The 71,522-nt window shown below is 42.6% G+C and overlaps 1 protein-coding gene and 2 long non-coding RNA genes across 5 annotated transcripts; 1 reads left to right on the top strand and 2 right to left on the bottom strand.

Annotated features, from left to right (window-relative positions):
- Positions 1 to 31,852: 31,852 nt before the first annotated feature.
- Positions 31,853 to 36,014, bottom strand: LOC119088166. Its single transcript, XR_005091763.1, has 2 exons — positions 35,832 to 36,014; positions 31,853 to 32,549 (listed from the first exon to the last, which is right to left on the bottom strand). It is a non-coding gene; the product is annotated as an uncharacterized LOC119088166 (long non-coding RNA).
- A 4,517-nt stretch (positions 36,015 to 40,531) lies between these two features.
- LOC119088165 lies at positions 40,532 to 49,038 on the bottom strand. The gene is made up of 3 exons (XR_005091762.1): positions 48,897 to 49,038; positions 42,429 to 42,493; positions 40,532 to 42,239 (listed from the first exon to the last, which is right to left on the bottom strand). It is a non-coding gene; the product is annotated as an uncharacterized LOC119088165 (long non-coding RNA).
- Positions 49,039 to 49,071: 33 nt separating this feature from the next.
- Ccnl1 (cyclin L1) lies at positions 49,072 to 61,929 on the top strand. 3 transcript variants are annotated; one of them, XM_028888659.2, is made up of 12 exons: positions 49,072 to 49,511; positions 49,771 to 49,845; positions 50,310 to 50,419; positions 52,080 to 52,152; positions 56,145 to 56,265; positions 57,185 to 57,249; positions 58,977 to 59,076; positions 59,177 to 59,281; positions 59,367 to 59,508; positions 59,718 to 59,829; positions 59,923 to 60,021; positions 61,141 to 61,929. In XM_028888659.2, exons 4-12 carry the CDS (start codon positions 52,130 to 52,132, stop codon positions 61,487 to 61,489), a joined length of 1,116 nt encoding a protein of 371 aa, XP_028744492.1. In that variant the 5' UTR covers positions 49,072 to 49,511; positions 49,771 to 49,845; positions 50,310 to 50,419; positions 52,080 to 52,129; the 3' UTR covers positions 61,490 to 61,929. The 3 variants fall into 3 exon arrangements, with proteins under 3 accessions (XP_028744492.1, XP_028744491.1, XP_028744494.1); XM_028888658.2 differs by lacking the exon at positions 52,080 to 52,152; XM_028888661.2 differs by lacking the exons at positions 52,080 to 52,152; positions 59,177 to 59,281; positions 59,367 to 59,508; ... (1 more) ...; positions 59,923 to 60,021; positions 61,141 to 61,929 and adding an exon at positions 57,493 to 57,506 and having other exon boundaries at positions 49,091 to 49,511; positions 58,977 to 59,070.
- Positions 61,930 to 71,522: the final 9,593 nt, after the last annotated feature.

The following is a 71,522-nucleotide window of genomic DNA, read 5'->3' as shown; positions in this document are numbered from 1 at the left end:
GGCATGGACTCTGACCACAGGGAGACCAAATGTGCTGAAGGCATTCCAAAGGAAACCAATGTGAGTGTGTGAAATGAAGGAGAGACAGAAGCAGCAAGGACCACAAGAAAGTGTCCAAGTGTATTGAAATGCAAAGTCTTCCTTTGGATTACAAACAACATTTAAAACATTTTTAATGTTATCACATCACCTTGATAGTCACACACACACACACACACACACACACATGTTTTCTAAGAAAAACGTGCTTTTGATTTCTAAGCTGTGAGGACTATATCTGCGTGAAGCTAACACTGGACATATGCATTTCTAACCAGTCACTGCTGTGACAGCATATTTTTGAAATGATTCTGTTCAAAGGGCACGTAAATTTTTTGATCCGAAGCCTCTCTTAGAGATTTCATGTAGGAAGAACTCTAAGGAAGGCTGCTGATGGCATCTGCTCACACCTCAAAGCTTCAGAGACTGGCTTTTGGTGGAGCCTCTAGCTGAAGTGGTAGCTCAAGAGCAGGCAGCTTAGAGTCAAAGTTCAGCTCGGCACACACATTCACAGAAGTTTGCAAACCTTGACTAGGCACAACTAAGTCATATTTCCTGGAATCACAGACAACACAGCACTGAGGGAAACTGGAATCCGAGAATTCCCAATGAGACATTCAAAGAAATTCGTGAAATGGCTTCAGTGTTAAAAGCCCAGACCATGCCCTGCTCAGGTCAGGCCACAGGAAGCTGTGTCTCTCTCCTTCCTTACAGCTTATTTGTACACAGACCCAGGCTAACAGACTCTGAGTTAGCAGAGGCCACCAGTGACACACTCACATGATAGATACACATTTGTAGCATGAATCTTAAAAAGTTCTTATTAATAAAATCAAACCTGAGGCCAGTTATTGGGGTGAACACTGGAAGATCAGAAAGACATAACAAGCCACAGCTAACCTCACCTGGCCAACTTCTCAGCTGGTCCTGTTTCCTCAGACTGGAGGCCTCTGTGTCCTCATCCGAATTGGCTCTCAGCTGAACTCAAAAGCCTGAATGCTTAACCAGCCAAATACTTCTAGTTTCTGGTCCTCATGCCTTATATGCCTTTCTGCTTTCTACCACCACTCCCTGGGATTAAAGGCATGTGTCACCATGCCTGGCTGTTTCCAATGTGGCCTTGAACTCACAGAGACCCAGAGGGATTTCTGTCTCTGGAATGCTAAGACTAAAGGTGTGTGTGCCACCATTTTCTAGCCTCTGTATCTAGAGGCTGTTCTCTCTCTGACCCCAGATAAGTTTATTAGGGTGCACAATATTTTGGGGAACACAATACCACCATACACATTGGCTAAATGAGCCCCACATCCTCAAGGTCACATATCCCTTCCTTGGAATACAAGACCCTCTTCCTGTTCCCTGCCACCCAGGAATCAGAAACAACCTGTACTTTGGACCTATCCTCATGAGGCAAAGACGCTCCCCTTTCCTCTGAGCCCTGTAAGAAGGGTCCTCCACTCCGCCATGTAGGCTGATCTCTCCTCAGATCCCCCACCATGCTATCGTCTGTCTTTCTATAATTAATTAATTCTCTAAATCTCTTACCCAAAGGACACTCCATCTCAGTGTCTTTTGAGCCCCAAACTCAAAATCTTTCTCTAGGAAACTATCTAAAGTTGTATTTCTTTTAAAATAAAGTTTCACAACTTGTTCCACAGAGCACATAATGAAATGAGCTTCAAATGCTTCTGCTAGCTCTGTGCATAAAGAATGTGGTAATGCCAGACTTGGAAGTGCATAACTGTACCTCAAGCATTCCAAGAGCTGAAGCAAGAGGATCAAGAGTTCATAGCTAGTCTGAGCTACATAACAAGGCCCTATGAGAGGAGGAGGAGGAAGAGGGAAAGCAAGAGGGAGGGAAAGAGCTACTGAACTATATAACTCAAGCATGCAATCGTGTGACCTCCCTACCACCGTGTTGAGAGGACTGCTTCCATTCCAGAGCATCCAATGTTCTCTTCTGGCTTTTGTGGGCTCCAGAAAATACACATGGTGTGCCTAAACTCACTCGGGTTCACACAAATACTCATAAATAATAAGTAAATAAACCTTTTAAAAAATAGTAACTCTTCAACTTGAATGAGTCTTTCTCCTCTTTAGAAAAGATATAGCCAATATGTGACATAAGCTAGGGGCTGGGGAGATTGCTCAGTCACTAACATGCTTACATGAAGAACACAGGGCTTGAGTTTGACTCCTAGAATCTATGTTATAAAAAAAAAAAAAGTTGGGTGTGGTGGTGTCTCCCTTGTTTCCCACTCCTCAAAAACACTGGCTTTGGTTTATGTCTTGTTATCTGTGTGTGAGTGTGTATACACATGTGTGCAGGTGTACATGTGTATATGTGCATGTAAAGGCCATGGGACAATGTCTGGTGTTGCTCTTCACATGCCATCCACCTTTCCCCATGTAGCTAGAGTTTTCCTGCCTTGCCCACAGTCAGGACAAATCTTTGTCACCCGCCAGTCCCACAGCCGCTCAGACCCAACCAAGTAAACACAGAGACTTATATTGCTTACAAACTGTATGGCCGTGGCAGGCTTCTTACTAACTGTTCTTATAGCTTAAATTAGTCCATTTCCACAAATCTATACCCTGCCATGTGGCTCGTGGCTTACTGGTATCTTCACATGCTGCTCGTCATGGCAGCGGCTGGCAGTGACTCCTTCTGCCTTCCTGTTCTTTCTTTTCTCCTCTCTGTTAGTCCCACCTATACTTCCTGCCTAGCCACTGGCCAATCAGTCTTTTATTTATTGACCAATCAGAGCAACACATTTGCCATACAGAACATCCCACAGCATCCCCACTTGAGACAGGTCTCTACTGGCTTAGAACTTACCCAAGTAGGCTGACAAAGACAGGAGTAGGCGCCCCAAGGTGCATGGTGGTGGGTGTGTAGAGGAGGGGTGGATTATGGGTTGAGATGGTAGAGAGAACCATTTGGAAAGGGTTGATAAATGGACAGAGTTGAAGGGAAAGGCTGTAACCAAAAGCAAAAATCAAGGTGAAATATTTCAGGGAGTGGCAAGGCCTGGGCTGTAAGCACACCAGCAGCAGCAACGCTGAAGTCAGAGAATAATAGAAAGGATTTGGGTCGTTAAAATATTGGAATCATAAAGCTGAGTCAAGCCCTCAGAGTTCTGGAACACCAGCCAGTGTTTAGATGTGTAATGTACACGAATATAGCCATCTAACACACTGGAACCTTGCCTTATTCTCATTAGTAATCTTCTGGATCATAGTCTGTGTCACCCAGACTGGTTTATTTCAAATGCTATAGAACACAGTCTACGACAAAACCTTAATTCATTGTTCCTGTCCTTGTTCACTAGAATAAATTGCATAGAAGCTGAAGAATCCTTGGAACAAACATAGTGAATTAGTACTTTTATTTCAAGATATGCAATCATGAAAATATGAACTTTATTATTGCCTTCAACCAAATATTTTCTCTTTAATGACAATGAAAGAATATGGTGACATTTCACAAACATAATAGAATTACTCTTTTAAAAAAGCAACTCTCTTATATATTCCATGCTTAGTATATTCTATATTTCAAAGTTGCCACATTTTTATTAGTTAAAACTGTCACCTGGGGCTGAAGGCATGGCTCAGTAGTTAAGAGCACATACTGTTCTTGCAGAGGACCCAGGTTAGGTTCCCAGCGTACACATAGAACAGCTCACAACTGGAGTTCCAGGGGATCCAAAACCTCGTGTAGATACACACACACACACACACACACACACACACACACACACACACACGCACACACGCACACACGCACACACATGTACACATGCACACATGCATACACAAATAACAAATGTAAAAAAAATAAATGTATTCTCTGGTAATGGCAATAGCATATATGTTACTGAGTTGGTAACAGAATTCTTCTACTTCCGTTATTAGCATTAGGAGAGCCTCTTGCTCTCCCCTAAGGTTATGCTATATTGCCTAGACTGGTTTCAATGCAGTTTTCCTTCCTCAACCTCCTCAAGTGCTGGGGTTACACCACACTGGGCAAGGGGTACATTTTTTATTCACTCATTATGTGCACGTGTATGCATGCTCGAGCATGAACACATGCCACAGTGGACGTGTGGAAATCAGAGGACAACCTGGGGAAGTCAGTTCACTCCATCTACCATTCGGGTTCCAGAGATGAACTCGGGCTTGACAAGAGGTACCTTTACCCACTGAGCCAGCTCACTGGTCCACATTTTAAAATTTTAGTGAAATTATGGGCAAATAAAATAGAAAATGAGAAATCGAGAAATTGTATCAGAAGTATCAACTATGTCATGTTTTTTTGGATGTTTCTAAGGCAGCCTGAGGAAGAGTTCTCGGCTTCTGTCAGGAAATTACCAGAAAATAGATTTAATAGTATGCCCACCTCAAAGTAACTGTTGGATAGCCACTCAGACAAACTGTCTCGAAGATTCTGCAGCTTCTTTATTTGAAGAAATATTCACACCAAGGACTATCCTTTTATAAAAAAAAAAAAAATCTTTCTCGGTGTAGTCTGACTCTGAAACTCCTCGCACCGAAGGCAAAGCATTATCGTCATAACAAAAGGAAAGGTTCAAAATGGGAGAGGTGCTATGTCTAGGTGAAAATCACAAATGCTGGTTAAGAGCACGCCTCTGAGAAGGTCTGGAGAGAGAGGGGACAGTTGTTCAGCAGGGAAGAGAGAGAAACTAAGTAAGGTGAAGATTTCGAGACACGGCGAATGGCTCACACTTATGTGCTTCTTCATGAGTTCTGTGTCTCCTACCATCTACCAGCCTCGTCTAGCACAAACAGAATAAGATGCCCCATGGTGGTGTTTAATATTGTGAGAATCTATCATTTCTGCTTACACAGAAGCAGGACTATAATAGCAATATTACTTTTTAGAATATTTATGTGTATGAGTGTTTTGTTGTGTGCATGTCTGTATACCTTGTTTGTGTCTGGTGCCCACAGAGGTAAGAAAAAGGTGTCAGATCCCCTGGAACTGGAGTTACAAATGGTTATGAACTACCGTGTAGGTACCTGGAATCTAACCCAAGACCTCTGTGAGAGCAACAGGTGCCCTTAACCACTGAGCCATCTCGTCAAGCCCCCAGCAATACTATTTTAAAAGTAAAGATGCTGAAACTGAAATAGCTGTTGAAAACATAAAGGATTATAGTGATGACATGACTTGTTCTGTTGATGTGAATTCTTGGAAGATCAAACTCCCCTTGAGTTCACTCTCCCCTGACCTCAGGCCCAGTTTCCCAGACCCATGCGATATGGTCCACATCTGTGCTGATTAATCACATTGACTCCTCTCTCAAACGTGATGTCTCTTCTGCTTTGTCTTCAGGGACAGAAAAGATGCCTTACATGTTATGAGAGGCAGGATGACTCCCGGTAGGTGAACTCCATCTGTTTTGTATTTTTCATAATAATAATTTATCCTTGTCTTAGTCACTGTTCCATTGCTGTCAAGAGACATTATGACCAAGTCAACTATAGAAGGAAACATTTAATTGGGGGCTTGCTTACAGTTTCAGTAAGTTAATCCATTATTAGAATGGCTGGGAGCATGGAGACAGGCAGGCAGACGTGGTGCTGGAGAGCTCACATCTGACCTGCAAGTTGCTAGCAAAGAGAAAGGGAGCAAGACTGAGCCTGTGGGGCTTTTGAAACCCCAAAGCCCAACCCCATTGACACACCTCCTCTGACAAGGTCGCACCTACTCCAACAAGGCCACACTTCTTAATCCTTCCCAAATAGTTCCACTAACTGGGTACCAAGCATATATACATGAGCCTCTGGGAGCCGTTCAAACACCACAATCCTTGGGTGATCTAGTGACTTCGGGGCTAAGTATGAATGAGCACATGCTGTGTGTGATCTGAGCATGTTAACCTTGCCTCTTCAGTCTACTGTATGAGGATGAGCATGAGCACACGCTGTGTGTGATCCGAGCATGCTAACCTTGCCTGTTCAGTCTACTGGACCTCCAGTGGCACTGAAGACTAGATCTGCCCTATCCTGCCTTTGTTCCCTTTTGGTTTCATTTTCATAAGCAATGTAGGCCCCAAGTCTCTCACCCAGAATTTCATTATGATTAATGAGTTCACTGACAGAAAATTAATAGGCTAACTTGAGAACTAAGGCTATCTCACAGTACTCTCTTTAAAAAGAGAGCAAGAGAATTAATGGAAAAAATAATGAGCGAGAATAAAAGAATTAATAGGGTTTTTTTAATTTTCAAAGCAATACAATTAACATTTTTAAAGATTTTTTTATTTTTTACCTTTATGTATGTGTGTGCCTTTCATGTATCTATATGCATCACATGTGTGCAGTGACCATAGAGGCCCAAAGAGGGCACTGAATCCCCGGAACTGGAGTTACAAGTAGTTGTGAGCCACCTTGCTGGTGTTGGGGAACAAACCCGGTCCTCTGGCAGAGCATCAAGCATTAACTACTGAGCCATCTCTCCAGTCCCCAAGGTGGATATTTAGAGCAGACCTTTTTCTAATGCATAGGCACTGGAAAGTGATCACTAAGTAAATCATGCGGTGCTAAAACAACACACACAAGAAAACCATAAAACAAACATGTTCCTGTCAGACTAGGTGGTGCCCGTCTGTAACGCCAGTGCTGGGGAAGCTGACAGTTCGAGGCCAGCCGAGGTTACATAGTGAGACTGCCTCAGAAGGAGGAAAAATGTCCCCTCCAATCTCATCACTTTCCAATTTCGAGGCTAGTTCTTCATGAAGAGAATGAAGTCAATTCACTAAAGGTTTAACACAAAATCTCTTCTGACTCTAAGTGAATATTTCATACTTTTTTTTTCATTTCTAAGTAATTACTTCAAATTTTCAATTTTTTTTTTTTTTTTTTTTTTTTTTTTTTTTTTTTTTTTGGAGCTGAGGACCAAACCCAGGGCCTTGTGCTTGCCTACCACTGAGCTAAATCCCCAACCCCCATAAAATATATTCCTAAGCATAGGTTTGCTTTTCTGTTCATCGAGTCAAGATCAAACTAACATAGTTGAAGAGCCAGATCTGGTGATGAGGGGAGGTTATTGGGGAAAATTATTAAGGCAACTCCACGTAGTTAAAAAGGAGGTTTGTTTTGGGGTAACTTACAGCCAGTAAGTTGTTGGTTACAGGACCCGGGAGAGGTGAGGTGCAGTCCAGCAGGGGTCTCTGAAGAACTCCGCTCGGTCTGCCATTCAGCATCTAGGATCACCAGGAACCAAGAGACCAGGCACACCCAGATCTCAGATCTTAAGGGCTCCAGTCTTGGCCCTGCCCCAGGGGTGCATCGTAGGTAGGCACAGCAGTTACCAGAAGCCTCACTAGGGGTAGTACTTCCAGATCAAAGCTGGAACAACAGCTACCCACTACAGCAGGTACTTAGGAGAAAGGGCAGGAGGATTTCAAGTGCAAAGCCTGCTTTGGCTGGTGAGGAAACTCAAGGCCAGCCTGATCAACTTAAGAAGAAAACAAATGCAAAAGCAGGGCCAGGTATACAGCTTGGGAATAGAGTACTTAAACAATAGACCCTGGAAAATTCCTATTACCACAAATACAACAACAATAATAACAATGTATTTTGATATTTCAAAATTCCCTTGCCCTCGTTCAAAAAAATTTAAACATGGCCTCTAAAACTATATTTATTATTCTGTGACTAAGGTCATGAGTACTGAAGTATTTAATAAAATTTTCATAGGACCTATCTCTGGGAACTTTGACTAAGAAAGATGTCCTTTTAAATAAATAGGGCTAAAGAGATGGCTTAACAGTTAAGATCACTCACTGCTCTTGCAAAGGACCAGAGTTTTGTGCCTAGCGCCCACACCCAGAGGCTTGCAACTACTTGTAACTCTAGCTCCAGGGGACCCAATGCCCTCTTCTGGCCTTTACAGGCACTTGCATGTACACATACACACACTGACATGCACATAAATAAAAAATGAATCTGGGGGAAGGGAGAAATGAAAAATGCCCTCAAAATAATTCACTCAGGGGATAGAAAGATGACTCTGCAGTTATCAGCTGGCTGCTCTTCCAGAGGACCTGGGTTCTATTCCCAGCACCCACATGATCACTTACGACTATCTATAACTCTACTTCCAGGGGATCTGACCCCTCTTCTGGCATTTTTAGGCAATAGGCATGCACATGGTGAATATACATACATGCAGGCAAAACACTCATACATATAAAATGAAAACAAACCCTTCAAAAGCACTATGGAGCCGGGCGGTGGTGGCGCACGCCTTTAATCCCAGCACTTGGGAGGCAGAGCCAGGCGGATCTCCGTGAGTTCAAGGCCAGCCTGGGCTACCAAGTGAGTTCCAGGAAAGGCACAAAGCTACACAGGGAAACCCTGTCTCGAAAAACCAAAAAAAAAAAAAAAAAAAAAAAAAAAAAAAAAAAAGCACTATGGAATGGGGCTGGGGCTAGAAAGATATATCAGTGGGTAAAGGCACTTGTAGCTAAGCCTGATGACCCAGCTTCAATCCCTGGAGTCTACATGGTGGAAGAAGAGAACCAACTCTCAAAAGTTATGCTTTGATTTCCACACATATGCTGTGACATGCATGCACTCATGTGCATGTACACACACACACACACACACACACACACACACACACACACACACACACACGCTAAAACAATTTTGAGAGAAAGAGAGTAAAGAGAATAAGAGAAAGAGACACCACTTCCAAGCCAGGTTTAGCATGCATCATCCATCACTCAGGAGGCTGAAGCAGGAATTTTGTCCAGTCCAGGCCAGCCTGGTTACATAGTAAGTTCCAGGTCTGCTTGACTACGATGTGACACATTGTCTCAAAAAAAAAAAAAAAATAGAATCAAGTAGATTTCAAAAAGCACTATTTTCAAACCTGTGAATAATCTATAGAACTTAAGGCAAAAGGCAATATATGTTAGAAATTCTGGAATGGTCTCTCCATCTCTTCTACACAGAAAAAAATTCCCAGAAAATTATAAACTTACCATTTCCTATTTTTCATAATTATATGACATTTTCTCACTGCCTAGCTCTGAAATTCAATCCTTCAGATTCCTAGTTTGTCCCACATGGTTGAATGGAATGTTCAGCATTTTTTTATATTAAGCCTCATTAGGCAAGAAATCAACCAAAATAGACATTTATGATAGACTCAAAGTTCTCTCGTTTTAAGTAAATACACACACTAAACATTTTAATAAACCAAACTTCTAAGCACAGCCATCCCAGCATAACCACGGGAGATTGGTTCCAGGAACCCTGTGGAGCCCAGAGGCCACAGATTCTCAAGTTCTGGACATAAAATGCTGTAATGTTTGAACAGAATCTGCACACCTCCTCCTGCCTACTTTAAATCATCCTCAGGTTCCTTCTAAGACCCAAAGCAATGTAAGTCATCCGTTATACTGTATTCTTTAGAGAATGATGATGAAGAAGTGTCCACACATGTTTAGTGCAGGCATATCCATAGCGGGTCATAACTACACAGGACCCAAACCACAGCTGATTGAATCTGCAGAGATGGAAACCCTGGAGTTTAAACAGCCATGGAACACTGATGTCAATGCATTGCAAAAGGTGGTGAGACCTAAACCTGAAGACAAATAACAGGAGGTAACTGAAGGTTGGCTTCCTGTTTAGTGAAGTAAATTATCCGAAGAACCAAATGAAACATCGTAGGATAGAGCATACCTTATGGATGCTTACACCAGCCACTGCTTGTGGTGGTTGCTAAGGAACTGAAGACTTAGGTGGCAAATCCCAGGGAAGCGAAAGATGATTAAAATGTTCAGGAGGGGTTTGGGGATTTAGCTCAGTGATAGAGCGCTTGCCTAGCAAGCTCAAGACCCTGGGTTCGATCCTCAGCTCAAAAAAAAAAAAAAAAAAGTTCAGGAAGCCTGCCTACTTATAAGAAAAGACAAAAGAAACTGGTGTTGTCCCATCCAGAAAAAAAACAAACTAGAGGGTGATTCAGAGTAAATTTCAATTTGCAATAGCTGTTCAGCAGTCGGGGACAAACTGTTCTCCAGTGGGACCTACAGGAAGGGATGATACAAGAATCTAGACTCAAAACAGATTTCATCATAATGAGGGTCCGTGAAGCTTTAGCCTGGGTGACCAGAGTGTGACTAGTGTGACCACTTGAAGCCAGCTCCAGCACACTGTCAGGGGAAGAGAAATGTATTCCCTGACAGACGGCTCGTGAGGAGATCAGGAGGGTGTCTCCTGGCACATCACAGAGCAAGAGACTTGCTGAGACACCTCCTAACTCCACTGGTCCTTCCAAGACAAGGCTCTGAGTGAGGTGCCCTGCCCCTGCGGGTCCTCAGTTCTCTCCACCCTACCTCCTTCTGCCCATTCAAGCACGTGTTTTCAGCCTCCTTCTCTTCCCACACAGGCATTGTCATGGGATGTAGACATAAAAACACTTGTGATAAGATTTTATGGCCCACTAGGTACACCAAAGGGATGGTAACTATGCTGGCCAGTTTTATGTTAACTTGACCCAAGCTAGAGTCATCTGAGATGGGGGATCTTTAGTTGAGAAAATGTCTTGCTAAGATCCTGCTATAGGCAGGCCTGTAGGGAATTTTCTTGATTAGTGATCGATGGGAGAAGGCCCAGCCTGTTGTGGACAGTACCCCTGGGCTGGCGATCTATAAGAAAGCAGGCTAGGCAAGCCATGAGGAGCGAGCCAGTAAGCAGCGCTCCTCCATGGCCTCTGCATCAGTTCCTGCCTCCGGCTTCCTGGCTTGTTGGAGTTCATGTCCTTCCTTCAGAGATCAACAGTGTTGTGAAAGTGTAAGCCAAATCAACCCTTTCCTTCCCAAGTTGCTTTGGTCATGGTGTTTTATTACAGTAATGATAACCCCAACTAAAACAGTAACAACATTTATTTCTATAAATATACAAATTCCCATGCAACCTCCCATTCCCACCTTTGGAGGTAGTGAGATGGAATGGGCTAAGAGAAGAATAAACCCCCCAGTTAGGAGTCAATCAGTGCCAGGTATGGTAGCACACACGTGTAAACCCAGCCCTCAGGAGACTGAGGCAAGAAGATCATATATTCTAGGCCAGTCTAGACTGTATAACAAGGCCCTGTCTTTAAAAAATGTTAATTTCTTTCATTTAAACACCCTCTTCTAGACATAAACACAATCAAATCACAGTTTGAATTCCCTCTAAGGCTCTTCTCCTTTTCTTCAAAGATAAGAGCTGTTAGATATGAAAGGGGTTACATGTCTCAGATGATGTGACTAAGGGGGACGATTGGGCCTAGTGATATTAGAGATGTCCCCTATGTACTTGGTAGCACCCTGGAGGTGACATTGTGGGAAGTTCCTTTTTGAAAAGCTGGGGTTCTTGGGGGTCTTTGCTTTGCCTTAGCCCAGGCTGACCCTGATAGTCTTTGTCATTGGTCTCCTCTTCAGCTTCCAAAAGTACCTGGGAGGTTGCAAATGGGGAAAGGGGCTTGTCCCACCTGTGCCTCCCGAACTGTAGGAACACTCGGGTTTCAGTCCTTGCCTTGATATACATAAGAAGTTCCGGGAAGCTGGAGAAGTGTCACAGTGGCTGAGGGTACTTGCTGCTCTTGCAGAGTCCAGGTTCAGTTCCCAGAACCCACATGGGAGTGTACAACCGTAAGTTATGTCTGTTCCAGGCCTCTGGGGGCACCAGGAATGCACATGGTCCACTTACAGGCAAAGACAGCCAGACACATAAATAAATTCATTAAGTGTAAATACATCTTTACAAAGTAATTATGAACCAAAGGATTCTCAAGGCTCTGTTTTCTCTCTCTCTCTGCTTATGTGCTGCCTTCAGCCAGCTCTAGCTCCCTTTCCCCCGGAGTATTGCATTTTGGGTAATGCTGGTACTTCGAAAGGCTTTAACTTTTCCTAAACTGTATCATGGGATACTAGAAGCAAACCTCCTTGCTCTCTGGGCAGGTAAGCCAACTGTTCCACAACAACCTTTCTCTCTGGTCCATCTCTCCTCAGCTTTCATCTTCTGTTCTCCAGAAGGATGAAATAGGAGGGAAAATGGTTTTGTTCTAACTGAATTGTAGGCCTTCAATGGAATCGCACGCAGCCACATTCCAGGAGGAATGAATCCTCCACACTGCTTCCTCCAGATTCCTTTTATGGAGCACGTGTCAACTTTCAATTACTATTTTCAGCAATGGCCTTGTGTCAAACACAAGGTGACAGAAAATGTCTCTCCTGCCATCTTGCAATTTGTGTGTGTGTGTGTGTGTGTGTGTGTGTGTGTGTTCCTATATGTGAGGATACACATGTGCAAGTATACATGTTTGCACATACATGTAGTTGCTCAAGATTGATGTCTTCACATCTCTCACTGAATCACCATTTTGGCCAGCTTCTCTCCGCCTCCTGTGTGCTGGGATCTCACCTAGCTTTTCGCATGGATTCTGGGGATCCAAACTCCAGTCCGCATGCTTTTGCGGCAAGAGTCTTATCCACTGCGCCCTTCCCTCAGACCCTTCATACAATGAAAGGTTTATCTCCTTCTTCTAAGTGTTTGAAAGCAGATAGATGTAATCCCAGCACTCAGAAGGCCGAGGCAGAAGGACTCACATAAACTTGCATACAGCTTGGTCTACATAAAGAGTGTCAGGGCAGCGAGGGCTGCACTAAGATCCTGCGTCTGATGGACTGGCATTTGATGGATGAAATGAGTTGACCAGTCATCACTGACAGGTGGCACCACACGACCTTCTAGGTTAATTCAAAAGAGCCCTTGACTCTGTAAGAACAAGAAACACAAAGTTACATTTGTTGATCTACTAATTAATATTCTTATATTTTAGCAAATCAAATCGATGTCTCCCAAATGTTGCTCTCTTGTTGACCAAATGTGTGATTTTCCTGAGTTAGTAACGACCGAATCTCTCCCCTCCTTTTGGCTTCATCTTCTGCTCCTTCCTTTATCATTCTGCTCGGCATCTCTGCCTACAAGACAGTCCCAGGCAGTGACCGAAGAAGCTACTACACAGGCGATTCATCACGCTAGCTGTGTTTAATCTGAGCAAGATTTGGATTTTACCACTTTCCCAATATGCAAAGCTCTAATGGTATCCTAAAATGTTTGCCATGGAAGGTTTTTGGTAATAGGTGTTTAATAGACTTTGTCTTTATTTTTAAAAAAAAAAAGTTTTTAAGAGAGAAGACTTGTATGAACCACTGCAGAAGCATCCATTTAATAGTAAAATGCTGCCTCCTTCTGGGTAAATTGAATTATACATGAGAAACCTGTCAAACTGCCACCGAGATATACTGTTTTAGGGGGAGGGGGGAGATGAGACATTTTTAAAAGAAAATTTTAATATAAAGAAAATAGAGGCAGAAGAGTTAACTTGAAAAATTACCCAAGTCTGTCTTTGAAGTAATGAATCACCTAAATCATGTATCCTATGCATGAGGTTTTGTTACCAAAGAAATGGGGCTTTCCATCTCACTGATGAAAGAATTTAAGAACAGACCCAAAGAAGCTTGAAGACAGCCTTATTAGAGTTTAAAAGAAAACCCCAGGGCAGACAAGCTGTAAATCCTGGCAGCTGCCTGGTGGAGGAAGATGGAGCAGAGAAAGAGAAAGTGCATGCTGTTTGAGTTAAGCCTGTGGGTCTGCCATATACTAGATGACCAGCACACACAGTGGGGGGGGGGCTTTAGAGAAAGAGTAAATCTCAGGGGCTGGAGAGATGGCTCCGTGGTTAAGAGCACTGCCTGCCCTTCCAGAGGACCAAGGTTCAATTCCCAGCACCCACATGGCAGCCCACAACCTGTAACTGCAGTTCTAGAGGATCTAACACCTTCTTCAAGCCTCCCTGGGCACCAGGAAAAGTGGTGCACAGACATGCATGCAGGCAAAACATCCACATAAAGCTTGCCTGGAGATCAGAGGGCAGAGCCAGCCACTAATTAACCACGGAGGTCAGGCAGTGGTGGCACACACCTTTAATCCCAGCACTTGGGAGGAGGAGGCAGAAAGATCAGGAGTTCAAGGCCACCCTGGGCTACATGACATTGAACCAGTCTAAAAGAGAAACAGAGCGGGACAGTGATAGCTCATGCCTTTAATCCCAGCACTAGGGAGGACAAACAAAAGAAAGAAGAAAAGTTCCACTTTTCTAAGTAACTTACTCTTTGAATAAAACAGGCTGAAAAGGCAGCTCTGTAAGCTACTGCATGAGCTTGGGGATTCCAGGAAAGAATTAAAGGATTAATAATTCTCCTAATCTCTTTAAGATGGCTTAAGGTGACCCCACCTTCCTATGGCATGGTCCCTGGGCCAAGCGACTGGTCAGGTTGTTGGGATTCTGCTGCCACGCCAGCTGCATGATCACACATGTGTAGTTCAGGAGCTAAGCAAGGGGTCCTGCGTTTTACATCATCAGTGCGCATTGCATGATTACGTGCGTGGTCACACAATCTATGCATGCGTGGCATAGCTCCGTAAGCCCACCTGCGCCATGAAAAGCCAGACACAGACTCCCTTCTCTTTTCTCTCTTCCCCCCACTTTCTCTTCTCTGTTCTCCCTCTCTGCTCTCTGCATGTGCTTCTACCCAGGCCTGGTTCTTTTGTCCCCACCTCCTCCTAACAAAGCTCTGATACTGGGTTTTGTCGTGGCTCGTGCCTCATGACCCCATGACATGGTAACCAGCACCGCTTATCATTTTTAACACAGGCCATCTGGATTAGGTCTTAAGGGAGGAGACAGTGGCCTCCCTCCACCAGAGATAGATTCCATTCTTCTGGCTAGGAGGCAACAGCTTTCTCTTAGTGGGCCTTCAAGGCTTCCGTTACATCCCCTTTCTGATAAGGTAACACTAAAATTATTTAGGAGATGGGCTGATATTAGGAAATAGAATTTTTTTTCACAACCATCTAGAGATTTGGTGAGGAGGACTCTGTGTCTGGACTGCAGCTTTAGTTCCCACCCTCACAACGAGGAGGTAAGAAACCAGAGCTCCTCTTCAGTCCTCCTGGCTAGAGACCCCAGGATGTTTCTGGAGCTGCTGCTTTGCAGTCTCTGCTCTGAGCTGCCTTGTCCAGTTTCTAGTCCCCGTTTCATGAATAACTCACTGAAGGATGCCTGTTCTAGTCTTGCCAGGCAAGGAATCATAATTCCCCTTTAGAGGAAGACATCAGAATTGGGCTGGCTAGCACCAGTGAGGACTGGTGTGTGAAACTGCCATATCACCAATTAGGTTACAATCCTATCTGGGTGTGAAGAAGATCCAGACATACTCCCTGTTTTCAGGAGAGAGGGTAGAGGTCAGAGTGATGTAGGGGCCATGTCAGGTAAGGTCAAAGGTCGGAGGAAAATATTAAAATTTTTTGTGATGTGCATTGAGGTCAGGGACAAAGGAACCCAACTTTTTTTTTTTTGTTTTTTGTTTGTTTGTTTGTTTTTGAGACAGATATGCAAGAGAAGGGAGACATGGATATACATGGTGCTCTTGGGGACCCATTACCTTTGGAAAATGGAAAGATGGAGTAGGGTTGGGTGGGAGAAACAGCAGACCAAGAATGAGTGTGTAGAGAGAAAGGTCAGGACAGGTAGAGGTTTGGTGGCAAAAGGTGGGGTGGGAAGAGGCTTGGTGAGCAAAAGATGTCGGGCCAGGGGCTGGGGTGGGGGAGTAAAAGGCTTAGCAGCAAAAGTAGGAGTGGGAAGAGGCTTGGTGGAGAAGTAAGAGGTGGCTCGAAGGTTAGGGCTAGGTCTGGGGAGGACGGTGTCCTCAGTCAGGTCTGGCCGGATAAGGAGGAGAATCAGCAGGGAAAGACAGAGAAGAAAACGAGTGTTTTCAACAGATTTAATCCAAGAAGAAACTGCAGAAGGGGTTCTCTGGACCTTGAAACCAGGGAACTCACTGTCCAGTTACAGACTCTAAAAATTGAGTAGGGGGTACAAATAAAAGAATGTCAGGCAACTGACAAACAGTTCTTGTGGCAGCAGAAACTTGGGGTCAGTAGGATGGGGAAGCAGGAATCTAGGAAAACAGGTTGTTTAGTTCTGAGGATGCTAGTCACTATGTTTCAGGAAATTATCAACATTTAACCAGATGGAGCTTTACAAAGCGACCTGTCCCTGGTTAATGAGTTGGGGGTAGAAGGGGTTCATGTCACAGCATGTGTGTGGAGGACAACTTCAGGGACTCAGTTTTCTCCTTCCCTGTGGGTTCCAGGAATCAAACTCGGGTTTTCAGGAGCCCTTACTCACGGAGCCGTCTTCCTGGCACCACTACTATACCACAATCTATAACAATAAATTCACAAGCGATGGCCACCTTCGCTCGCATCAGCTTACCAGATACTCCCACTTCCTGTGATAACCCTGGCAAAGCAGACATGTGTCCTTTTACTCCAATCTTAATGACTATTAACCCTCAAACCACATGCTACACATCACACGGTAAATATATTTATGGTGGCGAGGCTTCCAGAATGACTATAAAGGGTTAAGAGGCAGAGTTTCAAGGAGTCCTGTCTGAGAAAGCAAATCTGAAAAACTGATGTGAACTCAGAAGTCTCTTTGTTGACCAGACAACAAGCCAGGCTGGAGAAGCTGCTGCCGTGAGTCGGGCTGCTGTGGTCACAGGTGTGGGAGGGAAACTGCAGAACCGTAGGGGCAAAGGAGCAGGGCCTGGACCCCGGGTAAGGAATGGGTAGAGAGATGGCCAGGCAAGCAAAGGGACAGGTGAATGGCAGTTGAGTAGGCTGTGCCAAGAGTAGAGACTGAAGGCCAGGCATGGAGGCGCACGCCTTTAATCCTAGCACTTGGGAGGCAGAGGCAGGCGGATCTCTGTGAGTTCGAGGACAGCCTTGTCGACACAATGAGCTCTAAGACACCCAGGACTACATAGAGACCCTGTCTAAAAACAGAGTAGAGACTGAGTGACACTGAAGCCCCTGGGATGGTCAGTCCACCTTGCCTGTCCACCCTTGCTGCTACAGCAGACATTTGGTGGTCGGACAACAGGGGGGTGGAGGCTGTTGGCACCACGGTATGACGTGTTCGACTCTGTGGGATCTAGATGGAGAAGTTGTCCTTCTTCCTTTCTTTGTGTGATGAAGGTCACAGGGTCTTGGCGCTGCTGTTCCTGGTAGGATTTTAATATTCCCATGTCCCCCGATAGTCTCAATTCACCGTGATAAATTTACAGTGTAGCACTCTTTTCATTTAAGACTTACTTTTTTTGTTTCGTTTTTGTTTTTTTCAAGACATAGTTTCTCTGTGTAGTTTTGGTGCCTGTCCTGGATCTCGCTCTGTAGACCAGGCTGGCCTCGAACTCACAGAGATCCTCCTGGCTCTGCCTCCTGAGTGCTGGGATTAAAGGCATGTGTTTGGTTGTATTATGTTTATCGGCCTGAGTAGGCGTATGTGCACCGTGGACAAGCAGGTAGGTATCCAAGCAGGCCAGAAGAGGGTACCCTAGAACTACAGTTACAGGCAGTTGTGAGCTACCTGATGTGGGTGCTGGAAACTAAACCAGGGTCCTTTACAAGAACAGTAAATGTTCTTAACCACTGAGCCATCTCCCCAGGCCCATAGTGTGACATTCTTTCTACTCCCAGGAATAAGCCACTCACTCATCAGTCTGTGGCCTGGGTGGAGCCACACAGATAGTGTGGTTTACAAGTGTTCCATGGGGGGGCTGGAGAGATGGTTCAGAGGTTAAGAGTACTGACTGCTCTTCCAGAGGTCCTGAGTTCAATTCCCAGCAACCACATGGTGGCTCACAACTATCTGTAATGAGATCTGGTGTCCTCTTCTGACCTGTAGTCATACATGCTGTATACAAAATAAATAAATAAATCTTTAAAAAAAAAAAAAAAAAAAAAAAGGCTGGAGAGATGGCTCAGAGGTTAAGAACACTGACTGCTCTTCCAGAGGTTCTGAGTTCAATTCCCAGCAACCACATGGTGGCTCACAACCATCTGTAATGATGCCCTCTTCTGGCCTGCAGTCATACATGCTATATACATAATAAATAAATAAATCTTTAAAAAAAAAAAATAAAGTGTTCCACAGGCTTCAGTCATCCCTCTCCCTCAAAATGGACTCCACAGCTGCTTGTAAAATGGAGTCTCTCTTGAAGGTAGACACAATCTGAAGAAAACCAACGCTTTACACAATATGGAGTAGTTAGAGCAGGCACAGCCTGATGTCAGCACACAGTCATGCAATTTAATTCTGTGAGTTCGGGGCCAGCCTGGTCTACAGAGCAAGTTCCAGGACACCCAGAGCTACACAGAGAAACCCTGTCTCAAAAACAACAACAAAAAAAAACAACCAGTATCTCTTCCATTAGGTGTTGAGAGGGTGAGCTGAGTCGGAAGAGCTGGTGTGGAAGGCTCCGTGGCTGCTGGCTGCTGCTCTTACATCCCCATCACTGCTGCCACACTAATCTGCTGTCCATGTTTCTCAAGCACTCCAGTTTTCTGAGATGGAAGCTTGATCCTTGGAGCCTGTGACCGACAATATGTAGAGCCATGTTCATAAACTAGTTAGTCACATGAATTTACTAGACACGTGCCCTATTTATTTTTCAATTACAAAGTAATAAAATAAAATAGCTAGTAGTGTTATTTGATGTTTTGTTAGTCATTTATACGAGCAGATGGCCCCAGAATAAAAGCTGAAGATTATACATGTTTCATGCTGTTAACAATGTCTCAACAGTAATATTTTTCAGATATTCATTAAATTAAATGAAGCTAGACACAGAGGCCCATGCTTGTCGTCCCAACACTCAAGAGGCAGAGGCTAACCTGAGCTACACATAGACTTGGCCTCAAAACAAAAGATAAAATTAATAGATGCTAAAAGAAACTATGAAATAATTGTAAGGGTAGGTGCCATAGAGTAGAGATGACATTCTTTTGGACATGGTTTTGGTTAGTTGATTGGTTGGTTGGTTTGGGATTTAGAGACAGGGTCTCACTATACAGTCCACGTTGAGCTGAAACTTGATCCTCCGGCCTCCACCTCCCAGTGCTGGTATAACAGGTGTGTGCCACCAGACTTGGGTCTCAAGATATTCTTCTACTTGGGAAGATTTTTCACAGGGGCACCAAGGACATAGCTAACAATGATTTCTATGTCTTGGAAGTTTCTGAAGACTTCCTGTCAGATTCGAAGCGAATGATGTTAAATTCAGATACTCCACTAGGTGGCGCGATTATGTTATCTACTAATATCCTTACCCAGAGGACCATTTATTCCCATAATAAAATAAAATAAGGCATATTTAATATACATGGTTGAAGAAATGCTCCTTCTAAAGAAAAAAACATGATTAATCATTAAAAATGTTAATAAGAATCATGAATTGCCTAACAAGATAGACAACTGAACACAAGCTTTAATTCCCACTCCACCCTAACCCGAAAGGAAAGATTATAAATTCATCCAGCGCTCTACACGGCTCCAGTGACTGTCCTAATAGGGAGACAAGGGGAGGAAGAAAGGACAGACACATAGAAGCTGGGGTCTCTGCAAGAAGCGACGACGGGAGGATGTTTTGTATCCACATGAGGAAATGAATCAAGACGGAAGACCTGAGTTCCAGGCCCGGGTCTCTAATCTAGGAGGGGAAGACAGTGAGTCCGTCACAGTGCGCTGCTGTGTTGAGAATGGAGGCTGTGGCAGAGGCTCGCCAGAGAAGAAAGGAAAAAAGCGGAGCTGCAGAGTCCTCTTGTAGTTCAGCCTTCCTCACACTGGGTTGTATTACTCTCTTGGAATTATAAGCATGAATAGGTGACAGATACATACGTTTTAAAACCAGGCAAATTTTTTGTTTTGCTTTGCTTTGTTTTGATATAGGCTCTCTCTACATAGCCCTGGCTGTCCTGGAACTCACTATGTAGATCAGGTTGACCTTGAACTTGCAGAGATCCTCCTGCCTCTGCCTCCTGAGTGCTGGAATTAAAAATGTATGCCAACATACCCAGCCAAACTAGGCGATTTGGGGGATTGTTTGTTTGGGGTTTTTTTTTTTTTTTGGTTGGTTGGTTAGTTTTTGGTTTGGTTGGTTAGTTTTTCTCTGTGTAACAACACTAGCTGTCCTAGAACTAGCTGTGTAGATCAGGCTGGCCTTGAACTCACAGAGATCCGCCTGCCGCTGCCTCCCGAGTCCTGGGATTAAAGGCATGCATTCGACACCACCACCTGGCTAGGCAAGTTTTAAAAGCAAGATCATATGTGATCCTTGGCAGAATCTTGGATGTAAACTTTTAAAACTCTATTTTATGGAGACAGTTGAAGAAAAATAAATGGGGACTTAATCTTTTAAAATATTGTGGCAACATTAAATTTCTTAGAGATAATAAACATATTGTAGCTAGTATATTTTAAATTGCCAGCAATTTTCTACCCCCAATAATGAGAGCTTGTTTGGAGGTTCTGGAGGTGGGGGTGGGGTGGCACAGCTATATATACCCTTGACCTTTACTCAGGGAAGGTCATCCTCTTCAACCAAGCATGCAGCTTTGGGAGAGACACACATAGGGTAGTGGTGAGGGAGGGAGGAAGGGGACATCAGCCCAGACAGAAGATCAGTCAAATAAATCCTGGTGATCAATGGGGTGACAGATGTCGCAGCCAGATCACCCCCACATCCCTATCCCCAATTATGAATTTACTGATGACACATAGGTTTTATGAAAACTCCCACTAAGTCAAATCTAGAAATGGAAAGGATTCTTATCAAAATCATCATCACCAGGGACATTGATGTGAAGAAGCCCACCACTGCTGGACATCTGATGGACAACTGTGGAACTCTCTGGAAATGACACAGGAGATGTGTGAGTAGTATTGACGCCCTGGCATGAAGGGACTCCATCCAAACCACTACACAACAGGCGATATTGGGCTGTGTTCTCCTGGCTGTTCTGCTGGTGTAGGTGAATTTGAAACGGAAAGGTCTAAGAGTGGATAGACTTGTGTCAACACCCTTCTGGCTCATGCACTGGGTCTGAAACAATTAAGTGTCAATGTAAACAAAATGAATTCCACAGAGTCACCTTTCATCCAGAAGAGAGATGAGGAAATCATTTAGGAAGTCGAGGCCTACATAAGGAAGCTGGCTATAACCTTGACACAGTAGCTTTTGTGTCAATTTCTTCTTGGAACGGTGACAACATGCTGAAGCCAAGTGCCAATATGCCTTGACTCAAGAGCTGGAAAGTTACCCACAGGATGGCAATGCTAGTAGATTCCCGTTGCACAAAGCTTTGGATTACATTCTGCTGCCAACTCACCCAACCGCTAAGCCTCTGAATCTGGCCCTCCACGCTGTTTACAAACTGATGGTACTCATACAGTCACTATAGACCACGTGGAAACTGGCACTCTCAACCCCAGCATAGGTTTGCTACTTTGCTCCAAGTAATGTCACAAGTGAAGTCTGTGGAAATGCACCATAGAGCTTTGGGTGAAGGTCTTCTTGAGGACAAATGTGCTGCAATGTCAAGAACACATCTATCAAAGACATTCATCATGGCAATGTTACTGGTACTGTCAGCAGCAGGAATGGAGGCAGAGATCCACATTATCACCCACAGAAGCCTGACGAATTCCCTTAATCGTTTAGAAACCTCAATTCAAGTAAAACCAGATCCTTGGTTTCAGTATGAAGCAGAGCTGGGGGGTTATTAAAAATAGAAAGTCATTGCAGAAAAGAATGAAGTATATATGTGGCCTTCTCAAGGATGAGTTATAATTTATTAAAAGACTTTAAAAATTTTTTACAATATTTTTATTCATTACTTTGCTCATATGGGTGAGCACATACCAACCATGGTATGCATGTGAAGGTCTCTCCTTCCAACATGTGGGCCACAGGTATCAAATTCAGGCCATCAGACTTTATCCACTGAGGAATCTTTCCAGCTCATCTTTTTGAAACAGGTTTTCAGTGTGCTGGCCTGAAACTCATTATGCACACACGGTTGGCCTCAATTCACAGAGATCTGCCTGCCTCTGCCTCCCAGGTGTTGGAAAAAGAAAAGCTCAGGGAAAGACTAAGATATTCATCCAAGTGCAGGTATGGTTATCAAGGGACAGTCACAGCTAAGTGTCTTGCCATGAGCCTCACTATCATTTCGGTAGCTTTCAAAGTATTGCCAAGAAACTTCCTTTTTCTTTTCTCTCTCTCTCTCTTTTTTTTTTTTTTTTTTTTGATAAATGATATTATAGGGTAGCTCTGGTAGTGACTTAAATAGGATTATTACTTGATAAGGGAGTACCAGGAGTCACTGGGGTTTCGTTCAAAGTTTAGGACATCTTTTAATGTAAATGATCTGATGAGGTCCCAAGAAGTTGTACACTTAGAGCTGGGAAAGGGGAAAGGTCTTGAGCAAATGTTGTTAATTTTGCTGGAATTCCTGGTTCTCAACTAGTGAGAAGCTTCAAGCAGACTCTGAGATGAGGGGCTCCTTTTCATGTCTCCACCATTTTCTCCAGCTTCTCTCCTGTCTTAGTATCAGTAAAAGTGACCGGTCGATGGAGACAGCTATTTTTTTGTTTTGTTTTGTTTTGTTTTGTTTTTGTTTTACAGAAGCCTTTGCAGATTTTTTTTTTTTTTTTTTTTTTTTTTTTTTTGCTTCCTGTGGTCTTTTTTTTTTTCTTTTCTTTTACAATACCATTCAGTTCTACATATCAGCCACGGGTTCCCCTGTTCTCCCCCCTCCCACCCCTTCCCCTTACCCCTGGCCCAGCCCCCATTCCCACCTCCTCCAGGGCAAAGCCTTCCCCCCACCCCCCAGGACTGCGATCAACCTGGTAGACTCAGTCCAGGCAGGTCCCAGTGGAGACAGCTATTTTCACTGTTCGATTGATTCATCCAGGCCATTTCAGTGCTATCACTGCCCACACACTAGGTGGATTTACAGCTCACCTGCTTGCAGGTTTGCTGGACCAAAGACAAAGATCAGTAGGCGCCCTGGTAAGATGCTAGGAGACAGCTCTGAGTTTTTGAGAGCTGGTGTTTCTGCCATCATCCCAGACAAGCCCATGTGTGTTGAGAGCAACTGTCCTCCTCTGGGTCATTGTGTAGGTTATGATGTAAGACAGACGACTGCTGTGCATGGCATGACAGCAAGGATAAGAAGGCCATGGAGTCACCAACACTTGCCAGAAAGCGCAGGAGCTAAGTTAACACTCTCCCTACCACCTGCTGCCACAGTGTTAATCAGTGGTAGAACCATCGCAGAAATGTGGATCTTAACTGCCCATCTAACTAAAGAACTTGTTCATAACACATCCCAAAACCTTCAGAAGAGAAGGTGAATGTCTTTCTTTTTTTCCACCTAAAAACTTTTTACTGAATTCCTGTTAACCCTAAGATAAGGCCTCAAGTCCCCATCCTAGCCTTCTACTTTAACCTCCAGAATGCTGGGATAACAGGTATTGTTGCCACACCTGGTATCTTAGGACATAAAACTATCCAGCACAATTGACCTCTTGTCAACCCAACACATAAACAAATCACTGTAAAGTCACAACCTTTCTTTTCTTGTTCATCCCCAAGATCACACATTAATATAAACATCACAGTATAAAACATTTTACTAGCTTACAAAGTCCCACAGCCTTACAAATCCAAACACTTTAAAAATTCAGTCTTTTAAAAAAAATACCCAGTTTCCTTTAAAATACAAATTCTCTGTAAAACTCCAAAATTTCCTTTTTTAAAAAATGTAAAGTCTTTCAACTGTGGGCTCCTGGAACACAAAAAATAAGTACTTTCATATTTCAACCGGGGAAGAAATAGGGCAAAGTAACTATCTGAACAAAGCAAAACCAAACTCCAACAGTGTAAATAACTCGGCATCCGGTGTCTGGGATCCACTCCCGATCTCCTGGGCTCCTCCAAGGGGCCTGGCTCACTTCTCCAGCTCTGCCCTCTGCAGCACACACAGCTTGTCTTCTAGGCTCCAGCTAGCTCCACTCCACTGCTGCTGCTGTTCTTGGTGGCTATCCCATGGTACTGGCATCTCCAAAATGCTAGACTCTTCTGCTGAAACTAGGGTGTACTTTCATCAATAACCTCTCCTGGGCTCTCTTCAGGGACTCCAGCATTGCCACATAGTGCCAAGCTTCAGCTGCTCTCCATGACCCCTTCATGCCTTCAAAACCAGTACCACCTGGGTGACTCATACTACCAAGTTCAGCTGCTGTATGAGGTACAACCTTGGCCATTTCTGGAACACAGCTTTCTGTGTGCTGACTCTGAGTAAATACTTCCCAGAAGACTTCAAGGTGAATGTCTTTTAGACCACTGGACTGTATGTGTGTAGCAATTATAAGGTATTGCTTTTTTTTTTTTTAATTCAGAATTTCAAAATTGTGTGTGTGTGTGTGTGTGTGTGTGTGTGTGTGTGTGTGTGTGTGTGTGTGTGTATCTCCTGGGGCTGAAGTTGGAGGTGATTGTAAGCCACCCAGCATGGGTGCTGGAAACTGGATGTTGGTCCTCTACAAGGGCAGCAAGCACTTTTAACCACTGAGCCATCATCTCTCCAGACTCTTAATAGGTATCTTCAATAGCAACAACTTGGTCAAAAATCTGTCCCAGAACTTTAAGACCCATTAATACAAAGTTTGATGGGAATTGAACTCAGGACCTCTGGAAGAGCAACCAGTGTGCTTAACCTCTGAGCCATCTCTCCAGCCCCATAGAGAGGGGTCTTTATGACATGACTTTATTCTGAATTTATTGAGCAGAGGAATGAGATGAACTGTTGTGGAATATTACTTTACACTGTGGGCGGATGTATCACTGCGATTGGTTTAATAAAGAGCTAAACAGCCAATAGCTAGGCAGGAGGTATCGGCAGGACTTCTGGACAGAGAGCTCTGGGAGGAAGAAAGGGAGAGTTGCCAGCTAGATACAAAGGAATCAGAAATGTAGGAGAGGTAAAAAGCCACAAGCCACATGGCAGCACACAGATTAATAGAAGTGGGTTAATTTAAGAGCTAGTTAGACACAAGGCTACGCGAATGCTGAGCTTTCACAATTAATTAGATGTCATTATCTGGGAGCTGGCAGTACAGAAAAAGATTCACTACATTTGGTGTCCAGTGCATGGCATGTAAATCCACAAAGGGCCTGAGAAAGCTGGGGGGAAAAGGCCAAGTAGGCTTGGTGCTTGCAGAGTACACAGACAGGGTTCTTTTAAAAGGGCCCTGCTACTTAGCACTTGACTGGGGTTTATGAGCAGCAGGCAGCACACTACTTGGTAGCCAGAGACTAGGTAGGAGCACCTATGGGAGCTGGGGCACATAGACCAGCGCCAGGCTGGGGGCCTGCCCATGAGGCTCGGCTCTCGCCTACTTGAAGGGGGCGGAGCCAGCTATCAGGCAGGTTAAGATTTGTCTCACGTGGTCAGCTGCAAGTGCTCAGTAAAGACAGATACAGACAGAAAAGAAACTCTAAACAGGTTACAGTGTGTTTAAAAAATGTGCATAGGCTTAAAAAAGGAAAGAAAATGGGTATAGACAATCATAAGAAAAAAAGCTTATAAATAATAAAATAAAATCTTTAAAGAGAATAAAATAATATAAAAAAGATAAGCCACATAAAGATGGAAAAGATACAGGGAGTCTGGATTGCTGATGAGTGAATGACAGCTGCTGAGAGACATAGGCTTGTAAGAGGGACTACTGAATTATACCAGCCTAGACACTTTTGGAATGCCTTAACTGTAAAATGAAAGCCAGAAAATGTATTGCATTGGGGGAAGAGGTTATGCTTTTGTTTTCACAGAAAACAAAAGGCTGTGGATTCATTCAAGGTTGATAGAGATCAGACCCCCTGAAAGTCCTGGCTACAGACAACAAGAAATAAACCTAGAGAAACTACAAAACAGGTGACACATATTTTGCCTGATCAAACATGAAACAAAAACAAAAAAATCATCTTTGGCTGGCTTGTGTACAACACACAGTCCATAGTTGTGTTAATGCAGATATGTGTGTTACCTTTGAAAATGTGTGTGTTTTCAGAGCAAGGGGACCAGACACCAATGAAAATGGTGGCCTAGGTGATCCAGCCTCTCAGAGTGCCTCTGTTGCAGTTTCCTTGGGAGTTTTACATCCAGAACAGCTTCAAGGCTGCTGGCTGAGATGGTCCAGCCTCACAGACTATTCTAGCCAGGACTGCAGATAAGCCTTGTGCTTTCTCATTACACAGGGATTGGACAACAAATGTTATGGCTAGTTTTCCCAGGACTTGACCATTATCTCCACTTCCTCAAGGTCCCTAAAGGTGCCATCACCCCAGACAACAGAAAGCAGTCTGGAGAACATGATGCTAACATTCCCAAGAGGTGATGGGTGGGTTTTGGTCATTCGGTGGGTTATGGATGTTTATTTTTTAGGAGGTTGGTTACAAGCTTTAATTGATAATGCTCAGGGGAAAAAAACTGAACAAAGAAGATTAGATTTAGGGATCTCATTCTGAAAAGAAAAAAGGAAGATATATTATAGAAATTATGGGATAAAAGGGTGTATTTCTGAGTCTACTTTTAAACAACCACTAGTCTCAAATATTTTACATTGGTATGGATTTTTGTATATTGATACAAATTTAAGGTTATTTTTATTATACGGTACATATGCTTTTATTCTTGTTTAAGGTATTGTACCTATGCAGCTCATTTAAAAATGTTATGTTAAGTTTTAGTCCTTGAAAGCTATTTAGGATAATAAAGAAATACAGGTTAATAGTCATCTATAATAATCAAACTTATAGTTATGTTAGATATGTTTTCAAGGTCATACAGAGATATATTTTAGATAGATGATCTTCAAACATTTTAAAGACCTATAGAATATGGCATTTAAAATGTTATAATAACATAAGGCTTTTCATGACAGTGAAATACCTTTGCTCCTGGCAGCAGAAATCCACTTCAAAAAAGGATGATGGGTGTCGAAGAACCTCCATATGGAGTTTACTTTCTCTGTGGCAAAAGCTAGCTATTTGGGCAAGAAACTGTCCTTGCCTTGACTGCTGACAGTATGTTGTCCAAACTAGACAAAGGGACACAAAAGAAAGAGACTACCAAGCTTCAACAAGACAGGGTAGGACTGTAGCTGGAGTTTTCTCCAGTCCTGCTCAGACCCAAGTAAATACACAGAGATTTATATTACTTGTAAACTGTATGGCCGTGGCAGGCTTTTTGATAGCTAGATCTTGCATCCTAAATTAACCCATTTCTATTAATCTATAACTTGCCACATGGCTTGTGGCTTACCAGTACTTTACATCTTACTTCTCAAGGCAGCGGCAGTGACTGGCAGTGTCTCCTGACTCAGCCTCACCTCCACCAGAAGCCTCAATGGAGGTAGTACTTCCAGGACAAAGCTGGAACAGCTACCCACTACATCTCCCTCTTTTGTCTAAATAAGAAAGTTCTAACCTAATACAAAACTATATACAATAGGAACGATTATCAAATATTGTCCAGGAGGAATAAGGGATAATGACCTAGACAAGATGGAACTACAACCAATACGAACAATATCAAACAAGAGACACATACTAAAATCCAGAGACGTCTGAAACATGGGTAAATGGCACGTTACAGGGATCATTCCAAAAGCTACCTTATCCTGAAGAACCTGAATCTAATACTTAATATGTTTTAGCTACGATAGAAGATTGTAACTGTAACTGTTAAGTCCTCAATCCCATCAAAGACCTGAGAAGAAACATAATAATACCTGGGAAATGGGAGAAGGATGCAAGCAACTTTCAGGAATCTTTCAAGAGTAGACAGAGACAGCTGACAGCCTGGACAATCACCTAATGTTTCTTAGCATTGTTGGTGCATTCAAATTGGCTACAGGCCTAGAGTACCTGACAGACCACTTTCAGAAGCAGGAATTCTGAAAGACCATTTTATCGTGTCTTGGCAGAGTTCAGTAGTTGTTTTTCCTTGTGTCCCACTTGTCCAGAAAGGACAGCATTTGTACTGTCAGCAGTTGAGGCAAGGGCAGCTCTTTGCCCAGTAGGCCATTTTGTGCCAAGAAGAAGACAAACTTCCAACTGGAAATGTCTCAGAAGCCCAACATTCTCTCGGGATCAAATTGGTGCTGCCAGAGCAATTGTGTCTCACATCAACAGAATTCTAAGTTATTTAAATGCCATATTCTCTAGGTCCATTAAGTGTTTGAAGATTACTTGTCCATCTGACCTATGTATCTGTAAATCTGGATAACCTAATTAATATAACTATAGAGATGACAAGCATAGGTGACTATAAATCTGTAAGTCTTTTCTACCTAAATAACCTAAGGACTAAGGCTTTATGTAAACAAGGTAAACAATCTGTAAGCAAATGTATGGTAAAAGGACAATGACTTCAAAATTGTGACAATATACAACAGAGGTAGGAATGTATAGTGCAATATGCAATACGACAATAATCCTAAATATATATCAATATATAAAATATCCTAAACAGAGGATACATACATACAGTATGACAGATATAAATTTACATTTGTATCAATATACAAAACATTTCAAATAAGAGTAGAAATATAAGTACACTACAACAAATATAGTTCTGTATTTGTATCAACATACAAATTATCTTAAACAGGAATCAATATACAAGAATCCATAACAGTGCAAATTATCTAAGGCTGCTACCTACTAAATTTGTTTACTAATATATACAATAATCTACCATAATATCTTATACCTATCCATAGAACAGTACTTCAAAAATTCCTGCTTTACAGAAAGTCTGTCAGATATTCTGGTCCTGTAGGCTGAAGATGGATGCCCCAACATTACAGAGGAACCTTGGAGTGACTGTCCAGGCTGCCAGATGTCTCTGTTCATTTTTTAGTTTTTGAAGTCACTTGCTCTGCGCTTCCTGTTTACTCAGGTAATGTTATATCCTTCTCAGGTCTTTGATGGGGTTGAAGATTAGATGGTTATAGTTACAGTTTCCCTTAGTCATGATAGAAAGCAAATTAGGTACAAAACTTTGGACTCATCAAGAGAGGATAGATAATGGAGTGTTTTCTCTGAATTTGCCAAATACAAATGGCCTGTGCATTGTGAATATAATTCTTACCTGATAATTGTTCTTTTTGTTTATAGTTTTATTATGTTAGAGTTTTAAAAAAAAAAAAAACTTTCCTTTTTATTTACACAAAAAGGGGGAAATGTTGCAGAATATTCCTTTACACTGTGTGACAATGTGTCACTGTGATTGGTTTAATAAAGAGCTAAATGGCTAATATCTATGCAGGAAGATGTTAGGCAGGACTTCTGGGGACAGAGAGGTCTTGGGGAAGAAGAAAGGCAGAATCCACAGCAAGATGCAGAAGAAGCAAGACATGTAGGAGGAGAGGTAAAAGCCACGAACCACAGGACAGCACATAGGTTAATAGAAATGGGTTGATTTAAGTTATAAGAGCTAATTAGAAACAAGCTTAAGCTAAGGCAAAGCTTTCATAATTAATAAGTCTCTGTGTCGTTTTTTTGTGAGCTGGCAGCCCAAAGAAAAACCTGTCTACAATGAACTGAACCAGGTTTTAAAGGATTGCTTTGGTGTTTGTGTTTAGAACGGAGTGTGAGAGACACAAATGAAAAGCAGATAAGCCGATTAGGAGGGCACTGGATCACAGCTGCTAAAGGACAGAGAGAGATGACGTCCACGGGTTGGCCTTGTCAGGAGCAGGTCTGAGGGCACTGAAAAGGTGAAGCCTGGCTTGAGTGAGTCTGACAAGATGGAAAGAGCAACTGGGAAGACAGAAAAACATTGGGCTGTGAAGGAGAGAAAATGGACAATAGCCGCAGGAGATGCAATTACAATGTGTGCTGACAGGAATAACCACTGGGTGACAACTGCATTCATTTGCATTCATTTATTGGCATAGATTAATATATTATCGGTTGATATTAATCATTTATATAGGAGGCGGGTATAGTTGGACTTTCTTTGGACTGCCAGCTCCTGAATAATGACACAGAGATTGATTAATTATGAAAGCTTGGCCTTAGCTTAGGCTCTTTCCCAGCTAGCTCTTAAAACTTAAATTAACCTGTTTCTATTAATTTATATTCTGCCACGTGACTTATTACCTCTCCTCAGTACCATATGCCTGACTTCCTCTACGTCTAGCTGGTGAATCCCTTGCCTCAGATTCTTTTTCAGAGTTCCTACCTTTGCCTGGAAGTTCTACCTATTCTCTCCTGCCTAGCTATTGACCATTTAGCTCTTTATTAAACCAATCAGAAGATGCTTTAGGCAGATGAGGTAAAATAGAGACATCTTCACACAGTATACAAAAAGATTATCCCAACAGGCAGGAACACTTGCTACTCCAATAACGTTGAGTAAACGGAAGAAGAAAGGCTCATCAACATGGCAAAGGTGGCCCTCAGCTAAAGCCACGGATAGTCTACCCATAATAGCAGCGGGGAGGGAGAGTATGCAGCTCCAGGTGCAGAAGTGTGTGGACATTGGTGGTAACAGCCACAAAAGTTATATTCTGACTCCTTTCATTTTCTTAGGAAAATTAGGCAATAGACATCTGCAGGCTGGGAAGTATGAAAGCGAGGTATCTGAGAAACTGACCACAACCCAGAGGGTACATCCCAGAAGGCACACAGCATATGTGTTTGGAAGGTGTGGAGTATGGGATAAGTGTTCCAGAGAAATGTGTAGCTAGGTATCTGAGAATCCAACCACCATTCAGAAGGTACATGGTATGTGTGTGTTTGGAAGGTGTGCAGTGTGGGGTGACTCTGACAGAAAAATGTGTGGCTGCAAAATTGGAGTTCATTTGAGGCTGGGATCCTTTAGTGTAAGCCTAGTTGGCCTCATTGTGTTTTTTCTGCTGTTATGGTATACTGAGTGGGTTCAGGCTGGGAACCTACTGGCCATTCAGCTCGTTATTAAACCAATCAGAAGGCACCTTGGAAAGACACATCTTCACAGTGTACAAAAAGATTATTCCACAACAATGACTTACTGAGAAGTCTCACTGGACAACATACTGGCAACTAGGCCACTGAAAAACAGCCCCCAATCCACATGTGCACGCATGCACGCGCGTGCACGCGCACACACACAGAGTGAGAGAACATGGGCTACATAAATAATTGCATTATGGAGGGGTAGAGTATCATGTAATCTGGAAACATGAGTTGGAAATAGGGAAGAGGTAGAGAAATAGTCTGGAAGCCACCAGGAGAAGAAGGCTGAAGGGCAGAGGTAGATCCCAGCTGCAATAGAGAGGGCTGCAGGGGAAGAGTATTCTCTGGGGAGCAGAGTTTCCAGTATGCCAGGAAAGCAAAGCAACATTTACAGATAAGAGCATAGAAAGAACCTGCATGTGTGACCAAGTTTGACAATACTAAAGCATCAAAACACAATGTCCAAGTCATGCTGACAATTCCAAAGTTATCTGTAACTTACTGTACTTTCTGGTCCAAAATATACTTGATGTCTAACCTGCGACCCAGTTGCCATTCTTATTTCGTAAGCAGACACAATAAACCTAATATTCCCTAGAAATAGCTCTAAACACAGGCTTGTGGTGATGAAAGCCTGAGAAGCAGGCAGTGGACGGTGACCCAGAATCCTGTCTAGGGTGGCCCCGGTGAGATGCTATGAGAGGAAGAGAGCAGGAGTGAGACAACTCTCTGGGTACTGTTCTGGGGGTTAGTGTGGATGAGTACATCAATAAAAGAGTCAGGGCAAGGGAACAAGAAAACCTAAAAAAAAGCTTTATGCTTTTAATGAAGTAATCTGAGACTCTATGATGCCTACAGTTCAGTGTATCAGAATGTCCAGTAACCAATGGGAAAAGAAGTCTCAAACTCAGAAGAAAAGTGAAATGGAGAGATTTCTTAGGAGTCATTGCACAGATGACCGAAGTCATTCCACAGATGTGGAAGCTTAAATGGGAGAGGGGCAAACCTTGTTGGAAAGAATACAGAGAGAAGGCTTCTCAGTGTGAGGCTCCAGAGCTGATGGGCAGCAGCTCCCCTGTGGGTGGCCAGCTTCCTGCTAAACAGTGACCTTGCACTTGTACTTTAATACAAAACATATTTAATATCTCTATTTATAGCTGATTCAAGGGTGAAACTTTGAGACTGGTGAGGTGGGAGTTCTGTGCTGAGCCACAAGGTGAAGGAAGAAATCTGTAATACCAATCCCATCTACAGTGTTGAATACAGTCTCCCCCAAATTCACATCCACCCGGAGCACCAAAGTGTGACCTTGTTTGAAAGTTGGTTCTTTGCAGATATAATTAAGTTAAAAAAGAAATCCTTCTGGATTATACCAGGCTCTAAATCCAGTGCCTGGTATCCTTATGGGAGGAGATAGCACAGAGATACCCAGGAAGGTTTTATAAGAACAGAGGCAGAGATGGGAGGCAACTGTACACCAAGGAACCAGGCCATCAGCACCTATGAAAAACAGAGAGACACAACGTTTCTCTCTGAGGAACTAACTCTGTTTTCTAGAATAAATGACTAATCTCTTTTAGACAATAGATTTGGGGTGTTCATTACAACACCCATAGGAAAATAATACACTGCTTATTTGAAATTTAGTATTTTCTCATAGATCTCCTAGCATTAAGCTTGTGTTTTGGAAATACTGTCTGAGGGGCCAATGTGGTGGTTCAGCAGGTGAAGACAGTCACTTGTCAAGCTGTATGTACAGCCCCATATTTCTGACACATTTTCCTCAGAGATGTGGGGCCGGGGACGCTCCTCTTGCACAGGCGTAGCCTTATGACTGCTCCAACCAACAGTTCTTGGCCATGATGCTAAGGCAGAGCAGTAAGGCAGTACAGTGTCTACCTTATTCAATAGAACCCTCCTGTTTAGAGTCCTGAACTACTACAAAATCATCTGGCTATCCTGAGAATGCTCACTGTATTAAAAAAAAAAAAAAAAAGCCCCATAAGGCACAAGTCCCAATCAGTAGACAGTCCATGTTGAGGGATAAGACCTCAAAAATAGTGCAATCATCTCTATGACATCTTGACTGATTTCCTGACCTACAGAAGCCATGAATAAAACAAAATGGTTGTTTTGATGCTTGATTTTAGCCAACAGGCCAAGAAACAATAGAAATGGCAGCTTCAAAAGTAAAAATTTTGGTGTAGCTAATTTGCTACACCAAAACAGTAAGTGTTGTAATCACTTAATATCACTGTAAATGAATTCAACAATTTTCCAATCAACTCAGGAAATTCACCACACTAGGATAAAAGGTTCCCCAAATACGATGATCTTTCATGTATATGGTATCCTACTTGATGTTTCCTATTACAGAGTCAGAGCAATGAAACTTAAGTCCAGACCCTTTGTTAATGCTGTCCGTCCACTCACTTCTTAGTTGTAAGAAAGAGTAACTGTTTCTTTCTTCATTGCTGGGGGTGGAGCCCAGCTTTGCATGTTAGGCCAGCCTTCTACCCCTGGCCTGAGAGAATCCACCTTAGTTGTCGGGCTAAAAGATACAGCTACTAGGCTTTGCCCTTTTAAGCTCATTTCAAATTCTATTGCATGAATGTGGTAATAAAATGTATGCTCACCCTTTACATACCACTTATACCTATAAAGATTTCATTTCATGTCTGTTCTATAGTTCTACCAGGAAACATGTCAGCAGCACTGTTGACATTTAAAGGTCAGTATCATCCAATCATTATTTGTATTTGTATTTTAAAGCTACAAGAATTAACACCCAATAATGCTCTTGCCCCCTTCACTGTCTTAAAATACAACATAGAGTATAGACAACCAAGTCCCATAAATACACAAAACTCTCTCTGAACTAAGCAAACTTTCTCTTTCTACCTTTCTGGGATGCAGGTTCACCACTTTGTGATTTACTTCTGAGAGAATGAAGTTAGGATTCTGCCTAGGAGGCAGGATTTTTTTTAAAACAGAGCTTTTGTGGTTTACAGACTTCAGGGTGGGCATACAGAAATATCCAGATCTGGGAATCATTCATTAATTTAGAATAACCCTTCTATACACTGCGTAAATTACGCTGTGATTGGTTTAATAACGAAGCTGACTGGCCAATAGCTGGACAGGATAAGGTTAGGTGGGAAAACGAGACTAAGAATGCTGAGAAGAAAGAGGGCAGAGTCAGGAGTCACCAAGGAGACACAGAGAGAAAACAGGAAGTGCAAAATGAAAGAGAGGTAATGCCATGTAGCAGAATGTAGATTAATAGAAATGGGTTAATTTAAGTTATAAGAGTTAGCTAGTATTAAGCCTGAGCTATCTGCTGAGTACTTATAATTGAGTCTCCATGACGGGCAGGAAAGAAAAGTCCACCTACAAATGGCATTCCAGCATGGGGCCAGCCTCTACCTGCATGTGAACTTTTGTCCCTGCTCAAAACAAGAAAATAATACTTCTTAAAAAAAAAAAAAAAAAAAAAAAAAAGGAATACAACATACTGAATATAAAAAAAAGGAATCATTCATCTTAATATTCCATACCTCTGAACCCAAATTAAGTTATGGTCTGACTGTCCCAGGAATCAGGAGCAAGTTCCTAACTGTCCAGTTTCAACAGACACGAATGTCAAGTTCTCCCTAGCTTAACCATTATGAAAAAGCAGCCTAAAGTAAACTGACGCTTACCAGTTAGGTTTTGGGTTTTTGTCTGCTTGTTTTTGTCAATTGCTATAATCCTACTCCTGCCTTACAAGAAAAGTTACTGTGAAATGACCAGTTGCTTTTTGCTGTTCCACTGGTCTCCAACCCTCTATTATTCATAAAACTAACTTATTTTGCCTCAGTCTATCAGAACACCCATTTTATGGATGAAGTGTTGCCCAATTCTGGAATTTCACACAAAGACATTATCTAAAAATTCTAATTTTGTCCTTGGACACCCTTATGAAAGGGTTTTTTTCAGTTTGTGGTGATTTAAAGGGAGGATAGAAATACTGGCTCAGCCAGGTGTGGTGGCGCATGCCTTCAATCCCAAAAGGTAGGGGCAAGTGGATCTCTGGTTTGAGACAGAGAAACTGCCTCAAAAACAATGAGAGACAGAGAGAGACAGAGGGAGAGAGACAGAAAGAGACAGAGAGAGGAGGAAGAAAAGAAATGCTGGCTCAGTCATCAGGAAAGAAGCCAAAGATCTAACCTCGTGCCAAAAATAAAAAATAAAAATAAAAACTAAGAAGCAACGGCAGGGGGAGACACAGCACACAGAGGGAATTTAGGAAGGGGGAAAGACAAACGCGCAGGAGGAGGGGTGCACACTCAAACATTGCAGACTTAAAGATGCTTCAAGCCGGCCGGAGAACTGGCATGAAGGCCATGGCTTGAATCCCATCCCTTAGACAATTTTATGTAGCTGCAAAATTAGACAAAGCCTTTTGGACTTTTTAACTATTCTTTAAAACTTCATCAGCTTTTCACGCCCAGCCTTTCAAGGTGCAATACTTGGACAGGATAATCCAAATGGAAATCACATTTAAAATTACAGGCTAAGGTGTCTCATCCCAGCCTTCATATAGAGTGCTTCCACAGGATCTCCAGCTCACAGAGGGAAGGCATAATAAATACAGCTCAAAGCCTCCGGATAAATCTAATGGACCTATTTTGTAGTTGCTTTCTTTTAACAGAACCTCCCAGCTTGGAAGGTGACGAATTACAGTTTTACTCCCCCCCCAAAATAAAGGGGGGGTACATTTGAAATTGGAAGAAACTATACCAAAAGATGTTGATTTAAGTGCTCTGAGGCCACAGGCCCAACAACCACAGCCTGGACCGAGGACTCTGCTGTCACAGAAGGCTGGCGCTGCAGGGGCCAGGGCGGGGCTGTCGGCAGCACCCTCGCCGGGACGGACGGCGGCGGGCGAACCACTTAGAACCGCCCACCGAACAGGCGGCCAAGGGCCCGGGCTGGGGCGGGCCTGGACGGCGACTTCCGGCTCGCGCCCCGCTCTTCCGGCCCGCCTCGCCCCTCCTCCCCTACCCCGTGGGCCCTCCTCCGGGTCTGACGTCGCGACCGGGGCCAGCCCGGCGCATGCTCTCTGGCGGAAAGGCCCGCGGCTTGTCGGGGTTTAAGGCTGGGGACGCTGGCGCTGCTTGTGTGCTGCGCTGCGGTACCGTGTGGTCAGCGAGTTGGGTGGAGGGGAGACGGCCTCCCCTGGTACCCTCCCGCACCCCGCGGCTGTCCGGGGTCTCGATCTCCTCTCCAGTGTCCTATGGGGGGGGGGGGTGACAGAGGTGTTACCATAGCCCCGTAACACTTGGAACTGCCTAGTTAGTATCTGTTTACAAAAGAACATTTACTAGTTTTCCTATCAAGAAGATAGAGAAAGCCGGGCGTTGGTGGCGCACGCCTTTAATCCCAGCACTCGGGAGGCAGAGCCAGGCGGATCTCTGTGAGTTCGAGGCCAGCCTGGGCTACCAAGTGAGTCCCAGGAAAGGCGCAAAGCTACACAGAGAAACCCTGTCTTGAAAAAACCAAAAAAAAAAAAAAAGAAGAAGATAGAGAGTAGTATGTGATGTCATGGCCTTGGCATTTAAAAGGTTCCGGAAGGCTTCAATGGAGGGCAGAGCAGTTTCCTCTTCCGTGAACTCACTGAGGCCCAAGGGAGAGGCCGTATTGGACTGATCCTCCGAAGAGCCCATACAACACAATAGGAAATCGCACTCTTCGCCAATGTAACAGGCTGATGTCTAGGTATCTAAGATTGTAAGTTTAAAGCTGAGCCGGACTGACTACCCATAGTAAAATTGACATTATAAACGACTCAATGCAGTGCCTGTGATTGTTTCTCTAATTTTATATTATTTTGTTGTTTGGTTGGTTGGGTTTTTTGTTTTTGGGGGGTTTTTTTTGGGTTTTTTTTTTTTTTTTTTTTTTTTGTTTTTTGTTTTTGTTTTTGTTTTCTTCCCTTGAGACAGATTTTTTCTGTGTTGCCCTGGCTGTCCTAGAACTCGCTCTGCAAACCAGGCTGGCCTTGAACTCACAGATCCACCCTGCCTCTGCAGTGCTGGGATTAAAGCCAATACACCACTACTGTCCAACTGAAATTCTAGAAATTGGGTGTAGACTGTCCTTATATAATACAAAATAGTAATGCAGCCAGCACTTCACTGATCCCTGAGGCCACTGAACTAGTAACTTTTGAAAATCCAATGATACACATGAAACACTGTAAACTATAAAATCAATTCTGTACACACTCCACTGTACTCTGTTGTAAAGTAGCTGAAAGCTTAGGAATGTAAATACCTCTAAATTGTTTATTGATTGGCGAAAAAAAATCTTTCTTGGGATGGTTTGGAGGTGAGGCAGATGAGCAAAGTCTGCTCCTGTGGTAAGTGTGTGGCACTATACAGAAATAACACAACCATCACCAACCCAAAACTTGTTTCCAGTGAGGTCAAAGCCACAATGTATGCAACTTCAGTCCAACTAAAATTCCTTCCAAAGTACCCTCCAAAAAGACCCTTCAGGAGGTCTTTTTGTTACAAATTATTTTATTATTATTATTATGCGAGGGGGGCCGAGGGTATCCTGCGCATGCAGGGAACCATGCTGGGCAGATGTAGCTGTGGGGTGACCCACTCAATGCAGGCATGGTGGCCCTCTGTGGGGTGGACATTTGCAACTCAGAGGCTGCATCCTTGTGGAAATGGTTTATTATAATAGAGAGATAAAGAGGCAGAGAGAAAGGGAGGGAGGAGGGAGGGAGGAAGGGGTCAAGGGGTGCACAGCTCCTGGGAGTGAAGTGGAAGAGGAGTTTCCTTAAAAATGGGCGGAGTTTTTCCTTAAAAAGAGACCTTTAGGTCAGGACACAGGGTGGCGCCAAGGGCCAGGATCAGAATATTAACACTTTTCCTTTAGTGACAAAATGAGGTATTGTTCATTGTGATGTCACAGCCCTTCCGAAGCTGCATTGTTGTTCATGTTGCTGTCACAGAAAGAAGGGCGGGGGCTGGGAATCAGGAAAAACAGCATTTTAGAAACATCCTAAGTCACTGCCAGAGTCAGTGCCTGCCACTGAAGTCAAGAGAAAATGGTTCATTTTACAAAGTTTACACTGAATAACCAGAACGTTTTTTCTAAAATTAACCCTATTAACAGAATCTTTTTAAAAAGCTCTGCATTCTCATTCCATACAATCATCCAGCAGAGGAAAGATGAAAGCATCAGTCATGTCAACTCTGTAATAAATCATTTACATGTAACATGGACTGAATTATCAAGACCAAAGCCAGGTCAACCCCTTTTGCCGAAGGACAGATCTCCAGGTCACCACATACTGACAGCAGTTAAGCATGTTTCTAACATAGATTGGTTGTTTAGAGGTATAATTTGTAAAGCAAGATAACCAAATTAAATGAGCTTTCACAAATACTGGCTTTGGAAGTTTTTAGGAAAGATAGTCTTTGTAGGCTTCAAGGCAAGAGCACAGATCTCCATCTGGGTAGAGAGGCTAGATTACATTCCCAAAGCACCACCAGTCAGCCCAGGTTGGAAAGAACCTCCATCCAAGTCAGTGGTTCTCAATCTTCCTAACACTGTGACCCTTCAATACAGTTCCTCATGTTGTGGTGACCCCTGACAGTAAAATTCTTTGTTGCTGCTTCTTAACTGTAATTTTGCTACTATTATGAATCATAATGTAAATATCTGAGATGCAGGATATCTGAAATTCAACCCCTGTGAAAAGCTGGTTGGTTCATCACCAAAGGGGCCTTGACCCACAGGTTGAGAACCATTGGTCTAAGTCCTCTCCTCCAGAAAAATAAACTGTAAATACAGTCCACAGAGAAACTGGAAGTGAGGCTTGGAATGACCTTAGGAGGAACTATGTCTATTCATGGTGTGTGTGCGTGGGGGGTACTTTTGTCACCCACCTGTGCAGACAGCCAAAATTCCTGCAGAAGATGGGATTCAGCCTCTTACAAGGGCAGAAATGACTTCCGTAGTCCACAAGGGAAGCTGGGAAGTGTAGTCTTTCAGCAGGAAACTATCAGGATCCACATGGTTCCGGGAGAACAAAGTCCCACAAGCTGTAGTCCACTGACCTCCACTCTTATGCCATGACCCCCCACACACACACACACACACAAATAATGCATGCAATTTAAAAAAGAATGTAAAGGTACCTTGTCAGTGGACAAATCTAGTGGATATCACCTTGACCAAAATGACCAAAGTTAATAAATGAACAAAACTGGATAGCATTTGGACAACATGTGCCCTCTAACAGAAACCATGTAGACAGGGTCATCAGCTGAAAAAAATGTTTAACCTAAATCTAATCATTGGGAAATAATCAAATCCAAGTTGACAGTGCTGCAGATACATTAAAAATGGATTTTTTTTCATGGATTTATGAAAAATACCAAAATAACACAAAAACCTAGGAGACTCTTCTAAAGTGACCCATAGGGAATTTGAATGTCATTATTTCTGGTTTTATGTTTAAATGCTCAAAATTATAATGTTCATTAGATTTCCAGAGCTATTGCTTCCAATAAGAAAACAAAGACACACACACACACAAAAAAAATGCCAAAAAGCCTAATTCTTATGATTATTTTTTTTTCTGATCATTTCTTTTTTTATTTTTTTCCATTTTATTTTTTGAAACAAGATTTCTCTGTGTAGCCTTGGCTGTCCTGGAACTCACTCTGTACCCCAGGCTGGCCTCGAACTCAGAAATCCACCTGCCTCTGCCTCCTGAGTGCTGGGATCCACCACCACCTGATTTCCTTTTTTCTTCAGGGAAATTCTGCTTGTGTTTAATGTGTCTTCAAAACAGGACACGTAGGCTCCTGAGATGACTCAGTGGGTAAAGGTGCTTGCCACAAACACCTAACTTTCTGTTTTCCATCCCTGGAACCCACGTAAAGGCAGGAGAGATTGCACAAGGTTGTACTCTGACCTCCACACACATGCCATGGCATGTCCATACACAACCACACACACACTAATAATAATAATTTATTATTGTTGTTAATAATAATAATAATTATTATTATTAAAAGAATTAGGAAACACTACTGACTGGGGTCAAAATCAAACAACTCAATTCCTAAAAGGAAAATGGCATTTTCTGAAACTTGCCAAACCCTTTTGTTTGTTTTCCAGGTCCATTTCTAAGCCTCCTTACTATGTGTGGTGGTCTGAATGAGAATGAACTTATAGGCTCATGTGTGAATAGCTGGTTGCCTAATGGGAAGGATCAGCATGTGCGGCTTTGTTGAAGTAGGTGTCTCACTGAGGGGGGTCACTTTGAGATTTCAAAAGCCCTTACCATTTCCTGTTAGATATCTCTGCCTTATGGTTGTGTCTCAAGATATGAGCTGTCAGCTACTACTCCAGTGCCATGCCTGCCTGCTTGCTGCCATGCTCCCCACCATGAGGGTCATGGACTCTAATACCAAAACTGTAAGCCCCAAATAAACACTATAATTAACTACCTTGGCCATGGTGTCTTATTGCAGCAATAGAAAATTAACAGAGATGCTACTAATACCTAATTTTTGCTCCTTGAGACACAACCATCTGCTGGGTACTTATCAAAAGGTCTTTATAGCTGATGCAGTGGCATATGACTGTAATCCCAGCATTTAAGAGCTTGAAGCAGGAGATATAAATTTGAGGCCAGCATAACCCTGACCAAAACAAACAAACAATCAAAAATAGTTACAGTTGTTAATGTGTACCTTTTGCACCTTAGAAACATCTCTCCAAGAAACCAGAAACATCCCCAAGAATGTTACCATCAAGGCCCTGTCTTAAACCCTGTGGTGGTGGTGGAACACATCCTTAATCCCAGCACTTGAGAGGCAGAGGTAGGTGGATTTCAGAGTTCGAGGCCAGCCTGCTCTACAGAGTGAGTTCCAGGATAGCCAGGGCTACACAGAGAAACCAGTTTCCTAACTTTGATAAATACACACAGATGACCTACTCTTACTTACCCTAAGCAACCTTTCAAACCCCCCTTAGCTGTTTCTAATTGGATTTTGAAATGACGAGCTCTCGAGGTCACAGCTGAGGTATGTATTATGAGGCTCCCACAGGCTTTGCTGCAGACAGACAGACAGCACCTCTGGCACGTGGGTAGAGATGCCAATGGCTGCCAGATTACCTTCCAGGAGCTTAAAGGCTGCTTTTGTTGAAGTGATCTGACTCTTGTTTGATCCTGCAGTTTCTGTTCTGTGCCCTTTTAATGTCAGAGAGGCCCAAATTCCACATCCATACCATGCTAGCCATCTCTGAGCATTCGCTTTAAGTCTTTCTGCTGGGTTATTCCATAAACAACCCTAAACTCTATTCTCTAGAAAGAGTTTTTGGGATTCTCCCCCTCCACGCTTGGCCCCCATAAATAACTCATTTGTCAAACTTGTTTCAGTGATTGTTGGGATAATGCACAGCACCCTGGTTGGAGGACACTGCTCTGGTCACAGTCATGTCCCTAGCTCTCCTTTCCCAATTGTAAAAGTTCTGTAACTATCAGAGGGAACCAGAAGAGCAAAAGTGAACGCCTCATCAAAGTGTGAGGAACTAAATGTTCCTAGCAGTGTGTTTCTGGTTCCGATGGGTTTGTTGGGGATACTGTTGCTTTAACCCTTTCATAGCTATACAATAAAGGTCTATTCCTTAAGCCTTCACATTCTAGCCCCTACCTACCTCCACAGTCACACTAGTCCCAAGTATAACACACTATGTTATGGCAAACCATAATACTTTTGTGTCAGTCTTTCTGTTAAAATGTTACAATTAAATTAAATGTTACAGCAACAACAAAATGTCGGGATAACCTGGGGGTGGAAGCTAGGGAGCTTCTACACTTAGAGACATAAATTAATTCGCTGGTATCTGTTTCTACTCCTGCTCTCTGCTCATTGCTGGCTTCATCTTAAGCTGGTTCTTCTCCAGTGTCAATAAACAGAGCGAAGAAAGTTAGTTGCCTAGGAGTCGACAGAGTGCGTTTAGTACTTCAAGGCTCTGGGTTCAAATTCCAGTAGCACACATAGTCAGTAGCTCTGAGCTCACCCTCTTCTCTGCAATCCAGAATAAGAACTTCTCTCCTTTCCTCTCATGGTTCCAGAAAAAGTCCTGGGGACGGCACACGTTCTGAATCAGTCACTGTGGGGAGATGAAGGTCGGGAGGTATAGCTAGGAACTGGGGAAGATGTCAGCTTCTCCCAAACCACATTGACTAAAAATAGAGATATTGGGTGTCTCCAAGGGAAAACTGGAGAGGGCAGATGGGATTCTGGGGAGGCAACGTGACAGATGGCCACTGTATTTCTTAACACACCCAGCAAACATTACCTCTTCAACTTTGCTTCTGTTTTCTGCCTAAAATGCTCCTCCATATTTATCCTTATGGCAAATGCCTTAAAACAGAAAACAGATCACACAGTTCCTTTCTAACATATTTGCTTTTCACCCCAATTACTTCATCCTTTGACCCTCCCTCCCTCCCTCCCTCCCTACACACACACACACACACACACACACACACACACACACACACACACACACACAGTGGAATGGCTCACGGGTAGAATACTGGCTGCCAGTTGTCCTTTGGCTAACACCAGCACACTATGGCACCACACACATACCCCTCAAAATGTTTATTTTTTGGGATAGAACGAAATTCATCAAGTTTGGTGTAAAGTGCCATTACCCTCAGGCTTGTCATAACCCTGGCAATTCTTTAAGTCATGTATTTTCACTGAAAAGAAAAAAATAATGAGCTGTGGCATGCAGACAAACAGACATCTTATTTGTTTTTAAGGCAGTACAGGAACTGAAAGTAAGCTTTAGAAACTTATATGGTATAAACCGAAGTTCCCAGAAGAGAGAAAAGAGAGAAGCCACACCTGTGTTAACGACTCTAAAAGGTTAAATGGTGGACTAGAACTTTGTGATTTTGGAGAGTTAGAAGGTTGTGGATCCAGAGCCAAATTACCTTGAGCTATACTTAGCCCACTTAATAGTCATTCCTTGCTCAACCACCTGACCTAATATCTTTAAGATTTATTTTATGTTTGTGAATGCTTGACTGCATGGGTGTATGTGCCCCACATGCGTACTTGGTGCCTGCAGAGATCAAAAGTGCGTGGGATCCCCTACAACTAGAGTCACCGGCAGTGCTGGGATATGTAGTGGGTGCTGGGAACTGAGCCTGGGTCCTCTCCAAGAGCAGCCAGTGCTCCCAGCCACTGAGCCACTGTGCTGGAAGTTCGAGAGAATGCCCCATAGAATCTGTCTGCGGGTAAACCTATAGGGTGTTGTCTTAGTGACTGATGTGGGTGGGCCCATATCATTGTGGGTGGTGCCACCCATGGTCTGGTTGTCCTGGGTCCTGTGAGAGAGCAGGCTGGGGAAGGCATGGCTGAAAGAGCCAAGACACTGGAATGCTGAGCTGGCTGGAAGTGAGCAATCTGTGGTGAGAGAATCAGAGAATCCCAGCAGTTTGTGTGCCGTGGAGAGAGCTGACACGATGGTGGTGAGGAACAGCCTGACGTGGAAGGCCTGCACTGCCACCAGAGGCCACAGTGGTGTCTGGGCTGGGCTGCAGATGAAGGCCATGTCTGGGTCCATGGTCTGTTGTAGAATATTATTTTAAGATGTGTTACATTCATTTATGCTGTGGAATATTTAATGATGCAAAGATGTGTTGCATTCTTTTATGTTGCATTTGCTTAATTCTGTGAAGCTGTGTTACTTTGCCTGTCTAAAACACTTGATGGTCTAATAAAGAGTTGAATGGCCAAATAGCGAGGCAGGAGAAAGGGCAGGTGGGGCTGGCAGGCAGGGAGAATAAACAGAAGGAGAAAGAGCAAGAGAATAAGGAGAGTAGGCCTCTAGGGGCCAGCCACCCAGCCACATAACCAGCCATGGAGTAAGTGTATAAGTAAAATATATAGGAGTAAGAAAAGGAAAAAGCCCAGAGGCAAAAGGTAGATGGAATAATTTAAAGTTAAGAAAAGCTAGCAAGAAACAAGCCAAGCTAAGGCTGAGCATTTATAATTAAAAATAAGCCTCTGTGTGTGATTTATGCAGGAGCTGGGTGGCGGCCCCCCAAGAACAAAAGACCATCAAAGAACCAAAAGAGTAAAAGAAAACAACTAACAATGGTCCTACTGCAGCTAGGATCTATGTTGATGTCAGTGGCCTGTGGGCTGCAGATGGGTACTGCAGCCTGAAACCAAGTTGATGTTCTAGGACCACGCTGAACTGGCTCCATCCCTAACTGGCTACCCACAGTGGTGCCAGTGGTGATGTGTGCATGGGAAAGCTGGTCCCCACTCCCTTGCCAGGGTGTCACAGGAGAGCTGGTGGGCTGACAAACTCAGCTACCACCCAGGCCCCGATCTAGGACTTTTGAGTTGGCCCATGCCAATACCTACTCCATCTATGAGCTGCTGGAGTGTGTAAAGGGGCCAGTCCTGCAGGACCTCCATGACTGGGGTAACAGCAGGATATCCAAGAGACTCTAGGAGGGTCCAGTACTGGTGTAGCAGAAGCCAGAAACTATACTAATGACTCATTCCAGTGAACATTCACAAGTAAAGCTGTGTGGGCAAAAGGGTATATAGTGTGTGACACACCACAGCCTCCAGTGTCACTATAATGAATGAGTATTGACTTTTTTTTTGTTTTGTTTTGTTTTGGTTTTTCGAGACAGGGTTTCTCTGTGTAGCTTTGCGCCTTTCCTGGAACTCACTCTGTGGCCCAGGCTGCCCTCAAACTCACAGAGATCCGCCTGCCTTTGCCTCCCGAGTACTGGAATTAAAGGCGTGCGCGCCACCACTACCCGGCTGAATATGTGATTTTTATTCTTTTTTATTTTCTTTTGTGGGGGAGATTACAAGAGTGGAGGGCAGATATGGAAGGACTGGGAAATTAATGGGATTGGGGTGCATGATATAAAATTCCCAAATATTCAATAAAAAATTATATTAACAAAAAAGAAAGCAGGCTGAGCAAGTCATGAGGAGCAAGCCAGTACAAGCAGAACTTCTCCACGGTCTCTGCATCAGCTCCTGCCTCCAGCTTCCTGCCCTGCTTGAGTTCCTGTTCTTGTTGCTTTTAATGATGAACTCTTACAAGGAAGTATGATTTAAAAAAAAAAAAAAAAAAAAAAAAAACCTCTTTCTTCCCCAAGTTGCTTTTGGTCATGGTGTTTCATGTTTCACAGCAAAGGTAATCCTAAACTGAGATGGCCACCTATCTCCAGCCCCTGGCCTGAGGTTCTTTTGACAGTCAAGTACAACTTTAAAAATGTATTCTTAGCAAACCACTGACATCTGCCATCCAAATGATAGGAGTATCAGTCACCGCAGAGTATCTGTAACCTGTAACAGTTTTCCCTTCTGCAGTGCAACCCACCTACCTGCAGTCCCCAAGAATGTATTTGGTAAATGCTTATTTATGACTTTGTTTAGTAACCACTAAACTCTAGTGGATCAGCTTCCATGCTGGAACATACATGAATCTGTGTTCCTGGGTGTCTTAGTATTATAATTGCTATGTTGCAGTGAGAACAGAAACTCAAATGGGATGAGAACCTGGAGGCAGGAGTTGATGCAGAGTTCAAGGGAGCGATACTACTTACTGGCTTGTTACAAGTAGAACCCAGGACCACCAGCCCAGAGGTGGCACTATCTACAATGGCTGGGTCCCCCTAACCTCCACCATCAATCACTAATTAAGAAAATACCTAGTCCTGCCTACAGTCTGACCTTATGAAGGCATTTTCTCAGTTTAGGTCCTCCTTTCTCAGATAACTATAGCTTGTGTCAAGTTGACATAAGACTAGCCAGTACACTGGGTCGTGGACACTCACATTTGGCTCAGAATAAACTTTCTCTTACAACTTCGAAGTTTGGAGTTGTGTTTTTCACTGATAATGTCATGTTGACCTAATATTTCTGTTTAGGCTAATGATAATTCAGGCTTGCATTTTTATGTCTTGAAGTTTCATCTGACTAGTAATTCATCTTTATCAGATTTTATTATCTTTTATACCAAGTTGAAAGAATTGTTCCTTCACTATAGAAAGCTTGATAATTGTATTGGTCCTTGGCATTTTAGTTAAGACCACGTGTAGAATTGTATAAAGTATACAAAGAACCACGACCTCCTCCCCACCCACCTCCAATCCAGAGGATTGGTTTGGTTGTTCTGAAGATTGAACCCAGGCCTCTTGTTATTTTTTTTTTTCCTGTTGAGACAGGGTTTCTCTGTGTAGTTTCTCTGGTGCCTTTCCTGGAACTCACTCTGTAGACCAGGCTGGCCTCGAACTCACAGAGATCTGCCTGGCTCTGCCTCCGAGTGCTGGGATTAAAGGTGTGCACCACCACCCAGCCCTCTTGCTGTTCATGTGCTTAACAAGCTACACTTGTGTTCCTATTCAGTGTATAATTTAATTTCATGTAAAGGGGGTCATTTCATATTATACTGGAACTTCATTTCACTACTTATTTTTATTCATGTGTATGCTTGCCTGAATTTATATACACATGTTGTACAGAAGCCTACAGAGGCCAGAAGGGCATCAGATCTCATGGAATTGGAGTTATATGGGTATGATCCACCAATGTGGACTCTGGGAATCGAACTCAGGTCTTCTGTGAGAGCAGTAAGCACTCTTGAATTGCCAAGACATCTCTCCAGGCCCTGCAACTCCCTTTTGTTCACTTAATAATGTATGTCAGAGGTGCTTCAAACCTTCTTTTACAAAGCCTTACCCAAATTCACCACATTTTGGATCCAAGTGTAGTGAGATATGTCTGTAGTTTCAGCTTATGGAAGCTAAGACAGAAGGATCTCAAATTAGAGATGAGTCCACATAGGATGACCCTTTTCCCAAAACCCAAACAACTAATGTATCACATTTTTAGTTTGTATAGTGTCTTAGGGTAACTATCACTTGATGAAACACACCAAAAGCTATCAGAATTGCTGGGAGGTGGTGGCCCATGACTTTAGTCCCAGCATTCTGGGAAGCAGAGGCAAGCAGATCTCTGTGAGTTCGAGGCCAGCCTGATCTACAAAATGAGTTCGAGGACAGCCAGAGCTGTTACACAGAGAGACCCTGTCTCAGAAAAAAACAAAACCAAACCAAAAAGCTATCAGAATCATGGATTTATGAGGTTTTTGTTTTGTTGAGTGCTGAGATTCAGCTCTCTATATAAAGGAGCTTTTTTGTTTTGTTTTGTCGTTGGTTTTTGGAGACAGGGGTTCTCTGTGTAGTTTTGGTACCTGTCCTGGATCTTGCTCTGTAGACCAGGCTGGCCTCGAACTCACAGAGATCCACCTGCCTCTGCCTCTCATGTGCTGGGATTAAAGGCGTGTACCACTGCCGCCCGGCTAGTTTTGTTTTTTAAGGGGTTTGTTTTGAGAAAATTATTATGTAGCTCTAACTAGTTTGGAACTCCATATGTAGGACAGTCTGATGTTGAATTCAGAGATCCACCTGCCTTTGTCTCGAGATTGCTTGTCCAAACACACCTAGCAAAAATGAGCTGTAAAAATGTCTTATTGCAACAGAGGGTGATGGTGGTGCACGCCTTTGATCTCAGCACTCAGGAGGCAGACGGATCTCCGAGTTTGAAGCCAGCCTGGTCTACAGAGCGAGTTCCAAGACAGCCAAGGCTACATAGAGAAACCTTGTCTTGAATCCCCCACCCTACGCTTCAATGACACAACTGACAAATATTAAGATGTACCTAAATTCCTTGTACTCTATAAGTACAAGGTTAAGACCCTTTTCATCCAGACATTAAGCCTTAAACAAAACAAAGTAACAATTCCCAAACCATGTATTAGGACAAAGATTTTTTTTCTTCTCCCTAGAGGGTATCTCGGAGGATTGAACTAGACTAAAAGACCCTTGGGCGGCCAGAGGTTCCTGAGATGGAGGGAGGAGGATCTACTGCTCCAATGTTGGCGGCTTCAGCTATTTGGGAGATTTAGTGCAGAAGTAAAAACCACAGCTCTTATGCTAAAGAGAATTCAGAAATGTTTTATCCTAGAGCCATTTTGGTCCATGGCCCAGGGAACACAAATTTAAGTTACCCCAAATTCCATGTAAGATGAGAGCTGTGTTTTTTTGTTTTGTTTTTGTTGTTTTTTTGAGACAGGGTTTCTCTGTCCAGGCTGGCCTCGAACTCAAAGATCCGCCTACCTCTGCCTTCCGAATGCTGGGATTAAAGGCGTGCGCTACCACCGCCCGGGCAAAATTGTATGTTTTTTTTTTTTTTTTTCTTCGAGACAGGGTTTTTCTGTGTAGCTTTGCGCCTTTCCTGGAACTCACTTGGTAACCCTGGCTGGCCTCGAACTCACAGAGATCCGCCAGGCTCTGCCTCCCAAGCGCTGGGATTAAAGGCGTGCGCCCCCACCGCCCGAGAGAGCTGTGTTTTTTACGTTGACATAGGTTGAATGTAATAAACCAGACGTCCCTTTCCCGACTCTGTCTAAACTACAGGAACCATTTAGAATGTGACTCCCTGGTGCAGTGAAATCGCCAGGCGTCACGTCCTCACCCTAATTCTATTTTTGGAGCCAGGGATTTTCCGGATTACTGTACACCCGGCGGCGAGGTGAGGTCAGGGCCAGGCCTACGTCTCCCCGGCTACACCCCGACACCCACGCGCGCCGGGTGCTTCCCGGAAGGCGGCGCGCTGCCCCTCCCTCCTTCCCCCCTCGTTTCTCAAAACTGTGAGGCTGCCCCTGTTCGGAGTCACTACGCACACCGCCCAGGGCTCTCGGGGGCCGACCCACCTAGGCGGACTGTCCGGTGCCTAAAGGGATTACCGACCCGGCAGCCCGGAGCCGCCCGGGGAGCCTCCACGCCGATCTCCGCCGGGAGGAGGAACCCGTTGGCGCGCGCCGACGCCGGGCGGGGCGGGGCGGGGCTCGGGGCGCCGGCGCGGTGACGTCAGGGCGGAAGCGCACGCTGCGTGCTGCGGCCTGGAAGCCGGCGGTCACGGGAATATCCGTCGCGCCGAGGACGCTGGTTAGTCTCGCTTTGGGTTCCGGCTGCGTCGGCCGTGCGTGCAGCTCGCTGGAACTATGGCGTCCGGGCCTCACCCGACCTCGACCGCTGCCGCCGCCGCCGCCGCCGCGGCCGCCTCCGCTTCGTCCGCCGCCCCGAGCGCCGGCGGCTCCAGCTCAGGCACCGCGACCACGACGACGACGACGACCGGAGGGATCCTGATCGGCGACCGCCTGTACTCGGAGGTGTCGCTTACCATCGACCACTCGCTGATCCCGGAGGAGCGGCTCTCGCCGACGCCGTCCATGCAGGACGGCCTCGACCTGCCCAGCGAGACGGACCTGCGCATCTTGGGCTGCGAGCTCATCCAGGCCGCCGGCATTCTCCTCCGGTTGCCGCAGGTGAGAGTCCCCGTGGGCGGCCGGGGCCTCCGCCGCGGCCGGGTCTCTCGGGAGCCTGAGCCGGGCGGCGGCGGCGGCAGCGGCGGGAGCTCGGGCGGGCGGGGAGGGAGGGAGGGAGGGGTGCGGGGCCGGCGGCCCGGGCGCTCGGCGGCGGCGGCGGGGGGGGGAAGGGAGGCGAGCGGCCGCACAAAATGGCGGCGGCGCCTGGTGCGGGCCCGCCTGACCCCGGCGCTTCCGTTTCTCCGCTCTTCGTCTGCAGGTGGCGATGGCAACGGGGCAGGTGCTGTTTCACCGTTTCTTCTACTCCAAGTCTTTCGTCAAACACAGTTTCGAGGTAAGCTCGGCGGGGGCGGGCGCGGAGGGAATTGCTCCATCCGGAAGCGGGCAGGAAGGGGTAGGAACCAGCTCTTCCAGCAAGGGAGTGGTTAGCTGGGGCCTTTGTACCCCGTTCCCACCCACAAGGAAGTGCGGCCCTTAGAACGTGCTTCGAGAACTAGAAAATGGATCCCGAGTCCACGTGCGCTGTTACCGGGAACTGCGTTTGCAGGCCCCCGAGCGGCTCTTGGGGGAGTTAGCTCGATTCTGGTCCAAAACTAGGAACAGTTGAGCAATAAAACGGCACGTAGCTGCTAAGGCCCGTGCTGTAAAAATGTCGCCCTTGATTTTGTTTCGCCAAAAGCCCCGTTGTATCCTAGAGTTTCCCTCGAAAAGTAATTTTTGTTAGACTTTGGGCAGAGTTGTTTCCGGTTTAACTTTATACCTCGTTATAAGTTTTGTCCCCTCCGTGGGTTCTTTCAGATTGTTGCCATGGCCTGTATTAATCTTGCGTCAAAAATCGAAGAAGCACCAAGAAGAATAAGAGATGTGATTAATGTATTCCACCACCTTCGCCAGTTAAGAGGAAAAAGGTAAGATTGGCCTATTGAACATAGTTTCTTGCTACTGCTGTTGTACACCAATCATCGAGTCAAAACACTTTTTTTTTCCTTTTTTTCTTCCTCAAGTCAGTACGGATGCAAAAGCAAACTGGCATTAGGTGTTGAAATTCACATAGGAACACTGAAACTTAAACTTTAAGAAACTCAATTAACCAGCTATCTGAAGTTTGTAGAGGCAGTTGCATTTGTGGACAATCGTAGCAGTGCTGTGAAGCCAGTCCCTTGGCTTAAGATTAAACAAGAAAGGGAGTACGGTTGGCTCAAGTGGGAGTGTATTCTGTAAGTTCTTTTTCCCCTCCCCTCTCTGGAAAACTGAAGGCTGGACGTGAAAGTTCTGTAGTTCAAGTTAATATTGTGGCAAAGTTCCGTGTAGGTTGTTACTCTGCTTGGAGCCCCAGTTTCCCCATCAATTGAGGTTGGCTTTTGTTAGAGTACTTCTCAACATTGAACTACGATATATCGAATAATACCGGATCTGAGAGGACTGGAGGATGATAAAGTTTGAAGTCAAAGGGATTGAACAGGTATTTTGTTTTGGTTAGATAACAGTCTCAGTGAGTGGGTTAGAAAAATAACTCATTGAGTTGCCTTCAGATAGGGCTCTTTCTTTATCTGATCTTGTAAGAAAATACAGTCTGAAACCGTATCTTTGAGGTGTAGTGATAATCTGGTAACTATGTGGGCCTCTGTGTTCATCTATGGCAGTACCAAAATTTGTTGCAGGACTCCCTGTTTGTTCTACAGGTGATCCTAAGACAAGCTGATGGATAGTCTTGGTGTAGATTAATTTCTGAGGAATTGTGATTAGTTTGAAAGGAAGTTAGCTGTGAAAAGTAAGTTGTTTTGGGAGCTGGGTGTTGCTTAGTCCAAATGAGTATCATATATAGTCTTCGTTGGTGGTAGTGAAGGTGGTAGCCAAATAAGCAGATAGGAAAGTGAGTTCAGAATGGGTAGCATGGTCAAAATTACTGCCCCGGTTTTGTTTTTTATATAGCTTTTGTTTTGTTCTTTTCTTCATGCTTTTTCAGCCCCATCTTAGTGTGTTCCCAGATACTTCTTTTGTTTGAAGACATTTTTAGTTGTGAAGAAAGTAGAGAAATAGGAGAATTTCAAACTGGTGTTTAGTATGTTCTGAGCTTTTATTTCTATTTAGATAGTGGCTGAAGTTTTTGTTTCTTTCAGGGTGTTTTTAAATGAAACACTGATAAAATAGAAAATTCTTCTCTTTAGTCAAAGGACTCTGCTTTAAAAGGACATTTTCTAGTATATGAGTCATTGAGCCAATTATAATTACATTGTGGCATTTTCCTATGGGACTTGACTTTCCTTCCTTGATTGTCACAATAGGATCATCTTAATTATAAAATTTCAGAATTCAAAATAATCCAATCTGACTGACTTGTATTGGATGTAACTGCATTTTTGGTCATCATTAAAGAGAAATTGATTTTGTTTCAATGTTACTAGTTTGATTATAGCATGAAATTCTTAAAGAAGTTAATTGCATGGAAGCCCCCCCTTTTAAAAGCAGGATATAAGTGTTTCTATGCATTTTACAAGTTTACTCAGACATGTAACTTGTATATGTTATTAACTTCAACTCTTTTTTCCCTTGCAACCGACTATACAGCGACCAGCTACATTTACCAAAGCCTGGGTGATGTGGAGTGGTACATAGAGATGAAGCTGTCGTCATGGCAACAGTGAGTGAAGTATCGAAAATCCCCAAGGAGAAGCCAGTGTTCTGAGAATAGGTCACTGGAATCGGGGACTAACAGGTTGGCCACTGGTGAACCATTTAGAGAAAACAAACAAACAAACAAAAAACTCCTGTTTCTGGTTACAAGCTTTTTTCTTTGCTGTCCAAGTTATTAAAACTATAGCTTAGTAAGGTGTTTTGTGTTCTTTGCATAGTAGGTATTGTTAGAGTATTCATAAATGTTACACTCTTGATTAGTTTGTCTTGAGAATTTTAGTACAATTTGAATGCTAACTAGATTACTGTATGGCCTTTTCAACTACAGGGGGGTGCATGCATGTAGCCTTAAAGTCATTGTAGCCATGGCTACATAAAGATAATAGTAATACCAGTGTCCAGTCCTCAATATGAGATATTTGACTTGCCCCCCCCATAGTTTTTTTCATAGTTTGAGAGCTCTTCAGAATAGCTGAATTTAAAGGAAAAGAAAAGCTATTCATACCAGTAGTTTTCAGATACAATTTGCTATTTATATGTAACATATTCCCAGTGTGTTAAGAGCTTTTTTCTTTAAAGATGTCTGTTCATATCTTTTAAGGTTATGTTACAAGATAAACTTAAAGACTTAACTACTTTTATTGGTGACTGTTGATGCTATTTTCAATGTAAAAGTAAGAATTGGAAGGGTCAGGTCAGTATTGACAATTTATCCAACCAACTGTAGTTTCTTTCTGTGGTTCTGAGGTAACTTCAGTTTGACATTTAAGGAATGTTTCTGTTTACTTCAAAATAAGCACTATAAATTTCTGTGTGTTGAGTAGGAATCCTGTCTCCCTACGTGTGTATTATTAATTACCCATCTGGTTTATAGTGTAGTTCCTTATACTACCAGAGTATCAGTCTTTTGAAATACATGAGACTAACCATGCTTGAACCCCCTATTTCTAAAGTTTTGTCATTCATATGCTGTGTTTCAGGCATACCATAGAAAGTAGCTATCATACAACCTTCTAATAAACAGACCAAGAGTTCCTAAAGATTGAAGTGTGATTTCAGATCAGTTAATGAGCAAAGCCTGGTAATAAAGAATCTTCAGAGGTGGAGTTTGGTAGTTTTGAGTGTTGTCCGTATTCCTGAGTTCTGAAAGATGAGGACTTCACTCCCTCAACTTTAAGTGCCACCTCTTCATCTAGTGCTGATCCAGGATGCTTATTTGATTGGGAGGAAATTCTACCAAGCCTTAATTCAACGGAATGTATTGCTAAAAACATTTCTGTTTGATTGCTTTGTTAATATAAAAAGCTTTTGCTGCTTAAATGCTTTTTCAGAATCTTTGATTACTGATTTATGGAGCCATTTTCTATGTTTTATCATGGTATAAAATGCTTCTGTAAAAGTAGTTGTTAATTTTGTATTCATTGAGCTTGCCTTGATTTATGAGGTAAATTTCTGAGCAAAATGAAGACAAGATTTACAAAGCTGACTTGGAAAAAAATTGGTAGTGGCAAGACGGAACAAGAGCTTAGATGGTTGAGTTGTAGTAAAGTTGGATTGTTTGGAGTTTTAAGATTCAGGTCTCACTGTGTTAGTTAGCTTGGGGTGGCCTGAGATTTATGATCCTTGTGCCTTAACCATTTTACTCCTGGGATTAAACAAAGTCTGTGCCTTTACATGTTCTATGGGATTCTGATGTGGGGAATGTGCTTATGGCAGAGGAGTAACTCTAAGATACTTGTTTAAGCAGAATTAGTGATGAATCCTTAAATTCGGCACCAGTTGGTGTCCACAATTAAAAAATTGTTTACCTGTTTAATCACAGATTTTATTGCCATTTTAAAATAACTAACTATAAAACAGTTTTCTTAGTAACACATGAGAAAAGTGAGAGAGAACTTAGCTTTTGTGAACTATTTGTATAGGGATTTTATTTTATTTTGTTGTTTGGTTTTTCGAGACAGGGTTTCTCTATGTAGCTTTGGTGCCTTTCTTGGAACTCACTCTGTAGCCCAGGCTGGCTTTGAACTCACGGAGATCCCCCTGGCTCTGCATCCCAAGTGCTGGGATTTAAGGTGTGCCCAACCACTACCCGGCTGTATGGGGATTTTAATGGTGCTGTTTACTTACTGTCTGGATTTCAGGGGTTAAGAGCTAAGCTGTGTACAGATAAACTAGAGCCTCTGACTCCTAATACCATTTGAAGGACAACCTTGTAATGCATTTATAAAGCCTGAAAAATCATAAACCCTTACTTACATAGTATCTCTTTGGAGTATGTTTTCATACATACATTGGTTGCTCCCATTTCAGTTAAACTTGACTTTTTTTCTTAAGTGCAGTTTGCAGCTATTGTCCTGATAAAACTGATTCAAAACAGGCCATTGCCCTACTTAACCACCTTAAAATTTCTCACACTTTGAAAATGTAGTAGATATTGAACTTGAAGCAGTCTTGCATCATTACTTGTTACTGTTAATGGTGTTACTTCTGCCAGCTATTAATTATTTAACATAAAGTTACAGAATAACAGTAACTGATTTTGCTTTTAAGTGAAATAAAATATAAAATCCCTTTTTTTTTTAAAAAACTCTTGATAGCCTGATACCAGGGAGGTAGTAATGTACTTCATTTCAGATTTTTTTTTTTCAGTCTTGTGTTAACTCAGGTTGGCCTCAGTTCACCTGTTTAGTGGATGGAGGATGTCCTTGAAGTCTTTATCTCTATATTCCTCTACTCCCACCCCCATATAGTGTTGGGCTTACAAGTGTGAGCTACTACTCCTGGCTCAACATGACAGATTAGATTGTTTTATTACCTTCAAGTGGTTATGCATAAATAGGCTCTTTGTTTCTGAGCAGGTTGTATATTGAAGTATTCAGGCAGTGCATTCTCTAGAGTATAAAACTTGGAACTTGTCTGAAAATGAATTGAATATTTGAGAACATGTTTAAATGATATTCTACCCATATACTTACTGTACAGTCATTAATAGACATGTACACCTTGCTGTTTGAGATAAGAATGTATCCAAAAAACATGCTAAATTTCATAGAGGACATTAGCATTACTTAACTGGCAGATTGTAAGACAAGCCAGATTGTACTTGTCTCTAACATGACCCACTCTAGTGGGTGAGGCAGAATGAGCTCCATAACCAAGACTTTATTTTTTTTAAAAAAGAAACAAACTTACATGATGTACATGAGATGACTTTTTTTAATGAGTGGCTAGGTGTCCCTTCCTTCCCCCAATATGAAAAATGACTTCTGAAAACAGCTGGGGGGGGGGGGGACATTCCCACACCGGCCTTGAATGTGGTTTCTGAGTCTCGTTCCCTCTCTGTGGCCTTCCAGTCTCATAGGATCTGCATTGACTGAGCTGCCTATTTACTCTTAAACCTGTTTTTTTTTTTTTTCTTTTAATATTCACTTGGCAGTTGAGCTAATTTTGGGTTTGTTTTTTGGTGTTTTTTGTTTGGTTTTGTTTTTGTTTTGACCAGGTGTAGGTGATAATTAAGCAGATGGATATTCTTTGTGTATTTGTTTTTACTGTGTTGACCATATTTAGCAAAGGCTTTACACAGAATTTTTCTAGGTCTTTGTTCATATTAGAGCTTTATAGTAAATCTTTCAGGATCACATTGGTTCTTGTCATTGCGGGAAGTTTCTTCTGAGAGGCTGATGAGGTTTGTGCCAATAATGTCTATCACTGAAGTTAAGTGCATAAGTTAAAGAAGAAAAAGTCAGACCTAAGAATATGTGTTTTGTGTGTTGTGTGTGTGTGTGTGTTTTTAAGTTGTGTTAGTTTTAGGCGCTTTGTCTAGTTGCATATAATTAGCATAACTTGGACAGCATAAGATTAATGCTTTAACTTGTTAGCAGGAGTTTAAAAAGCTGGTTTCTGTTGCCAATAGTTGGTTGGAAGGGAAAATGGAGATGCCACAAGTAAAAGGTTTTGGATGTGCAAAACAGTTTTGATTTTATTTCTTACAAACTATAGGACTCCAAGCCCTCTGATCCTTGATCAGAACTACATAAACACCAAAAATCAAGTTATCAAGGCAGAAAGGAGGGTGCTAAAGGAGTTGGGATTTTGTGTTCATGTCAAGCATCCCCATAAGGTGAGTTATAGAATGCAGAAATTACATTTCGTAAGTATTAGGGCTTTGCCTAAAATTTTGACTTATGTGGAGAGTTCATCTGAGTTTTCAAAAGCTTTCTTTTTAGGTGTTGTTTGTCAGTAAAATGGTACTCAAAACAGGCTTTGTTATTTGTAATTGTGTGATCATGAGTATTCTTTGTGGTTAAGTTTTAGTTTTTCCACCTAACAAACTCTTGTGATGGAATTTCTTATGTAAGGATCGAATTGTACATACATGGAGAAACTGGCACGTTAAAGTGTTGAAAATGTTAGCTGCTCACTGTAAACCGTTCATAAAAGCTTTCTCTTGGCTTTCTTTCCTATTGCCCTTCTTCTGAACAGTAGTTGCAAGAATTGGGACTATTGGAGATAGCCAGCTGTGCTCTTAACTGGGTGACGCTGGCTGGTATCTTCAAGTTCTACTTTTGTAAAGTTATAAAATGATGATAATGAGGTCCAGAAACACTTGCCTGAACTGAAGTAGTTATATGTATTTAGTGTGTCTTGCTGGGAGCCAAATGCAAGGCAAGCATTCTATCATTGAGTTATATGTAGCTTTTAAGAAACTTTAGTGTGCCGAGCTTTACTGCAGAAATTAATTGCTGTAAGGGTTAGTATTCTAGAAATCTAGAAAATGTGCTGTGGCCATTGTGTACTCTCAGCATAAATTCTCTCTTTGATGAATGCGAGGGAAAAAAGTTTTGAGCCACCACTTGTATCACATTTTTATAGAATTGAGTAATGTGATAATCCACACTGAGTTTGGTATATTTGACGTTGGCCTATATTTGTAATTGTATGGGAGTTAAAGCTGTAACTAACACTTGATGCTTTATTCATTGACCTCTGCTGTGAAAGAACCACCAATACGCTTAATGTTTTTTTCCTTTTCTCCTCAGATCATTGTGATGTATTTACAAGTCTTAGAGTGTGAGCGGAACCAAACCTTGGTTCAAACTGCCTGGTAAGTTGCTTTTTTACATTTCTTCTTTAGTCAGGAAAACAGAAGCAGAAATAAAGTAAGTTTCATTTTTTTCTTTCCAAAATAATGAAATAAGTTTGTTTTGGGGCATTTTGTTTTTGTTGTTGTTTTTTAACCAAAAGGTAAATAATGCTTATTTCTGCTTCCTGTTTTCTTGGCTTGACTAATTACTTTTAATGGAGAACTCAATTTAACTTTGTTCTTTTTTCTACTCTTTAATTAAAGGGTAGTCCATGATGGTAAGTCATAGAACTCTGCCCTCTGCACTTCAGCCCATGACCTCAGGATGGCCTGATTGGCTAGCCTGCTCTCCAGCCAATCCAGTGCAAGCTCTCATCCGAGATTCACTGAAGTGGTCCATATCCATCTGGCAGCATCTTCTAGTTCTGTCGGGGTGTCAAAAGGATTTGTATATTTGCTTCTAGAAGTAACTATGCATCATGCCTATGTATTTAATGTATACCTGTAACTATCAAAATGAATATTTCATTTTTGATAGATTGTTGTCCAGCCATTATGAATTGTTTTTTTTTTAATTGGGTTCAGTTAAATTTCTACGTGCAGTGTGTATAGCATCCGTTCTACCAAAGGAGGCTACCTTAACCTTGTAGCTTTAAATGGGTACCTGTTGCCATTGTAGGTTACTCCAGCTAGTGAGCCGTTGCAGGCAGTGATACAAGAAGCATATAATTTTAAAAAGAAGTTCATGTTCATGTTATTTAAATATTTTTGAACTTGGGCCTCTGAGATACAGAAAGGGTAAGCAAGGAAATTGTGGTTTAACCATAAGTGATTTATATGACTGTTGATAAACAAGCATTAAATAATTCTGGACTTTCCCAGAAGTAATATCTTTTTTAAATGACTGCCATGCTTCTTTTGGACTCAGTAGATAATGGTAACATTAGAAAAGCCACATTTCTCTAATAAAATGCATGAATTTTTAATGTATTCTGTGCAGCCAAAAAAATATAATACTTTTAACAAGTGTAAGGGTTTTTGAACTAATCCATTTAATTTAATTTCCAGCTCAGGCTTTTTAGCAAATATAAAGTTTTGGGTTTTTTTGTTTTTTTGTTTTGTTTTGTTTTGTTTTTTTTTTTTTTTTTTAGTTAAGGAATTTCATGGGAAAGTTTCTCTAGAAGTTTCAGAAGTTTATTTAATTAAGTTAGATCATTGCTTTTATTTATGCTTAATTGCAAAAAGGTATGTAAACAAGGCCATTATGATGTGTATTATTGCTCACTTCTCTACCTAGATTTTTTTAAGTTTTTTTTTTCTCTTCTAACTGTAAGAGTAAATTGATGGATTCTTACTAAAAATACCTTTTTACCCCTGTTTCTGGTATTGAATTTTTTTTTTTTTTAAAGAACTTGGTTGACACTGCTTTTCACTATGGATCAAGGAGAGATGGTCAGTAACTAATGGCTTGAAGTATTGTTGGAGTGGTGAACTCTGAAACTCATGTCTTCAGAATCATTACCTTTTATAACAGTATGTTGAAAGGATTTTAGGGGTAAGATCTAGATTGCTAATATGGAATTGTTGAAAAGTGCTGTGGGGGGAAGGGTTAGGAACTATTAACGTAGTAAAGATGTGAGTATAAGGAGAAGAAAAAAGAATGAAGTAGATTGAGTCTCCAATTTTGTATGCACCTCAGAACAATTGATTTGCTTATGGACTAAGCTTACAGCTGAAATGTTTTTCAGGAATTACATGAATGACAGTCTTCGAACCAATGTTTTTGTTCGCTTCCAACCAGAGACTATAGCGTGTGCTTGTATCTACCTTGCAGCTAGAGCACTTCAGGCAAGTATACAGTCTGCTGTGTTTTACAAAGTAAATTCTAGGAGTTTTGTTACTTTTGAGAAAAGTGTAAGCTTGAACCATTCTGTTTTTGATGGTTTAGATTCCATTGCCAACTCGGCCCCATTGGTTTCTTCTTTTTGGTACCACAGAAGAGGAGATCCAGGAAATTTGCATAGAGACACTTAGACTTTACACCAGGAAAAAGGTAATTTCAGTTACTGCCTTTGGTGCTGTTTGATGGCATTTCCAAGAATCTAAAGGGAATGCTAACCTGACTTTTCATCCAACAGCCTAACTATGAATTACTGGAAAAAGAAGTAGAAAAAAGAAAAGTAGCCTTGCAGGAAGCCAAGTTGAAAGCAAAGGGATTGAATCCTGATGGAACTCCAGCCCTTTCAACTCTTGGTGGATTTTCTCCAGCCTCTAAACCATGTAAGATACAGTCAGAATTGAATAAAATGGGAGCGCTGGAAGTGTACCTTGTTAGAAAGGTTTGCCGTTGGTCAGTTGCTTAGAGACCATTAAGAAATGGTTACTGGGGTTTTTGGATCTAAGGGTTAGAAATGTAGTACTTTGGAGTGTATTAGGAAATGGTTCTTTGTAAAACCTGTCCTTAATATATTGTCATTGTCTTTTAAAAGCATCACCAAGAGAAGTAAAAGCTGAAGAGAAGTCACCAATCTCCATTAATGTGAAGACAGTCAAAAAAGAACCTGAGGATAGACAGCAGGCTTCAAAAAGCCCTTACAATGGGTGAGTGTACCTCAAAGGCTTGAGTATTCATTGTTAAACCTTTGTGCACTCGCTAAAACAATGTAAACAATGCTGCCTGCATTCTTTTTTTAGTGTAAGAAAAGACAGCAAAAGAAGCAGAAACAGCAGAAGTGCTAGTAGATCAAGGTCAAGAACCAGATCACGTTCCAGATCACATACCCCAAGAAGACAGTGAGTAATGGGTCCTGTGTGGGATGGGCTTAGGGCCTTTGAAGATTGGGGGTGGGCTTCAGGCTAGGAATGAGTGTTTGGGCTTCTTTGTTTGTTTAGCAGGTTTTACGGTATAGCACCAGTTTGCTAGGATTACAAGCATGCTTCAGGATTAGGCTTAACGTAAAGAGAAATAAACTCAAGGACATACTTTGGATGTGTGTAGTACTTTAGGTGTGTGTGTGTGTGTGTGTGTGTGTGTGTGTGTGTGTGTGTGTGTGTTTTATATAATTTATTATCTAATGTACATTGGTATTTTGCCTGCGTGTATGTCTGTTTGAGGGTGTCAGATCATCTTGGAGTTACAGACAGTTGTTAGCTGCCACATGGGTGCTGGGAATTGAACCTGGGTCATCTGGAAGAGCAGTCAGTGCTCTTAACCACTGAGCCATCTCTCCGGCCCTAGGTGTGTGTTTTTAAATATGCATAAGTTGGTTATGCACAGAAGTTACAGGAAAATTTGTAAAAGTCAGTCCTTTACTTTAACTGTGTGGACCCCAGATCAAACTCTGGTCTTTGGTCTTTGGGCTTCGTGGCAAGCCCCTCTACCTGCTGAGCCATCTGACCTTAGTAGTGTGCCTTAATGGCATTTTGTGCATTCTACTCTTGTCTCCGCCATGCCCCACACCCATCCCCTTTCTGAAAAGTGTCCAGAAGATGCCCTGGGGGTATATGTATATAAAGCTGTTTATAACATGAAAACATTCTTTACATTCAGTTTGTTAGAAATGTGACTATTTCATTAGTGTATTAAAAGCCTAAGACTTAGAGTCAGCTTTGTAATTGGCTTGCAGGTTCTGGTGCTTCAGTGGCACTTGATCAGGTGAGAGATAAGTCAGTAAAAAGAACAGTTCTGGAACACATTGGTGACCCTCCCCTCTTTACTGGAATATAGGCATAGGATGTTTTGTGTAACAGTAAAGCTTCAGTTGAGAGAGATCAGCATGGGGAGACTGAGGAACATGTCAGTTAAGCTTTTCATTACTCATAGCTGATTGTTTTGAACTTGCTAATGACCAACAGTTACTAATCTATTGCCAGTAGAAATCATAACTAAACTTGAAATTTTTATTGTCTAAGTTATAATAATAGGCGAAGTCGATCTGGAACATACAGCTCAAGATCAAGAAGCAGGTCCCGCAGTCACAGTGAAAGCCCTCGAAGACATCATAATCATGGTTCTCCTCACCTTAAGGCCAAACATACCAGAGAAGATTTAAAAAGTTCAAATAGACATGGTCATAAAAGGAAAAAATCTCGGTCTCGATCTCAGAGCAAGTCTCGGGATCACTCGGATGTTGCCAAGAAACACAGGCATGAAAGGGGACATCACAGAGACAGGCGTGAAAGATCTCGCTCCTTTGAGAGATCCCACAAAGGCAAGCACCACAGTGGCAGTCGCTCCGGACATGGCAGGCATAGGCGTTGACTTTCTTCCTCTGACACTGCATCGCTTCCTGGTTTTGCCTCTGCAGTGTGATGTATGGACTCAATCAAAACATAAAGCAAACTGATTAGGAATTGATTTATTAAAATTGTCTAGGTCTCTAGAAACACTGAGGACATTTTCTTTGGAAAAGAACTATGGTAAGGTTTTTTGCACATTAAAATGCCCTAGCAGTATCTAATTGAAAACCATGGTCAGGTTCAATTGTACTTTATTATAGTTGTGTATTGTTTATTGCTATAAGAACTGGAGTGTGAATTCTGTAAAAATGTATCTTATTTTTATACAGATAAAACTTGCAGACACTGTTCTATTTAAGTGGTTATTTGTTTAAATGATGGTGAATACTTTCTTAACACTGGTTTGTCTGCATGTGTAAAGATTTTTACAAGGAAATAAAATACAAATCTTGTTTTTCTAAACTGCCTCAAATACCTTATTGATTTAAATTTAAAATATTTTTAATGGTAAGATGGTTTTGCACTGATTTCTGACAGGTGTAGTTTGGGATAAAGTCTTACAGTATGTAGTGGTCATTGTATATATAGGAAAAGCAAATTGGAGTGACCTGATACTGTTACAGAACCACTAAAATACAAAACTGATTTGATCTGAATGTATCTGAAGTTATTTTAAATCTTAAGTATTTGTAATAGGAACTTAGCAGTTGAGCAAACCAAAATCACAGCCTAAAACTAAGACCCATCCATGGAGGTTTTAAGTGTTTTAGCATACCTGGCATTCAATGGTACAACTTAATCTAGGATTGTCAAAATCAGTGAGATCATAAAGTAAAAAACTGATTACAAAGACCTGAAACAATTCATACACAAATGGACATCTGGTATCAACTTACTAGAGGAGGAGGTACATTGGCAAAGGAGAGTATGGTGTGCTACTCAGATGGGTTAATGTTCAAACATCAAGAAGTTCATTGTATTGTGTGTATGGTGGGATAAGAAGAGGAGGCTGCAGGCTTGGTCAAGGCTGGATGAGGCAACCCCAATAGGAGGAAAAGGGTCCCAAGAGCAGGCAGAAGAGTCAAAGATACCCCCCCACACACACACACACAACACCAAGCCTAACAACCACAGGATATATACAGGGTACTTAGTACAGACCCGTGCAGACTCTGTGATTGCCTCTTCAGTCTCTTAGCTCATGTGAGCCCTCCTTAGTTGATTCTGTGTTCTGGTGTTCTGTACCCCTATGGCTCCTACAATCCTTCCTCCCCAACTTCCAGGAGTTAGTTTCCCATTCTCTGCCTAACATTTGGCTGTATCTGTTCCCATCAGCTGCCAGAGGAAGCCTCTGATGGCAATTGGGCTAGGTACTGATCTGTGAATATAGCAGAATATCATTAGGAATCATTTCATTGACTTTTTAAATTTTTATTTTTTGGCTGGTCAGGATTTGTTCTATCCTAGGTCTCTGGGTCAGTCAGCTTCCTATTCCTGACCATCAGGGAGTGTTGGGAGGCATGGGTTCCCTTTTATGGCCTGGGCCTCAAGTTAGACCAGTCATTGGTCACTCCTACAAGCTCTGAGCCGCCATTGCCCCAGCACATCTTGCAGACAGGACAGGTTGTGGGTGGGAGGTTTTGTGGCTGGGTTGATGTCCCAGTCCTAATACAGAATGTCTTTCTTGATTACAGAAGATCTAGCCATTCTGTCAGGTGTAAGATGGAATCTCAAAGTTTTGGTTTGCATTTCCCTGATAGCTACGGATGTTGAACATTTCTCAGCCTTTTGAGATTTCTCTATTGAGAATTCTCTGTTTAGCTCTGTGCCCCATTTTTAAATTGGATTTGTTTTCTTGATAAATAGTTTAGTTCTTATATACTTTGGATATCAGCCCTCTGTTGGCATGGGTTGGTGAAGATCTTTTCCTATTCTGTGGGCTGCTGTGTTGTCCTCTTGACAGTGTCCTTTGCCTTACAGAAGCTTTTCAGTTCCATGAGGTCCCATTTATTAGTTGTTGATCTTTGTGCCTGTGCTATTGGTGTCGTGTTTAAGAATTTGTCTCCTGTGTCAATTCATTCAAAAGACATCTTATTCTGAACATCCGTGCACATAGAATGTGGGTGAGGCCTGTTTGTACCTAAACCTGCATCTGTGTTTAGAGTACTGTACCTATCAGCTCTAAAAGCAGTGATCAATCTTACATAACCTTTTCCATTACTTTACAGATTCATTACTTCATGCCCTTATTGGGGAAAATTGCACACAGGGTCTTAGCCATTTTAACAATAATAAAAAAAGAACACAAAAACCAAACAGCCCCATGATACTGGTCTGGTTAGCTGTAACATGTTAGGGCCCAGTCAGTATATTTCTTTAGTAATCTGGCCCTTTTTGTCTCTACTCACACTTCAATATAAACTATAAAATTGCTTTCAGGCCATTTGTAAAAAGTGTCTATGAAGCAGGCACTTCATTTGTGAGCTTTGGGTGGGAGAGGGGGAGACAAGGGACTCATTGGCGTGCCCTGGCTGTCCTGTAACTCTATACTGGACTAGCCAAACTTGGAGAAACCTATCAGTGTTCCCTAGTGCTGGGATTAAAGTAGTGCACCACTATGCCCAACTGGACCTTAGTGTTTACACTTAGGTCCCAACTCCATGATTATGTTGTATATATGCATATGTTTCAAAATCTGAAAACACCCAAACACCTTTGGTCCTGAGTAGTTGGGAATTTTTGCTTTTTCTTTTTGCCCCCTGTGGACACAAAGTCTCATGTGTAGTCTAGGCTGACCTTGAACTTAGTTCTGCCACAGCTGCCAAGCACTGAGGATAAGATGTTCCAGTACTCCTTGTTAAGATTTTATTTCCAAGTAATTTTAGACAACAAAAATAGAGCAAAAATGCACAGACCTTCACTCAGATTTCCCAATGTTACCATCCCCTCTGTCTTTTCTGATATTTTGGAGATGTCCCTTTATAAATTCTTAAATATGAGTTCCATGTTAAAAATCCACACTATAATTAGCCCAAGTTTAAGGTCTATTGACCTTATGTAACCATAACAATTTTTCATGTAATGCCCCATTTTCTGGTTTGGGATATAATTATGAATAGTGTTTGCCTTGAGTTCTTTGATCATTTTTCTTTCCTTTTTTTTTTCCCCCCCTCTAAGACAGGGTTTCCCCTGTGTAGTCATGGCTGTCCTGAAACTCAGCTCTGTAAACCAGGTTGAACTGAGATCTACCTGTGGCATGTGCCACATACTTATTTAGAAACAGGGTTCTTGATCCTATCTCTCAAATGTTGGTATGTGAAAGACACCCCTCTGGGTCCTGTTTTTATTTTTTATTTTAGAGAAGATCTTGTGTATCCAGGCTGGTACTTGGCTAGCCAAGTTTCCACCTCCCAAGTGCTAGGATTCCAGGCACCTACCACCATGCTCTGCCTTTGTTTTTAATGGACAATAATCAAATATGCTTATGAGGGAGGGTAGCATTCAAATATATGTATACATACAGTGTACAATGACCAGGCCGGGACAACTGGCATGTCTGTCACCTCCTGACCTTGATACCTTTCAGTGGAAGCCAGTTGTTAGTAAAATATTCTTCAGCTTGGTTTTATTTGATACTTACTATGATTAGATTTGGGTTTCGTGGTTTGGGTAGGAATACAGTGGAAATGGGATCAGCTCAGTGTATGTATCATTTTAGTCCATGGTGATTTGCCTCATTAACTGCTGCTGTTAACTAACTTCAATCTCTGGTTAAGGTGCTGACAATGTTCTTTATGAAAACATTTCCCTTTTACCATTACGTATTTTGTGGGGTCAGAATTTAAGATGATATTGTTTATAAATCTGTTTACCTGCATGAACTATAAACCAGTATCTCCTGGACATAACAGGAGCAGAGCAACTCTTGTTGCCTTTCAAAGACTTGGACAAGATAAAGCAGTCAACTTCTAATCTAGCACAGGGGAAGACTGATGAACACCCACCTCTACCAGAGGCACTATTGACAGATAGCTGCTGAGGAAGGGTCAGTTTTCAACTGGACACCCCTGATCAGTGGACCAGGCACGAGTGGATGGCAACTCAAATGCATGGCTTTATGAATTGGACTTGATGGGTTGTTAAAAACCAAGGGTGATGGTGCAGCCTTTAATCCCAGCACTTGGGAGGCAGAGGCAGGCAGATATTTGTGAGTTCGAGGCCAGCCTGGTCTACAGAGCAAGATCCAGGAAAGACGCAAAGCTACACAGAGAAACCCTGTCTTGAAAAACAAAAACAAGAACAAGAAGACAAAGGCTGAAGTTGGGAGGTGGGAGTGAGTGGGAAGTTATCGAGGACTATGGGGGTCCAGCCCCTCGATAGTCCCTTCCCAGGGTCCGGGAAGAATCTACAACCAGCTGATAATTAGTCTTTGATGAGAAGAAATGAATCTATGTACACGAAACCCCTTATTCCATATACTTTATTATTCTATGTCAGTTACAAGCTTATATTCTGCTCTCATATTTAGGTCATCTTTAGCCTGATTTCTCTCTACACTTGTCTGCAATCCCCTCTAGGTTCTATCTTAATTCCTTCATCTAGTTCTGCCCCTTCTAGGTTCTCATCCATCTTGTTCCTTCCCATATCATCTCCTCTCCCATCTCCTCTTCCTCTTCTCATTCTACCTCATCTTGTTCTTCCCCATCTGGCTCTTCCTCCTCTTCCATCTCGTTCCTCTAGTACTCTCTTGTAGCCCTTCAATCTACTTCTTCCCCATCTCAGTTTGTTCCTCTCAAGTTCTTACCCATCAGTTCTTCCATTCTCTTTTCTCTTCTCTGTCCTCTCGTGCCCTGGGAGTTCTGGTATATATACACTTAAAAACAGTATTCCCTTAGCAGTGCAAAACCAGGCTTCCAGGGTCAAATGGAGGGGTGATAAGAATCACACAGGGAGGCAATAACCGTTAGTTATCACTTGCAACCCCAAAGGGAAGTGACCAATGGGGAAATGAATTAACTAAAGGCTAAATTCAGGTAATATCTAAGAAGAGGGCTCTTATGTGCTCAACTATGATCTTAAACGTGGTTGGAAGAAAGTGTTAAGAATCTATAAGTTGCTAGGTCAATGGGAGAAAATAAAACTGTCTTTTTTCCTGTGGCTCCTATCTGTCCAAGCTATCTGCCGTTTTTTCTGCAGGGTGGGGGAAAGTGTGCTCAGTCGCTAGGCAACCTGTGTACAGCTAGATGCCTCTGATGATAGTTAAAGGGAGATCTGGAACTGGTAAGGTTTGGGAAAGGAGGAAGTTAAGCTTAATTGGCACATCTGCCAGGCCTTCTCAAACAGGTAACCCGGATGCTTAAGTCTGTTCTTAGAGAGTACAGAGGTATCTCTGATAAAGTACTTTCCTCCATCTGGGGATGCTCCTGGCCAGATGCTGCCAATGATGATAATTACAGGGAGGCTTGAACTGGGGTTCTGGCTGAGCATAGCTGTCAGCACAGAAGGTTATCTAAATATTCCTAGAAGTGGTTAGGTAAGGAGTTAGCGGTCTATAAAGTTGGTAAGGCTGTAAGAAAGGAGGGTCTGAGCTGAATTGTGTAAAGCTATTACTTAAGGTCCACCTGACCTAGGCAATGTCTCCTTGTGGAATTTATCTTAAATCAGGAGACTTGCATGTGGACTGTTATTATTGCTAGTCCTTGAAAGTGGCCAAGGGAGATATCTGATTCCAGAGAAAGCCTTTCCTAAGGCAGTTCTCCAAATACCTGGAATGTGTATGTCCAGAGAGTGATCAGTCCACACTGTTAGCCCTTCTTAGGGAAAAGTCAATTGGGAAAACTATGAAGGCACACATGATTTTCATAACAGAATACAGCTGATATATAACAAGCCAAGTAACACCAAAAACTCCTTGGGATTTGGCTTCCTCTGGAGGAATTCCCTGATCCCTCCAGGTAGTGACTTTGCCATAACCAGCTGAGTTCTTAAGATATTCCTGCGGCCTGCAGCAGGAAGTGGATCTGGGGGGAGTGGGTTAATACGAATTCTAAAAGAACTTTCTTGTAATTCCAGCGTTCCCCATGCTAGTTGCATTCCACAGTATGTTTTCCCCTTCATTTATTCTCATGTTAGTGCAACAAAGTACCTGACAAAAGTGAGGGGCTGGAGAGATGGCTCAGGGATAAGAGCACTGGCTGCTCTTCAGAGGATTGAGGTTCAATTCCCAGAAGCCACGTGGCAGTTCACAGCCATCTGTAACTCCAGTTCCAGGGGATCTGGCGCCCTCACACATGCAGGCAAAACACCAATGCACATGAAAGTAACTATCTTTGAAAAATAACGTGAAGGATTTATTGGGTTTATGCTTATAGTCCCAGGGAATCAGGTCCATGATATCCACAAAAGTGGGTAAGGAGAAGGCAGCTAGTCACATTGTGTCCACAGGAAGCAGAGAGTAATGAGAAGCTGTGTTTGGTTTACTTTCTTTATGCAGTCCAGGATCCCAGCTCATGCAATGGTACTGTCCACATTAAGGTGCATTTTCCTACATTACCCTAATCTAGATAACCCTTGACAGACATTCTAAATCCCTCAAGCTGATAAGATTAATTGCCCCCACCCCCACCCCCATCTGGTGGATGGGTATATTCTTGGTCAAGTATCTCAGCGTGACCAATAGAATGCATCGTAACAGTTCTTTGAGGGCTGGGAATTGAATTCAGGACTTGACACACCCAGGCAAGCACTCTTAACACTGAGCTACAACCTCAGCCCTAAAATAGTCCTTATGTTCCATTAATAATGAACTTGCTTTTTTTTAGACATAGGAAACCAAGCAAGTTGACTGATGCACACAGTGTACACCATGCAGGAGAAACCTCTACAGAATAGAGCTCTGAACAGTGGCCCAGAATTTAGGCTTATACAGCATCTTCACTAAACAACAGGATTTTAGAGAGGTGGCAAAATGGACATCAGGTTTGGCTTTTGGCTTTCACTGGTGGGGCATTATGAAAAGTGAGTATGGAAATAAATAATGCCGAAAGGCCTGTGGAATCCTCTGGGGCCACATCTGAACTGCCAAGAGGTCTTCTTCAGTGATAAATTTCTGTCATTCCTTGTAGATGTGGGAGGTGAGACACCTTGGTAAGTTTATGCCCTGATTGTAAAGAGTTTTTCTGATGCTACTCACAGAGCCTTCAGCTCAAAAATATATTTTTGTAGCTGGGCAGTGGTGGTGCACACCTTTAATCCCAGCACTCTGGAGTCAGAGGCAGGCGGATCTCTGTAAATTGAAGTCTAGCCTGCTACAGAGTGAGTTCCAGGACAGCCAGGGCTACACAGAGAAATCCTGTCTCAAATATATATAGTTAAAGAGACGTACAATTTTGGGATGATATACTCTAACTTCCTTCACATAATACAACCGCTGAAGAATTACAGAGATGAGAATTCTTTTAGAATATACCTAATGAAGAAAAGCCATTTCATATACTATGTACACATTAATTGTATCGCATAGCCATAACAATTTTCTGAGCATGGGGCAAAAAGGCTGAACATTTGTTCTTCCTTCTCTGGAGGTTCTACTGGGCACTCAAGGTAAGTACTATCCAACTTTACATTCTCCCATTCCATTTAGGCTCAGGGAAAACAAATGAGCTGTCATAATGCTTAGGGGTCAGTAGTGGTAACTGTAAACTGAAATTTATCACCATGAATTCATTCTATTCCAGGTCAGCCTCTCTTCATTTGTTTCGTTAGCAGTGGAAATGGCTTATTTTTTTCTGGAATATTCTTTATTTTTTATTTTTTATTATTATGTATATAGTATCCTCCAGGCATGCTTGCCTGCAGGCCAGAAGAGGGCACCAGATCTCATTACAGATGGTTGTAGTTGCTTTGCTGGGAATTGAACTCAGGACCTCTGGAAGAGCAGTCAGTGCTCTTAACCGCTGGGCCATCTCTCCAGCCCCCTAGAATATTCTTAAGATCCTGTATATTTGCTATCAGCATTTCCAATTCTTGCTTGTTCAACAAGCATCTGTAACAAGTTGCCTTTTTTTTTTTTTTTTCTTTTCTTTCTTTCTTTCTTTCTTTCTTTCTTTCTTTCTTTCTTTCTTTTTTTCTTCTTCTTTTCTTTCCCTTCTTTTCTCTCTTCTTTTTTTTTGTTTTTTGTTTTTTGTTTTTTGAAACAGGGTTTCCCTGTGTAGTTTTGGTGCCTGTCCTGGATCTCACTCTGTAGACCTCGAACTCACAGAGATCTGCCTGGCTCTGCCTCCCAGTGCTTGGATTAAAGGTGGGTGCCACCACCGCCCGGCCTACCTTTCTTTTCTTGAATGAGCTTTTTCTGCTTGTAGACCTGATGTTGATATTCTAGAAACCTCTCAACCATACTTTCTTCCTTTAATTTCAAAGATGGCTTTTCTGAACCTGCTTTCCTGTTCTTGTAAGCAACGCTTAGATCAGAATCTAGTTGGAGCTATTGCTGAGACCTTTTCTGAACTCTTCCCACATTCATTATGCTCTTACTGAAGAGTGAAAGTTTATCTTCAATCATTGTGCAAAATGTGCAAGGGAGTCCAATGCCTTTCCCAGACCAGACAGGAAGCCACAATCACCAAGAGCCCCACAATGATCCTTAGCTGCTGATTTTTTTTTTTTTTAAATGTAGCCCTGGATCGCCGGGCTGTGGTGGCGCACACCTTTAATCCCAGCACTCGGGAGGCAGAGCCAGGCGGATCTCTGGGAGTTCGAGGCCAGCCTGGGCTACCAAGTGAGTTCCAGGAAAAGGCGCAAAGCTACACAGAGAAACCCTGTCTCAAAAAAACCAAAAAAAATAAATAAATGTAGCCCTGGATCAAATTAAATTCGTGAAATTACTCCTGCCTCTGCCTACCAGTGCTGGTGCATGCATGCATCACAGTACCAAGTTAAGATGAGCACCTTAAAACCCCTTTTCACATGTATAACTTTAAGATTCCTGCCATCCATGTTTGTCTAGTGTGTGTAACTAGATCTCTTGGGAACATCAGCATTGGCTGGAAAGAGGGTCAAATGACTTTAAAGGTCATGACAAATCCACTCCAAATGTGTCGGACTTGGCTACTGTTCCAGACCTGTCCTCCTTGCAAACATGATCAGCTCTCATATGGGCAATCCTCTTTTCCCTTCTTAGAGCATTGAGATTACAATACAAATCTGTAATAAGTGCCTTTGCCACTTAGACGTCACTGTTAGGCCGAGTGTGATGGACAGTCTCCAAGTTACACATCAGCTGATCCACAAAGCCTTATTCTGAGCACAGTAGGGAATTGTTTCCAAAGAATCGCAAGTATCTTTAGGCATGCTACCTAATCCTTTGCTAAATTCTTCTAGCTTAAGATATTTACCTTTATAACCCTTTTAATATAAGCAGTACATGCCTGATGACATCCTGCTTCACATATAAGTTTTTACCCTTCCCTCATTATTATTTATTTACTGCATTGCTGGGAATTGAATCTAAGGCCTTATGCATCTTAAACATGCACTCAACCTGTGTGATTCATCTCCAGCCCTTTTTGTGCACCTTTCCAAAACCCTTTTGTGGGGGAGAAATCCATAAAATTGTGATGTCACACTGCCTGTAAGTGACAGCCACAATTAAACCCAAGATTGTGAGCCACCACCATAGCTTCTGGGGCTGAACTTGGCTTTTCTCCAACTCCAGGGCATCTAATGTTCTCTGAGGGCTCCTGTGTTCATGTGTTCAAACCCACATACCATATACATACAATTTAAAAAAGTATTTTAAGAACTCAATTTGTTACGGAATCCAGACACATATTTGTAATCTAAGAAATAAAGCTTGCCTGAAAATCAGAGGACAGAGCCAGCCACAGAGTTAGCCACAGAGGTCAGGCCATGGTGGCACACACCTTTAATCCTAGCAAAGGCAGAGGCAGAGATTTGTCTGGATTTCTGTGAATTCAAGGTCACACTGGGCTACACAAGATTAATCCAGTCTAAAAAGAAACAGCGAGGCAGTGGTGGCCACACCTTTAATTCCAGCC

The sequence above is a fragment of the Peromyscus leucopus genome, chromosome 6 (genome assembly GCF_004664715.2).
Source record: "Peromyscus leucopus breed LL Stock chromosome 6, UCI_PerLeu_2.1, whole genome shotgun sequence".
Classification (NCBI taxonomy): domain Eukaryota; kingdom Metazoa; phylum Chordata; class Mammalia; order Rodentia; family Cricetidae; genus Peromyscus; species Peromyscus leucopus.
This window is presented reverse-complemented; position numbering and strand designations above follow the sequence as displayed.

Coding starts and splice junctions, on each gene's coding strand:
- Ccnl1 (XM_028888658.2), top strand. CDS start 49,188: ATGGCGTCCGGGCCTCACCCGACCTCGACCGCTGCCGCCGCCGCCGCC. Junction 57,250..58,976: donor ACCTTGGTTCAAACTGCCTG/GTAAGTTGCTTT, acceptor AATGTTTTTCAG/GAATTACATGAATGACAGTC. Junction 60,022..61,140: donor TCACATACCCCAAGAAGACA/GTGAGTAATGGG, acceptor TTATTGTCTAAG/TTATAATAATAGGCGAAGTC.